The sequence below is a fragment of the Phyllobates terribilis genome, unplaced genomic scaffold (genome assembly GCF_046119375.1).
Source record: "Phyllobates terribilis strain yellow unplaced genomic scaffold, ASM4611937v1 Scaffold_11__3_contigs__length_659146591, whole genome shotgun sequence".
NCBI lineage: Eukaryota > Metazoa > Chordata > Amphibia > Anura > Dendrobatidae > Phyllobates > Phyllobates terribilis.
In genome coordinates this window covers 539,273,728-539,345,397 of record NW_027362771.1, presented here as the reverse complement: position 1 = coordinate 539,345,397, position 71,670 = coordinate 539,273,728, and the positions used below count along the sequence as shown (strand labels likewise).

The 71,670-nt window shown below is 48.9% G+C and overlaps 1 protein-coding gene and 1 long non-coding RNA gene across 4 annotated transcripts; one reads left to right on the top strand and one right to left on the bottom strand.

Moving 5' to 3' along the window:
• Positions 1–12,393: 12,393 nt before the first annotated feature.
• Positions 12,394–61,651, bottom strand: LOC141166806 (cAMP-dependent protein kinase catalytic subunit alpha). Of its 3 annotated transcripts, XM_073653860.1 has the most exons (11): positions 61,450–61,651; positions 53,830–53,937; positions 25,906–25,967; positions 25,085–25,213; positions 20,509–20,607; positions 18,983–19,065; positions 18,763–18,889; positions 18,101–18,196; positions 16,450–16,572; positions 14,935–15,099; positions 12,394–14,696 (listed from the first exon to the last, which is right to left on the bottom strand). In XM_073653860.1, exons 2-11 carry the CDS (start codon positions 53,873–53,875, stop codon positions 14,571–14,573), a joined length of 1,056 nt encoding a protein of 351 aa, XP_073509961.1. In that variant the 5' UTR covers positions 53,876–53,937; positions 61,450–61,651; the 3' UTR covers positions 12,394–14,570. The 3 variants fall into 3 exon arrangements, with proteins under 3 accessions (XP_073509961.1, XP_073509960.1, XP_073509962.1); XM_073653859.1 differs by lacking the exons at positions 53,830–53,937; positions 61,450–61,651 and adding an exon at positions 33,257–33,849; XM_073653861.1 differs by lacking the exons at positions 53,830–53,937; positions 61,450–61,651 and adding an exon at positions 26,053–26,080.
• On the top strand, positions 34,109–47,224 carry LOC141166808 (uncharacterized). Its single transcript, XR_012251351.1, has 3 exons — positions 34,109–35,834; positions 37,688–37,767; positions 46,710–47,224. It is a non-coding gene; the product is annotated as an uncharacterized lncRNA (long non-coding RNA).
• Positions 61,652–71,670: the final 10,019 nt, after the last annotated feature.

The window sequence follows — 71,670 nt, the reverse complement described above, 5'->3', positions numbered from 1 at the left end:
GAGGGGTGCCACACACACACACACCAGGATTGGGGCCGTGAGGGGTGCCACACACACACACACCAGGATTGGGGCCGTGAGGGTGCCACACACACACACACACACACACACACCAGGATTGGGGCCGTGAGGGGTGCCACACACACACACCAGGATTGGGGCCGTGAGGGGTGCCACACACACACACCAGGATTGGGGCCGTGAGGGGTGCCACACACACACACCAGGATTGGGGCCGTGAGGGGTGCCACACACACACCAGGATTGGGGCCGTGAGGGGTGCCACACACACACACACCAGGATTGGGGCCGTGAGGGGTGCCACACACACACACACACACCAGGATTGGGGCCGTGAGGGGTGCCACACACACACACACACCAGGATTGGGGCCGTGAGGGGTGCCACACACACACACACACCAGGATTGGGGCCGTGAGGGGTGCCACACACACACACACCAGGATTGGGGCCGTGAGGGGACACATGCACACACACACACACACACACACACACACACACACACCAGGATTGGGGCCGTGAGGGGTGGCCACACACACACCAGGATTGGGGCCGTGAGGGGTGCCACACACACACACACACACACACACACCAGGATTGGGGCCGTGAGGGGTGCCACACACACACACACCAGGATTGGGGCCGTGAGGGGTGCCACACACACACCAGGATTGGGGCCGTGAGGGGTGCCACACACACACACACACCAGGATTGGGGCCGTGAGGGGTGCCCACACACACACACACACACACCAGGATTGGGGCCGTGAGGGGTGCCCCACACACACACACACACCAGGATTGGGGCCGTGAGGGGTGCCACCACACACACACACACACACACACACAGGATTGGGGCCGTGAGGGGTGCCACACACACACACACCAGGATTGGGGCCGTGAGGGGTGCACACACACACACACCAGGATTGGGGCCGTGAGGGGTGCCACACACACACACCAGGATTGGGGCCGTGAGGGGTGCCACACACACACACACCAGGATTGGGGCCGTGAGGGGTGCCACACACACACACACACACACACACACCAGGATTGGGGCCGTGAGGGGTGCACACACACACACACACCAGGATTGGGGCCGTGAGGGGTGCCACACACACACACACACAGGATTGGGGCCGTGAGGGGTGCCACACACACACACACACACACCAGGATTTGGGCCGTGAGGGGTGCCACACACACACACACACACCAGGATTGGGGCCGTGAGGGGTGCCCCACACACACACACACCAGGATTGGGGCCGTGAGGGGTGCCCCACACACACACACACACCAGGATTGGGGCCGTGAGGGGTGCCACACACACACACACACACACCAGGATTGGGGCAGTGAGGGGTGCCACACACACACACCAGGATTGGGGCCGTGAGGGGTGCCACACACACACACCAGGATTGGGGCCGTGAGGGGTGCCACACACACACACACCCACACACACCAGGATTGGGGCCGTGAGGGGTGCCACACACACACCAGGATTGGGGCCGTGAGGGGTGCCACACACACACACACACACACACACCAGGATTGGGGCCGTGAGGGGTGCCACACACACACACACACCAGGATTGGGGCCGTGAGGGGGTGCCACACACACACACACACACACACACACACACACACACACACACACACCAGGATTGGGGCCGTGAGGGGTGCCACACACACACACACACACACCAGGATTGGGGCCGTGAGGGGTGCCACACACACACACACACACCAGGATTGGGGCCGTGAGGGGTGCCACACACACACACCAGGATTGGGGCCGTGAGGGGTGCCACACACACACACCAGGATTGGGGCCGTGAGGGGTGCCACACACACACACCAGGATTGGGGCCGTGAGGGGTGCCACACACACACACACACACACCAGGATTGGGGCCGTGAGGGGTGCCACACACACACACACACACACCAGGATTGGGGCCGTGAGGGGTGCCACACACACACACACACACACACACACACACACACACACACACACACACACACACACCAGGATTGGGGCCGTGAGGGGTGCCACACACACACACACACACACCAGGATTGGGGCCGTGAGGGGTGCCACACACACACACACCAGGATTGGGGCCGTGAGGGGTGCCACACACACACACACACCAGGATTGGGGCCGTGAGGGGTGCCCCACACACACACCAGGATTGGGGCCGTGAGGGGTGCCACACACACACACACACCAGGATTGGGGCCGTGAGGGGTGCCACACACACACCAGGATTGGGGCCGTGAGGGGTGCCCCACACACACACACACACCAGGATTGGGGCCGTGAGGGGTGCCCCACACACACACACACCAGGATTGGGGCCGTGAGGGGTGCCACACACACACACACACACCAGGATTGGGGCCGTGAGGGGTGCCAACACACACACACACACACACACCAGGATTGGGGCCGTGAGGGGTGCCACACACACACACACACACACACACACACACCAGGATTGGGGCCGTGAGGGGTGCCACACACACACACCAGGATTGGGGCCGTGAGGGGTGCCACACACACACACCAGGATTGGGGCCGTGAGGGGTGCCACACACACACACCAGGATTGGGGCCGTGAGGGGTGCCACACACACACCAAGACTGGGGCCGTGAGGGGTGCCACACACACACACACACCAGGATTGGGGCCGTGCGGGGTGCCCACACACACACACACACCAGGATTGGGGCCGTGAGGGGTGCCCCACACACACACACACACCAGGATTGGGGCCGTGAGGGGTGCCACACACACACACCAGGATTGGGGCCGTGAGGGGTGCCACACACACACACCAGGATTGGGGCCGTGAGGGGTGCCACACACACCACACACACCAGGATTGGGGCCGTGAGGGGTGCCACACACACACACACACACACACCAGGATTGGGGCCGTGAGGGGTGCCACACACACACACACCAGGATTGGGGCCGTGAGGGGTGCCACACACACACACACACACACACACCAGGATTGGGGCCGTGAGGGGTGCCACACACACACACACACACACCAGGATTGGGGCCGTGAGGGGTGCCACACACACACACACACCAGGATTGGGGCCGTGAGGGGTGCCACACACACACACACACACACCAGGATTGGGGCCGTGAGGGGTGCCACACACACACACACACACACCAGGATTGGGGCCGTGAGGGGTGCCCCACACACACACCAGGATTGGGGCCGTGAGGGGTGCCCCACACACAAACACACACACCAGGATTGGGGCCGTGAGGGGTGCCACACACACACACACCAGGATTGGGGCCGTGAGGGGTGCCCCACACACACACACCAGGATTGGGGCCGTGAGGGGTGCCACACACACACACACACACCACACACACACACACACACCAGGATTGGGGCCGTGAGGGGTGCCACACACACACACACACCAGGATTGGGGCCGTGAGGGGTGTCCACACACACACACCAGGATTGGGGCCGTGAGGGGTGCCACACACACACACCAGGATTGGGGCCGTGAGGGGTGCCACACACACACACCAGGATTGGGGCCGTGAGGGGTGCCACACACACACACCAGGATTGGGGCCGTGAGGGGTGCCACACACACACACACACACACCAGGATTGGGGCCGTGAGGGGGGCCACACACACACACACACACACCAGGATTGGGGCCGTGAGGGGTGCCACACACACACACACACACACACACACACCAGGATTGGGGCCGTGAGGGGTGCCACACACACACACACACACACCAGGATTGGGGCCGTGAGGGGTGCCACACACACACACCAGGATTGGGGCCATGAGGGGTGCCACACACACACACACACACACACCAGGATTGGGGCCGTGAGGGGTGCCATACACACACACACACACCAGGATTGGGGCCGTGAGGGGTGCCACACACACACACACCAGGATTGGGGCCGTGAGGGGTGCCCCACACACACACACACACACCAGGATTGGGGCCGTGAGGGGTGCCCCACACACACACACACACACACCAGGATTGGGGCCGTGAGGGGTGCCCCACACACACACACACACACACCAGGATTGGGGCCGTGAGGGGTGCCACACACACACACACACACACACACCAGGATTGGGGCCGTGAGGGGTGCCACACACACACACACCAGGATTGGGGCCGTGAGGGGTGCCACACACACACACACACACACACCAGGATTGGGGCCGTGAGGGGTGCCACACACACACACACACACCAGGATTGGGGCCGTGAGGGGTGCCACACACACACACACACACACACACACACCAGGATTGGGGCCGTGAGGGGTGCCACACACACACACACACACCAGGATTGGGGCCGTGAGGGGTGCCACACACACACACACACCAGGATTGGGGCCGTGAGGGGTGCCACACACACACACACACACACACACACACACACACACACACCAGGATTGGGGCCGTGAGGGGTGCCACACACACACACACCAGGATTGGGGCCGTGAGGGGTGCCACACACACACACACACCAGGATTGGGGCCGTGAGGGGTGCCACACACACACACACACCAGGATTGGGGCCGTGAGGGGTGCCACACACACACACACACACACACACCAGGATTGGGGCCGTGAGGGGTGCCACACACACACACACCCCAGGATTGGGGCCGTGAGGGGTGCCACACACACACACACCAGGATTGGGGCCGTGAGGGGTGCCACACACACACACACCAGGATTGGGGCCGTGAGGGGTGCCACACACACACACACCAGGATTGGGGCCGTGAGGGAGCCACACACACACACACCAGGATTGGGGCCGTGAGGGGTGCCACACACACACACACACACACACCAGGATTGGGGCCGTGAGGGGTGCCACACACACACACACACACACCAGGATTGGGGCCGTGAGGGGTGCCACACACACACACACCAGGATTGGGGCCGTGAGGGGTGCCACACACACACACACACACACCAGGATTGGGGCCGTGAGGGGTGCCACACACACACACACACACACCAGGATTGGGGCCGTGAGGGGTGCCACACACACACACACACACACACCAGGATTGGGGCCGTGAGGGGTGCCACACACACACACACACACCAGGATTGGGGCCGTGAGGGGTGCCACACACACACACACACACACCAGGATTGGGGCCGTGAGGGGTGCCACACACACACACACACACACACACACACACACACACACACACACCAGGATTGGGGCCGTGAGGGGTGCCACACACACACACACAACCAGGATTGGGGCCGTGAGGGGTGCCCCACACACACACACACACACACCAGGATTGGGGCCGTGAGGGGTGCCACACACACACACACACACACCAGGATTGGGGCCGTGAGGGGTGCCCCACACACACACACACACACACACACCAGGATTGGGGCCGTGAGGGGTGCCACACACACACCAGGATTGGGGCCGTGAGGGGTGCCACACACACACACACACCAGGATTGGGGCCGTGAGGGGTGCCACACACACCAGGATTGGGGCCGTGAGGGGTGCCACACACACACACACACCAGGATTGGGGCCGTGAGGGGTGCCACACACACACACACACACACCAGGATTGGGGCCGTGAGGGGTGCCCCACACACACACACACCAGGATTGGGGCCGTGAGGGGTGCCACACACACACACACACCAGGATTGGGGCCGTGAGGGGTGCCACACACACACACACACCAGGATTGGGGCCGTGAGGGGTGCCACACACACACACACACACACACACACACACACACACACACACACACCAGGATTGGGGCCGTGAGGGGTGCCACACACACACACACACACACACACACACACACCAGGATTGGGGCCATGAGGGGTGCCACACACACACACACACACCAGGATTGGGGCCGTGAGGGGTGCCACACACACACACACCAGGATTGGGGCCGTGAGGGGTGCCACACACACACACACACACCAGGATTGGGGCCGTGAGGGGTGCCACACACACACACACACACACACACACACACCAGGATTGGGGCCGTGAGGGGTGCCCCACACACACACACACACCAGGATTGGGGCCGTGAGGGGTGCCCCACACACACACACACCAGGATTGGGGCCGTGAGGGGTGCCACACACACACACACACCAGGATTGGGGCCGTGAGGGGTGCCACACACACACACCAGGATTGGGGCCGTGAGGGGTGCCACACACACACACACCAGGATTGGGGCCGTGAGGGGTGCCACACACACACACACCAGGATTGGGGCCGTGAGGGGTGCCACACACACACACACCAGGATTGGGGCCGTGAGGGGTGCCACACACACACACACCAGGATTGGGGCCGTGAGGGGTGCCACACACACACACACACCAGGATTGGGGCCGTGAGGGGTGCCACACACACACACACACACCAGGATTGGGGCCGTGAGGGGTGCCACACACACACACACACCCACCAGGATTGGGGCCGTGAGGGGTGCCACACACACACACACACCCACCAGGATTGGGGCCGTGAGGGGTGCCACACACACACACACACACCAGGATTGGGGCCGTGAGGGGTGCCACACACACACACACCAGGATTGGGGCCGTGAGGGGTGCCACACACACACACACCAGGATTGGGGCCGTGAGGGGTGCCACACACACACACACCAGGATTGGGGCCGTGAGGGGTGCCACACACACACACACCAGGATTGGGGCCGTGAGGGGTGCCACACACACACACACACACCAGGATTGGGGCCGTGAGGGGTGCCACACACACACACACCAGGATTGGGGCCGTGAGGGGTGCCACACACACACACACCAGGATTGGGGCCGTGAGGGGTGCCACACACACACACACCAGGATTGGGGCCGTGAGGGGTGCCACACACACACACACCAGGATTGGGGCCGTGAGGGGTGCCACACACACACACACACCAGGATTGGGGCCGTGAGGGGTGCCACACACACACACACACACCAGGATTGGGGCCGTGAGGGGTGCCACACACACACACACACCAGGATTGGGGCCGTGAGGGGTGCCACACACACACACACACACACCAGGATTGGGGCCGTGAGGGGTGCCACACACACACACACACACACACACCAGGATTGGGGCCGTGAGGGGTGCCACACACACACACACCAGGATTGGGGCCGTGAGGGGTGCCACACACACACACACCAGGATTGGGGCCGTGAGGGGTGCCACACACACACACACCAGGATTGGGGCCGTGAGGGGTGCCACACACACACACACACCAGGATTGGGGCCGTGAGGGGTGCCACACACACACACACCAGGATTGGGGCCGTGAGGGGTGCCACACACACACACACCAGGATTGGGGCCGTGAGGGGTGCCACACACACACACACCAGGATTGGGGCCGTGAGGGGTGCCACACACACACACACACCAGGATTGGGGCCGTGAGGGGTGCCACACACACACACACACACCAGGATTGGGGCCGTGAGGGGTGCCACACACACACACACACCCACCAGGATTGGGGCCGTGAGGGGTGCCACACACACACACACACACCACCAGGATTGGGGCCGTGAGGGGTGCCACACACACACACACACACCAGGATTGGGGCCGTGAGGGGTGCCACACACACACACACCAGGATTGGGGCCGTGAGGGGTGCCACACACACACACACCAGGATTGGGGCCGTGAGGGGTGCCACACACACACACACCAGGATTGGGGCCGTGAGGGGTGCCACACACACACACACCAGGATTGGGGCCGTGAGGGGTGCCACACACACACACACACACCAGGATTGGGGCCGTGAGGGGTGCCACACACACACACACCAGGATTGGGGCCGTGAGGGGTGCCACACACACACACACCAGGATTGGGGCCGTGAGGGGTGCCACACACACACACACCAGGATTGGGGCCGTGAGGGGTGCCACACACACACACACCAGGATTGGGGCCGTGAGGGGTGCCACACACACACACACACCAGGATTGGGGCCGTGAGGGGTGCCACACACACACACACACACCAGGATTGGGGCCGTGAGGGGTGCCACACACACACACACACCAGGATTGGGGCCGTGAGGGGTGCCACACACACACACACACACACCAGGATTGGGGCCGTGAGGGGTGCCACACACACACACACACACACACACCAGGATTGGGGCCGTGAGGGGTGCCACACACACACACACCAGGATTGGGGCCGTGAGGGGTGCCACACACACACACACCAGGATTGGGGCCGTGAGGGGTGCCACACACACACACACCAGGATTGGGGCCGTGAGGGGTGCCACACACACACACACACCAGGATTGGGGCCGTGAGGGGTGCCACACACACACACACACCAGGATTGGGGCCGTGAGGGGTGCCACACACACACACACACCAGGATTGGGGCCGTGAGGGGTGCCACACACACACACACACCAGGATTGGGGCCGTGAGGGGTGCCACACACACACACACCAGGATTGGGGCCGTGAGGGGTGCCACACACACACACACCAGGATTGGGGCCGTGAGGGGTGCCACACACACACACACCAGGATTGGGGCCGTGAGGGGTGCCACACACACACACACCAGGATTGGGGCCGTGAGGGGTGCCACACACACACACACACACACACACCAGGATTGGGGCCGTGAGGGGTGCCACACACACACACACACCAGGATTGGGGCCGTGAGGGGTGCCACACACACACCAGGATTGGGGCCGTGAGGGGTGCCACACACACACCAGGATTGGGGCCGTGAGGGGTGCCACACACACACCAGGATTGGGGCCGTGAGGGGTGCCACACACACACCAGGATTGGGGCCGTGAGGGGTGCCACACACACACCAGGATTGGGGCCGTGAGGGGTGCCACACACACACCAGGATTGGGGCCGTGAGGGGTGCCACACACACACCAGGATTGGGGCCGTGAGGGGTGCCACACACACACCAGGATTGGGGCCGTGAGGGGTGCCACACACACACCAGGATTGGGGCCGTGAGGGGTGCCACACACACACCAGGATTGGGGCCGTGAGGGGTGCCACACACACACCAGGATTGGGGCCGTGAGGGGTGCCACACACACACCAGGATTGGGGCCGTGAGGGGTGCCACACACACACCAGGATTGGGGCCGTGAGGGGTGCCACACACACACCAGGATTGGGGCCGTGAGGGGTGCCACACACACACCAGGATTGGGGCCGTGAGGGGTGCCACACACACACACACACACCAGGATTGGGGCCGTGAGGGGTGCCACACACACACACACACACCAGGATTGGGGCCGTGAGGGGTGCCACACACACACACACACACACCAGGATTGGGGCCGTGAGGGGTGCCACACACACACACACACACACACACACACACCAGGATTGGGGCCGTGAGGGGTGCCACACACACACCAGGCTTGGGGCCGTGAGGGGTGCCACACACACACCAGGATTGGGGCCGTGAGGGGTGCCACACACACACCAGGATTGGGGCCGTGAGGGGTGCCACACACACACCAGGATTGGGGCCGTGAGGGGTGCCACACACACACACACACACACACCAGGATTGGGGCCGTGAGGGGTGCCACACACACACACACACACACACACACACACACACACACCAGGATTGGGGCCGTGAGGGGTGCCACACACACACACACACACCAGGATTGGGGCCGTGAGGGGTGCCACACACACACACACACACACACACCAGGATTGGGGCCGTGAGGGGTGCCACACACACACCAGGATTGGGGCCGTGAGGGGTGCCACACACACACCAGGATTGGGGCCGTGAGGGGTGCCACACACACACCAGGATTGGGGCCGTGAGGGGTGCCACACACACACCAGGATTGGGGCCGTGAGGGGTGCCACACACACACCAGGATTGGGGCCGTGAGGGGTGCCACACACACACACACACACCAGGATTGGGGCCGTGAGGGGTGCCACACACACACACCAGGATTGGGGCCGTGAGGGGTGCCACACACACACACCAGGATTGGGGCCGTGAGGGGTGCCACACACACACACCAGGATTGGGGCCGTGAGGGGTGCCACACACACACACACCAGGATTGGGGCCGTGAGGGGTGCCACACACACACACACACACCAGGATTGGGGCCGTGAGGGGTGCCACACACACACACACCAGGATTGGGGCCGTGAGGGGTGCCACACACACACACACACACACCAGGATTGGGGCCGTGAGGGGTGCCACACACACACACACACCAGGATTGGGGCCGTGAGGGGTGCCACACACACACACACACCAGGATTGGGGCCGTGAGGGGTGCCACACACACACACCAGGATTGGGGCCGTGAGGGGTGCCACACACACACACACACACACACACCAGGATTGGGGCCGTGAGGGGTGCCACACACACACACACACACACACACACACACACACACACCAGGATTGGGGCCGTGATGGGCGCCACACACACACACACACACACACACCAGGATTGGGGCCGTGAGGGGTGCCACACACACACACACACCAGGATTGGGGCCGTGAGGGGTGCCACACACACACACACACACACCAGGATTGGGGCCGTGAGGGGTGCCACACACACACACCAGGATTGGGGCCGTGAGGGGTGCCACACACACACACACACACCAGGATTGGGGCCGTGAGGGGTGCCACACACACACACCAGGATTGGGGCCGTGAGGGGTGCCACACACACACACCAGGATTGGGGCCGTGAGGGGTGCCACACACACACACCAGGATTGGGGCCGTGAGGGGTGCCACACACACACACCAGGATTGGGGCCGTGAGGGGTGCCACACACACACACCAGGATTGGGGCCGTGAGGGGTGCCACACACACACACCAGGATTGGGGCCGTGAGGGGTGCCACACACACACACCAGGATTGGGGCCGTGAGGGGTGCCACACACACACACCAGGATTGGGGCCGTGAGGGGTGCCACACACACACACCAGGATTGGGGCCGTGAGGGGTGCCACACACACACACCAGGATTGGGGCCGTGAGGGGTGCCACACACACACACCAGGATTGGGGCCGTGAGGGGTGCCACACACACACACCAGGATTGGGGCCGTGAGGGGTGCCACACACACACACCAGGATTGGGGCCGTGAGGGGTGCCACACACACACACCAGGATTGGGGCCGTGAGGGGTGCCACACACACACACCAGGATTGGGGCCGTGAGGGGTGCCACACACACACCAGGATTGGGGCCGTGAGGGGTGCCACACACACACCAGGATTGGGGCCGTGAGGGGTGCCACACACACACCAGGATTGGGGCCGTGAGGGGTGCCACACACACACCAGGATTGGGGCCGTGAGGGGTGCCACACACACACCAGGATTGGGGCCGTGAGGGGTGCCACACACACACCAGGATTGGGGCCGTGAGGGGTGCCACACACACACCAGGATTGGGGCCGTGAGGGGCCATGCTTACCAGGATTCGGATGAGGGGCCATGCTTACCAGGATAGGGATGAGGAGTGCTATGCATATCAGGATAGGATGGTGGGGACAGGAGGGAGCAGCACATACCAGCATGGGACACCATATACCAATAAAAATGCTCGCCACCCGGGCGTAGAACGGGTTCAATAGCTAGTCAAATATAAATGGTTATGCTTGTGCCACAGCATAACACCCTGAGCATATTCACCTTTTCAGTGTTCTCGCAACATTTCCATGCACTTCAACATTTACCTGTATCTGCAGAAACCAGAGCTTTGTTCACGCTGATCTGCCCATTTCATAAAAAGAATGGCAACATTACAGTAGAGTCCGCATATTACATAAGTGTGAATCTATCCCCAAAAGAAAATACCTGCACAATCTACGGTAATGCAACACACTTAAATCAGGTCTCCCCCTTGTGGCCATCTATAAAAAGCAAGGACGCTTTGAAACGTAACTTTACGTTAGCCTGCACCACTGAGAATCTCATAAGTGAAAGCAAAATAACTCCTTTCTTCATTGCACTCACCCCCAGAAAAAATACGTTATGCATTTCTGTACATTTCTTCTAAAATCTTGCCTAAAGCCAACTTTCTATCCCTGGATAAAATACAGAGAAAAAAAAATATCATCAGATAATATAGCATTACATTTATTACAGTACAAACTGCAGGGTAGGAATTATAAACTAAAATAAAAAAAACAAAAAAACAAACAAATGGACATTCATTTTAACACTTTTTTTTTTTAAACAAAACTTTATTGGTAATTTTGTCTCAAATGTTTACAGTATAACACATGTAAGAAGTGAATGTGTGTGTGTATATATATATTTATATATATATAGAATTTAAGTGAAAACGCATTAGAAATTCACAGATCTGCCCCCAAATTATCCCACTTCCCTCACCATCAATGACTGTTCAAAAGCCAAACCCCCATTCATTTGCCATAATGTAACAGGTTGAAAAAGGAGCGGCCTATCATTTAGTTCTCAACTACCTTCATGCTGGATAATAATAATACTAATAATAATAAATATTAAAAAAAAAAGTTGCACCTCCGACCTGTGTGGCAACTAGCAGTATAGCCCCCAGAACCTCAGTCTAGTGGCCATGAAAAAATCCGGAGGTGATTCATGGAACACATCAAGATTTGGCATTTATTAATCTTAACCTTCTCAACCAAGTAGATTTTCAGCGGTAGGGTTTCAAAGTCCAAATCTGCACCCCTTTCCTTTTTAAGCCTATTTAAGGGAGCTGCATAAGACAGGAAAAGATGGCTGCTTTCTTCCTAGAAACCAAGCCACACCTATTCACGGAATAAGCCCAATATTGCAGCACCACTCCTTTCAAGTACCAGACGTTACTCGTGAACCATGGTGTTCCTGGGAGAAAATAGTCCAGTGTTCCAACTTCGTCCAAATACATCCAACATCTATTTCATAGGTGACCACTTCCACGAAGGATCTATTGTCCTGTAATCAACTCTCCAGGCCAAAAGTCCACATTTTCTAGAGCTGTTCCACAGACGAACAAGATATAAAATAAATACATATATTGTAATCTTCTCACTAAAAAAAGGTGACCTACACATGGCAAACATAACTATGTCCACTATATTATGGGTAATATCGAAGACTGTACCACAAGTATGGGATGGGCTAAAAGGACCTTCACAAAGTGTCCACTCAAGACACAGTTCACTTAATTCTTGGCCTAACACTGACAGTAAATTGTAAAATCGGCAATTGGGCGTAGACCTTCTCCACACTTGAAGATGCACTGGTCTTAATGTTATACCAATAATGCACCACAGCCCATGGCCTAGTCAAGTATAACAAAAGCCCATGATGTGAAATTCATCACGTAATAACAATCAAATCTCTCAATGCCTGTGTAAATTGTAAGCAAGTCACCAAGATGGTTGACAACCAGACAGTTCATTCCTACAACAACGCCTTATCACCTAAAGCCCAAGGTCATGGCAGCAGGTTATTCCTGTGTCGTGTAGATTGCTCACTAAACAGATGTCAAAAAGGCTTTATTGAAGACCAAAGCCCCCCAAACCACACTTTAACGACTAACCTCATTATAAAAGAAAAAAAAAAAAACACTTCATAGTCACCAGCGAAGCACATGAGAAGTTCCTCACCTCCACTCCTCCTTCCACACAGATAAAAGTTAGTAGGTAGCCAATAAAGATATGATTGGACCTACTAGTAGAAGGTTATGGCTTCAATGATGGGAGAAGGGGGTTAACCCAGAGGCAAAAAAGTGGGTACGTGGACTAAACAGTGTGATGTGGGGGATGGAGGTGTTTGGATAGGGGTAAAAACTGGCACTTCAGTTTAAAAGTCATTCTAGGACAAGGAAAGCAGGGCAACAGGACAGTGATTGGCAGGGAAGAGAATTCAGATTAAAACAGTTCAATATTTATAAACTATGTAAACTAAATGATTAAAAACCAGTAGCCAAGCTCTTCGGATGAAAATGGTTAAAAAAAAAAAAAATAATAATAATAATAATAACAAACAAAACAAAAAGTAACAGGCCACATCCTGAAGGATATAGGCCCTGCCCCTAAGGTTCTGACTCCACCCTAGAGGAACCAGTCACATTTAAATAACTTTCTTGGCCCCTCTGATCTGTCAAGGAGAGAAGCAGAAGTGTGAGGGAAGTGGGGGATGACAGAGACTGAGGAAAATTCTCCAGGACCAATCGAAACCAGCACCACCAGATCCAGGATAAAATAAGATGGCTGCCAAATCGATTCTGCACCACTAATAAAAGCTAGAGAGGTGGGAAGTGTGAAAGGAAAGGAGAAGTTTGTGTGCCGGTCAGCGGCGTTCTCTCCATCGGTCTCTCTTGATCTCAGGAGGTCTTGGATAATGGTTCCTCCTCTCAATGCGCTCTTCAGAACTCAGAGAATTCTTTGGCGCACTTATCTGTAATGGAGACTCTGATTTCCTCCTCTTCATAATCATCAAAATTACTGGTGTCACCTGGGCCCTTGCACTTGGGTATGAATGGGGCTTCCACCTAAGACACAAATAAAAATTGGACTGGTGAAAAATGAGAAAGGACAAAATGTCTACTACATTCAAAGGATGGCAGAGATTAATGAAAAGGAATATCAGAACCAAGCTTTTAGAAAAAGTTCTTTCCTGGAAATCTTATTCAGTAGAGAAACTCCTCCTGGTGGCTTTCTACCTGCTGCTTCCATGGTGGTCCCCATATTGAAATGCATCAATAAACCAGTCATAGTGAAGGTTAGTACCTTCTTCTGATAGACAGCAATCCAATCTGTGGTGCTGAACCATTTATGACCCTTGATGTCTGTCACTCCATTCTTTAAGTTCCCAAATCTCTTGGTAAGGTCAACCTGCAAGAGGTTTCTGAGAAGATCCTTCAAATCAGAACTGAAGTGTGAAGGGAATCGAACCTGTAAGCATGAGATTGCCAGAAAAAAAAGTTACAATTCTATATCTACAAAAGCCGTAAAATTGGATATTCTAAGCCATTTGATTTCAACTTCTCTTTCAATCTTTTTTTTTTTTACTGTACAGACTATATTATCACACTATGCAATAGTCGATCACATGCAGTACGAACCCTATATGCTAAATCAGAGGACACCAAGAACTTTTTGAAATTAACAAATGAGAACACTTTTTCAAGTGGAAACGTCTCCAAAAATTCATCAAAAATGCAGCATTTCCTAAAAGAATTGTATTGAACAGTTTGTTTTTAAAAGCAGCTTTTACAGCCTTTTCATGAGACAGGTCCTAGTATGGAGATATTCCATCAGGATCCGCTTCAAAAGGCGCATTCTAAGATTTCTTCAGGAAAAAGAAAAAGCAAAAAAAAAAAAAAAATCTCGAGCAGCAAAAGTTGATATTCTCTAAAAAGAAGTAGGTAGAATTTTGCAAATGTTTTTTTGAGGAGGATCTTGGTACAGATCTGCGCTAAAAAAAATCTCCCCAAAAACTTGTGTGAAGCATAAAACCCAGAAGGCCCACATGTGCATCTCAGTTATGGAACAGTAAGACCGCCGTAAAACTCGGACGAGGATCGCAACAAAATGATCGTTGCGATCCTCGTCCGAATTATACGACCATCTGACTACTCCCTTAGTAAGGTTTATGGTTGTAACAAGAGGAACTATTAAACTATATGCACATGGTTTTTTTTTGCAGAAATTTTGGGGTGGAAACTGAGCAAAAACTCAGTTTTTGAGGAGTATCTGGTGTTTTCGCTCCAAACAACTCAAGTCAAAACACAAGTAAAAAGACTCCGTCTGCACATACCCTGACAGCAAAGAGAATCACTGTCATAAGAGTCTCCAGGTCGAGAGTGTGTATTCTGTGTATGAACGAGTTAAGAGAGATGGCTCTTGGCTTAATGATTGTTTGGCTGACAGCTATCTAATGTGTATGGGGGCAGCTCGGTCTCAGGAAATCCCAAAATAATTTAAGGTGCCAAACAGTAAGGCTATGTGAACACAGTTTTCTAATGGAAACCACATCAGGAACTGCTCTCACTTTGAGGAGCGTTCAGAAGATTTTTGGACAGACTTTTGAGTCGACAGTGGGAAAAAGAAAAACTGAATAAATGAACAGCAAAGTGGACACCATCAGCTATCTGCACAACCATGAAAAAGCTTAGAAAGGATGACTTTCAAAAATAAAAAAATTAAAGAAAAAAGAGAAAAAAGGTACAATTGACTCCAGAAAGTCAACCTAATCTAGCAGTACGCCAAAGTCAATGAAATGAGATCAACGTGCACACTCACCTTCCCAGATACGATCTTTTCATAGATCTGAATAGGCTGGTCAGCAAAGAACGGGGGATAGCCGGCAGCCATTTCATAAATCAGGACTCCAAGGGCCCACCAATCCACGGCTTTATTATACCCCTATGAAATATGGAAGAGAAGAATTGTATGTTTTTTTTGCTTATGTGCTCCACAACATAAACAGTAATTGAGCAAATTAGTTGTACCTTGCACTTTTTATTCCTTGGATAGACTAAAGTGGACTGAATCTATAGGGCTATGTTCACATAGAGTTTCAGCCTACAGTCAGTGGTTCTGTTGGGACTTCTGTCTGAAGCCCTGTAAAAGGGTATTTGATGTATGTAATGACGGGGCCATTGACTTTAATAATGCCGAAAGTCACATTGTGCTCTGATGTACACCATTTTAGGCAGTATCAGGCTACTTGAAACAGGCACCAAAACGTGGTAGACTGTGCTTTGGTGCCACTGCCAAAAATTATGTCCGACAAAGCACAAATTGACTTTGTCGGCATCATTACAAATGTATGAATCCTGTTTTTCATATGGAGGCTTTTTTTTTCCCTCAAACTACCGCAGTTGTAGTTTAGAATGACACCATTCACTTGAGCATATAATGTATTAAAATATGGGAAACAAATTCCCGATGGGTGAAAAAAAACAAAGAAAATCCCACCAATACTGCCATTGTTTTTGCTTTTACAGGATTCATTGTGCAGTAAAAATTATGTGGCAACATGATTCTTCAGATCAGTATGCTTATAGATTTACCAAATTTGTAAACTAGTTTGGTTTTTATTTAGTTTGTTGGTATTTTCATTTGGCGAGCTGACATTTATTAGCACCATTTTGGGGTACATAACACATTTTAATTGCATTTTGAAAGCAACAAGCAAAAATAAAAAAACTATCAATTTTGGAGTTTTTTTTTTTATTTTTTTATTATTATATATTTTTCACTATTGGCTAAAGAACTAACAGGCAGGTAGTTGCTACCTACCAGCCTGCTGTGCCCGGCACCGATCTCTACCAGCACAAAGTAGTCACAGACGGCTCCCGTCAGCAATTCTGCGGCTTCCACTGATGTCACGTCCAGAAAGCTGCTCCTTTTCTTCCGCTCTGCTCTGTTGGGCGTGGCTGCTGATATCATATTAGCTGACAGCTGGTTCCCTGCTGCCTAACTGCGGGGAGCTGGCTATTAATCAGAATGATGTCGGCAGTCACGCCCTGTCGACAGAGCAGCCCGGAAGAAGAGCTGCTCTGTTGACATGGAGCAACTGAATAGTCAGCGGTGACCGTTCAGAGTTGGCGCCGGGTTGAACTGGCTACCTTTGTTAGCAACTACCTGCCAGGTTTTTTTTTTTTTTTTGTTTGTTTTTTTTTACTATGGACCTAAAAACGAAGTCCTGGACGGTCTACTTGATAACAATTATACTGCTCAAGTAATCAATTCTATATGTAAAATGGCTAGTGGATATTCATTTAACAGCGCAGCAATGCAGAGTCCAGAGTGATTAGACATTTATCACTTATTCTGTGGACAGAAGATAGAGCTCATTTATGTGCTAACCCCTTTAAGACGAACTACATCTTCAAAAGCACAGACTCCACATGCACATATATTTCCATACAGAAGCTCTGTTGCTCACCTTGCTAAGGATGATTTCAGGGGCCAAGTACTCAGGTGTCCCACACAGAGTCCAAGTTCTTCCCTTTACTCTCTTGGCAAAGCCGAAATCTGTCACCTACGTAAAAAGGTCCGGAAGCAATTGGAACGCAAATTCTTAACTTGTAGTTCCTAACAAAGCCTACAGGTGACACTATGTATCTTACATGCATATGAAGTATATATACGGAAATACAGACAGAAAATAGCTCCGGTATAAAGATAACAAGGCATGATAGGCTATATCAGCTTATATAAAAGAAAGCAATAGAGACTTAAAGGGGTTGTTGGGTCACATGACAGCAAGTATGCATCTTGCATACTTCTGGCCACACTCAGACTAGAAGTGCGCAGCCTCGTTCAATAAAGTGTATTGAGCGAGGCTGTGCACATCTAGCCAGAATGTGGACTGAAGATTACAAGTTGCATACTTGCGGTAACATGACTGCCAGTTATCGCGGTCAACTCCGGAGAATCCTAAAGGCATGCGGTGTGCACACTGATGATTCAGAAGTCTGAATTGACTGCAAACTATTAGCAAAATACCCGACAACCCCTTTAAAACAAATATTTTGACATACCAATATCCTTGAAATCAAGTGATTCCCTTCGTTAAGACGCAAAGCACAGTAAGGAATACAGTACCTGTATATAACCTTGCTGGTCTATAAGCAGATTCTCTGGTTTCAAGTCTCTGTATATAAGATCCAGGGAGTGCAGGTATTCAAAGGTTAATACAATTTGGGACGCGTAAAAGCGGGCGTGAGGTTCACTGCAAGAAAAAAATATAAAAATGGTCAGTTACCACTAAGGAAACAAGATGAGAGAAATACGTGTCCCCCATGCATCAAGCTCCAGACACTACCTGAAGCGTCCGATCCTACGCAGGTGAGAGAACATCTCGCCCCCTGCTACATACTCCATCACCATGTACAGATTAGTGTTGTCCTGAGAAGGAAAGCACAAGAAGTTAAAGATGACAGCAAAATATGACACTCACATAAGATGGGGAGACAGGCGAGGGGAGACAGGCGAGCGGGAAGGCGGCGAGGGGAGACAGGCGAGCGGGAAGGCGGCGAGGGGAGACAGGCGAGCGGGAAGGCGGCGAGGGGAGACAGGCGAGCGGGAAGGCGGCGAGGGGAGACAGGCGAGCGGGAAGGCGGCGAGGGGAGACAGGCGAGCGGGAAGGCGGCAAGGGGAGACAGGCGAGCGGGAAGGCGGCAAGGGGAGACAGGCGAGCGGGAAGGCGGCAAGGGGAGACAGGCGAGCGGGAAGGCGGCAAGGGGAGACAGGCGAGCGGGAAGGCGGCGAGGGGAGACAGGCGAGCGGGAAGGCGGCGAGGGGAGACAGGCGAGCGGGAAGGCGGCGAGGGGAGACAGGCGAGCGGGAAGGCGGCGAGGGGAGACAGGCGAGCGGGAAGGCGGCGAGGGGAGACAGGCGAGCGGGAAGGCGGCGAGGGGAGACAGGCGAGCGGGAAGGCGGCGAGGGGAGACAGGCGAGCGGGAAGGCGGCGAGGGGAGACAGGCGAGCGGGAAGGCGGCGAGGGGAGACAGGCGAGCGGGAAGGCGGCGAGGGGAGACAGGCGAGCGGGAAGGCGGCGAGGGGAGACAGGCGAGCGGGAAGGCGGCGAGGGGAGACAGGCGAGCGGGAAGGCGGCGAGGGGAGACAGGCGAGCGGGAAGGCGGCGAGGGGAGACAGGCGAGCGGGAAGGCGGCGAGGGGAGACAGGCGAGCGGGAAGGCGGCGAGGGGAGACAGGCGAGCGGGAAGGCGGCGAGGGGAGACAGGCGAGCGGGAAGGCGGCGAGGGGAGACAGGCGAGCGGGAAGGCGGCGAGGGGAGACAGGCGAGCGGGAAGGCGGCGAGGGGAGACAGGCGAGCGGGAAGGCGGCGAGGGGAGACAGGCGAGCGGGAAGGCGGCGAGGGGAGACAGGCGAGCGGGAAGGCGGCGAGGGGAGACAGGCGAGCGGGAAGGCGGCGAGGGGAGACAGGCGAGCGGGAAGGCGGCGAGGGGAGACAGGCGAGCGGGAAGGCGGCGAGGGGAGACAGGCGAGCGGGAAGGCGGCGAGGGGAGACAGGCGAGCGGGAAGGCGGCGAGGGGAGACAGGCGAGCGGGAAGGCGGCGAGGGGAGACAGGCGAGCGGGAAGGCGGCGAGGGGAGACAGGCGAGCGGGAAGGCGGCGAGGGGAGACAGGCGAGCGGGAAGGCGGCGAGGGGAGACAGGCGAGCGGGAAGGCGGCGAGGGGAGACAGGCGAGGACAGAGGCCAGGGAAGGGGAGCATGGAGGTAAGAGGAGCAGGGGGAACATTGCAGTAGGGCAGTAGGAAATAGAAAAACACAGAATAAGGTTAAAAAGATGTCCATTTTGCTTACAGAAAAGTAGAAAATAATTACCTTGAATGAATACTCCAGACGCACAAGGAAAGGGAAGTTAACAGCCTGTAGGATGCGCTTCTCATTCAGCGTGTGTTCAATCTGCTTCAACTTCACCACCTGGCATAAAAAAACAGAAGAACATTATCATTCACCATGGGGGGGCCAACACTGCAATAATACCTGGTAATAATGGGGAACCATTGACATACTCAAATGTTCCCGGTAATAGAATATCATATCTAAAGGGAGTAATAAAAATAAAAGATATCACGTACATTGCTCCTGACTGCAGAGAGTGAATACACCCAGAACATCACACATCACCGAGGGGAAGCACTTAGATGTGAACACAGCCTTTTATTGTATTGTTGTCCCCTTTCATGTGTATGGCGCATTCAGAGCCTTTTCTGCTGATTTTTTGCTACAGCTACACTAGATTTACAATGAGGTCAGACAACATTGGTGCCCGTTATGTGATTGATCAGTCACAGCTTAACCCCTTTTCGACATGCACTGTATATATACGGTTATTCAGAAGCTGTGTTCCCGCAAAGTGCCGTATATGTAAGGCGCCGCGATCACTCGGGCTCACAATAGTGAATAGATACCTCAGGGTTTTCATCTGAATCACATCATTCAGAGATTTAGATGGAAACCCCAATATAAGTGCTCAGCGTAGAATGCAGCATAAATGTGATCACAAATGTTATGTAAAATGTTCCCAATAAAAGCTTCAACTCCATTCACAAAAAAAGCAAGTCCCCACTCAGGTCCATCATCTGTTAATGGAAATATAGGAGCTTTCATAATGCTGGTAGCACAAAAGGCTCTGGAAAAACTAAATGGCTACTCGTCCTCCAAAAGAAATCAAATGAATTCTGTGCTCCCAAATACAAATGTCCCCCTCCCTTCCGAGCTCCGCAGTGTGCCTGAACCGCAATTAATGTCCACATGTTTGGCATTCCTGTAGCTATGAGAGCCCGCCTAACTTACAGGTAGGTGCAAGTCTCCAGAAGCAAGTGCTGGGCATAACATACTGGTCACTACAACGTACTGGTCACTACAACAGCATTTTGAAATATTCACTCAGCAACATGCAATGCTGCTCGTTTCTGGAAAACACCCGTGGAGTCAAAATTGTCAGTACATCAGTACAAAATTCACAAAGGGGTATAATTTCCAAAATAGGGTCACTTGAGGGGGATTCTGATTTTCTAGCACATAGTGGCTGTGTGTATGGAGTCCGCAAACTATTCTAGGAAAATCTTCGCTCCAAGAGGCAAAAAGCGCTCCGTCCCTCCCAAGTCTCGCCGTATGGCTAATCAGTACTGCACAGCCACATATGGGGTATTTCTACATTCAGCAGAAATTGTGGGACAAATTTTGGTGCCATTTTTACCCATTTCCCAGTGTGAAAATGTAAAATCTGTGGCTAAAACAAAATTTTGGTGGTAAAAATGGTATAAAATGCTGCGGCACACCTGCTGTGTCAATATGATCCCCTAGATGAATAATTCATTGAGAGGTGTAGTTTGTAAAATGGGGTCACTTATGGGGGATTCGGCTGATCTGGCACCTGGCAGGCTCTACCAATGTGACCTGGCACTCTCAAACCAGTTCAGCAATATCTGAACTGCAATATGGCGCTTCTTCCCTTCTGAGCTTTGCACTATGCCTCAAAAGTAGTTTTCGACCACTTATGGGGTATCCGCGTAACCAGGAGAAATTGTACAACAAATTGCATGGTGCAATTTCTCCTGTTACCCTTATGAAAATGCAAAATATGGGGCTAAAAAAACATTTGTGTAGGAAAAATTAGATTTTTTTTTTCATGGCTCAACATTATAAACTTCTGTGAAGCACTTGGGGGTTAAAGGTGGTCACTACACAGCTCCCTGAGGGGTCTAGTTTCCAAAATGGTGTGACTTGTGGGGGGTTTCCACTGTTTAGGCACATCAGGAGCTCTCCAAACGCAACATGGCGTCCGCTAATTATTCAAGCAAATTTTACATTCAAAAAGTCAAATGGCGCTCCTTCCCTTCCGAACCCTGCAGTGCGCCCAAACAGTGGTTTTCCATTACATATTGGGTATCGTCGTGCTTAGGAGAAATTGCACAACAAATTTTGGGGTTTATTTTCTCCTGCTACCCTTGTGAAAGTAAAATAAAAAATGGGTCTAAAGCAAATTTTTTGTGAAAAAAAAGTCAGTCAAATGTTTATTTTTTCCTTCCACATTCCATTAATTCCTGTGATGCACCTGAAGGGTTAACAAACTTCTAGAATGTGGTGTTGAGCACCTTGAGGGGTGCAGTTTTTAGAATGGTGTCACTTTTGGGTATTTTCTGTCATAAAGACCCCTCAAAGTCACTTCAAATGTGATGTGGTCCCTAAAAAAATGGTTTTGTAAATTTTGTTGTAAAAATGAGAAATCGCTGGTCAACTTTTAACCCTTATAGCTCCCTAATAAAAAAAAATGTTTCCAAAATTGTTCTGATGTAAAGTAGACATGTGGTAAATGTTGTTAACTATTTTGTGTGACATATCTCTCTGAAGTTAAAAAATTGCTAAATTTTCACAATTTTTGCCAAAATTTCCAAATAAACATGCAAGTCATATCGAACACATTTTACCACTATTATGAAGTACAATATGTCACGAAAAAACAATCTCTGAATCAGGGGGATCCGTTGAAGAGTTCCAAAAGTTATTACCTCAAAGTGACACTGGTCAGAATTTAAAAAAAAAAATTGGCTCAGGAAGGTGAAAACAGGCTTCGGGGTGAAAGGTTAAATTATATTTTTCTGCTCTAATGAGGGAATGGGGGGAAAAAAAAAAAAAAAAAAGACGACCTAAAATTCCTGATACGGGGGACTATGCGGGGGCCCACTATCCTGTCTGTGTGCGGGACTACGCGGGGGCCCACTATCCTGTGTGTGGGGGACTATGCGGGGGCCCACTATCCTGTCTGTGTGGGGGTCAGAGTTAGGGCATCACACTGATGGGTCCCTATACTTTGCTGGGGGAGTTCAGTAGTCATCACACCATGCATGTTGAGGGTACTATGGAGGAATTCCCTGCAGGTGTATCATACTGTGTTTGTGGGGAACTTCTGTTGGCATCATACTTTATCATCTGTATTATTTATTAATTCAAGGGTTTTTCATCCTTTGTTATTACATATTTAAATTAAGCCATTGGGCCATATGCTTTTTACTGCTCTTGCGTAACATATTATGTTATTCCAGTATGCCCCATTTGTGATTATGTGCTAATTTTATTCTAAGATCTATTAATTTAAATCGACTTTGTTCAAGGGACAAGCCCTTTAAGTTTGTTTCCGTATGAAAAGTTTCATCATTATATTTGATAAGAAAAAACTTCCTCAATTGTAGACATTGTTTAGTAAATATCAAGGTTGGCGCGCGACTTTGTCCAAGTTTTTCATTTTGGCCCTCTGTGTATTTGAGTTTGACATCCCCGCTATACACTCAAGTATACGGAGTGGGCGACTTCCAAACTAAGCTGCCCGAAGAGCAAACAGGTCACTTCTTTTAACGGTTTAATAGTGTCCGAACCCTGAAGAGATTTTAAAGTGACAAGATGGAACATGTGCACAGCAATGTGCGGAATCCATCTGAAAAAGACATTGTGAGCCTTAACTGATTGAGAATCCCACTTAAAATCTAGCCTTTAGGTGTAGACTGACTCGATCGAGTATAATGTGACTTTAACATCCTAGTTCTTCAAGACACACCTATCCTGAGATGACCATACTCACACCTGGGATCTGGTCTTAAAAGTATCCAGTTAGAAACAAAATTAAGGAGAATGGAAAAAAAAGTATATAGTGACCATGTTCCTTTTAGGGGTCTTGTTCAGGCCACGCACTGATTATATCATTTGCACAAGGAAAGACTAGAAGCAATGGGATGAAACTAAATGGGAGGAGACACAGATTAGATATTAGAAAAAAGTTTTTGACAGTTAGGGTGATTAATGAGTGGAACAGGCTGCCACGAGAGGTGGTGAGTTCTCCTTCAATGGACGTCTTCAAACAGAGGCTGGACAGACATCTGTCTGAGATGATCTAGTGAATCCTGCTTTGAGCAGGGGGTTGGACCAGATGACCGAGGAGGTCCCTTCCAACTCTACCATTCTATGATTCTATATTACAATCTGGTAATTACAATCACCTTATCACAGTGTTTCTCAACTCCAGTCCTCAAGATCCACCAACAGGTCACGTTTCCAGGATTTCCTTAGTATTGCCCAGGTGATAATTACATCACTTGTGCAATGTGAATGGAAATCCTGAAAAAATTATCTGTTGGTGGGTCTTGACGACAGGAGTTGAGAAACACTGCTTTAACAAAAAAGTGGCGCCATCTACAGGGCAATTTTAATCTCGTCATTGTGTGACCAGAATAGACTCCCTGACACCAATGACATCATTATGTAACTTACTGGTTTCATGTTCTTTACATGTGAAGACACTTTGCATATAACCTCCAAGATCTCAGTGTATACTGTGGGAGGATGGGATGCTGCGATGTCCAGTCGGCACAATGCAGGAGTATACAGACACCGTACTAACCTTCTGCTTATCCAAGATCTTCATGGCGTAGTGATGGCCATTCTCCTTATGTCTGACGAGCATCACGCGACCAAAAGAGCCTGTGCCCAGCGTCTTAATGCGCTCAAACTGGTCCAGGTGAGCAGTGTTCTGTGGAGGGGGAGCAGCAGAGGTGAGGAGGCTGCAGGGTGCGGCATCACCAACATCCTCACTGTTCTAGAATAATGTGTGCTAATGGCAACTAAACATACTGGTCATAATCGAAATACATCATTATCAACATTGTACCCAACCACAGCCACCCTCTTACCAACTTAGGAAAAGGGATAGACAACGTTGTGGTGCTGGCATAGTACTAACACTATCACATAACCAGCCCCGTTGTAGGCCAGCAACACTTTACCAACATTGTACCCCGCCCGCTCTACCCCAGCCGCGCTCAACCCGGTCCACTCTACCCCAGCCACGCTGAACCCCGCCCGCTCTACCCCAACCGCACTGCACCCCGCCCACTCTAACCCAGCCGCGCTGCACCCCGACCGCTCTAAGCTAGTCGCGCTGTACCTGGCCCACTCTATGCCATCTATAGTTCTACACAGTACCCTGCCAGTTATACATTATGCACACTGTACCAATTTTTACCATGGTATTCATACCGTCTCTTACCTGTGCTACCATGTTAGCTATGACCTATATTGCCAATGAGAGCAGGTTTTCCAAGTTGATCTAATGTGCCAGCTGCTTCAGATCATACACACTTTACAATACCATTGGTCCCACTGGATCAGCTCCGTACCCTGTACACAGCACCATACCTTACTGCACAGTGCATGCTTCACTACCTGAGCTGGGTTCTCCCATTTCTTCAGGAAGTCTTCTTTCGCTTTGGCCAGGAATTCTTTCACTGTAAATAAATGGGAGAGAGATCAGATGTCTGAGCGCAGTCATACTCTGAGTAACCCGGCACCCACAGGGTTAAAAAATCCTACCTTCCAGACTCATTATTCAGAGATGTTCAGCCCTACAGGTAAGCAGGTCCCGTCATACACCCCGAGCACTACTACTCCCACAGACTCCCGGCTGCACATCCACTTAGTCTAATAACATGGCAGACACATGCGGGACTAGTAGCCTGCGCCCGTCACCGCAGATTCCTGCATTATTCCTCTATGTTTATTCTCAGAGATGCTGGACATAGGGACTTTGGCCTCAGAAAAGAAAAATATCAACCTGTATAACCCCAAGCAGAAGTCCCTAAACTCCCAGGTCGGCAGCTAGGACAGTGGCTCCCTCTGCAGGAGACCGCTTAAATCATCATCCTAGTTCACAAATGGACAACAGATCCTCTTTGTGTTATCGTTAAAGGGCTTTTCTGAAAATAGCAAGTTACTGATCCCTGGGGGTCCGACTGCTGGGACCCCCTGAAAACAGGAATCCTTAATGGAAAAGGCAAAACAAAAAGTTTTCAACATAGTCCAGATTTGAATGGAGCAGAGGTGCGGATGCGCAGACGCCGCTCTGCTCATTGTCTATAGGACTGCTCTCACTACGTTACCCACATTTCACCTTGCCTGGTTTACGTAATCTACAATGTACCCTGCTGGTTATACCTTACCCTACGAGGACCACACTATTCACACCGCACCCCGGCCACTCAGTCACTCGCCCCGCACCCTGGCCGCTCTGTTACTCACACGGCACCCTGGCTGTACCACCATATCACCAATCCTCTTCTCTGCATACACAACTTTAACCCACATTGCTTCAGGATATTCACACCATTTATGTCTGTCTCTCTAGGGTCACCAGATCATTGCACGTGTATCCTGCCAGTGTCACCAAAATACACACACTATTCAACCACTGTACTCAGCTATTTCCAGCAGCCCAATACACAATAAAGCAGCAGTCGAGCATGTGCATCCCTGCTGTGTTCAAAAAGGGCTTCCCAGAGCTTGGTTCCTGGGATACAGACACCACCTATATACAAAGATATCATACGATACACCATTCACAATAGGTGGTGTCACAGCTCACCTGCTTCCTTCCCTGCACAGTGAGTTCTGTACATGCCCACAACACTCCAAAAAAGTGAATGAACATCTCCAGACTAATGCAGTCTATCAGGCTTTTATAGAACATCTCTCTTAATGTGGGTAACAGTAGCTCAGGCAAAATGGCCAAACCTCAAAACCATGGACACAAAAATAGCAAAGAAAAAAAAAAATGGCAGTCAACAAATTAAACAAAGTAACGAGTAAACAAAATCTAAATGATAGACTCCCATTAAAGGGGGTTGCCCTGTAATAGTAAAATATTTTCCTCGATCCTCTAAAGCCCCCGTCTCACATAGCGAGATCGCTAGCGAGATCGCTGCTGTGTCACGGTTTTGGTGACGCAACAGCGACCTCACCAGCGATGTCGCTATGTGTGACACTTTGCAGCGATCAGGCCCCTGCTGTGAGGTCGCTGATCGCTGCAAAGTGTCCTGGACCATTTTTTGGTCGTTGCCCTCCCGCTGGTCAGCACACATCGCTGTGTGTGACCAGCGGGAGCAGCGATCAGGCTTGTAACCATGATAAACATCGGGTTACTAGGGGCACACGCGCACTTAGTAACCCGCTGTTTATCATGGTTATGAGCCTGCTAAAGTGAGCAATAACCTCCCGCTCACCGTAGCAGAGTGGTAACCATGATAAACAACGGGTTACTAGGTGCGAATGTGCCCCTAGTAACCCGATGTTTATCATGGTTACCAGCCTGCTCCTGCTTCAGCAGGCTGGTAACCAGGAGCAGGACATCGTGGAAAGATTCTTTCCACGATGTCGCTGCTCCCCTGATCGTTGGTGAGCCTGCCTGTTTGACAGCTCACCAGCGACCACATAGCGACGCAGCAACGATCCCTGACAGGTCGTATCGTTGTCGGGATCGTTGCAGCGTCGCTAAGTGTGACGGGGCTTTAACTCTTAGAAATGACACCACTTTAGTCTATAAGCGGTGTTGGATAGTGCAACTCTACTCTGTTCAACAGATTTGGAAGGATCTAGATAAGACTGAACAATGGGCAGCGACTATTAGAATGGTATTTAACAGAGAAACCAAAGATTCTACATCTGCAGAAAAAAACGAAAATTACATATACAGAATGGGAGGAATAGAACTAATAAACAGCACGTGTGAAAGACTTGGGTATACTAATAGATCACAGACTGCACATGAGTCAACAGTGTGATGCAGCAGCAAAAAAGGGCAAACATGGTTCTGGGATGTATTAAGAGAAGCATAGTCTAAATCATGTGAAGTAATTATCCCCCTCTATTACTTCTTGGGTCAGACCTCATCTGGAATACTGTGTTCAGTTCTGAACTAATTTTAAAAAAAGATATATAAAAAACTAGACCAAGATCAGAGAACAGCTACCAGGATGGTGAGTGGACCGCAAACTAAGTCCTACGAGGGACGGTTAAAGGTCTGAGAATGTTTAATTTGCAAAAAAAGAAGGCTTAATAGCGGTCTACAAATATCTGAAGGGATGTCACAGTGTAGAGGGATCATCCTTATCTCATTTGCACATGGAAACACCAGAAGCAATGGAATGAAACTGAAAGGGAGAAGATACAGATTAGATATTAGAAAAAACTTTTTGTCAGTGAGGGTGATCAATGAGTGGAACAGGCTGCAACCAGAGGTGGTGAGTTCTCTTTCAATGGAAGTCTTCAAACAGAGGCTGGACAGACATCTGTCTGAGGTGGTTTAGTGAATCCTGCATTGAGCAGGGGGTTGGACATGTTGACCCTGGAGGTCCCTTCCAACTCATTCTATGAATGAGGAAAACTGCAATATCAGACAAAACCCATGGACAAAAGTGGCGCTGCTTTCAATTTTTTTTTTCCAGATAGTAGACAACCCCTTCAATTCAACCTACTGCTGGCCATATATAAAGGGAAGTTCTACACATTGCCTCCATTAGGCATTTTTTGCAGTATATAAGAAGAGACCACTTTCATATGCTGTATGATATCTGGCTCCATCGAATCATTGCTACACCTTGTAAGCTTTAGGGGAATTCGCAGGATGACAATAAAAAGTGACCACGTTATTACCCTACTATATTCACCTAGACAGAAAGCCAAGCGGTGGTTAGACAACCAAATCCAAAAAAATAAGTGAAAGTAGATTCTGCAAAGATGCCTACGGCTAAGGCTAAGGCTTGACAGCTCAGCCATTGTCCGAGACCATTATACCTGGCAGTGGTAAGGAAGTGCTGGAGAAAATGAAGGAAGCTGGAAACAAACGGATTAAACTGAGCTGCCATCGAGGGACGATGAGAAAACAGAAATCCAAAAGTATGCGGCTTATTAGTCAAAGCGTTTTGAAGTTTATAACTTCATCAGGACAAGCAACGGTGAACGACTGTGGTTTGTCCTAATGAAGTTATAAACTTCGAAACGTGTCAACTAATAAACCGCATATTTTTGGATTTCGGTCTTCTCATAGTCCCTCAACAGCAAAGCAGTTTAACCAATTTCTTTCCAGTTTCCTTGATTTCTCCTCGTGTCTGCAGCAGCCCAAGCCTTGTGTCCCACACAACCCAACCAGGTGAGCACGACTGTGCATGTCTATAGTAATTTTTTCCAAGATACTACCCTATTGCACTTTGTTATTTCCAGTTTCTTTACTGGAGAAAATGAAAGCTCAGCACAAAAACCATCAACACGGGGTTGCAAATAACAAATATAGCAAAAAACTCAATGTAACATGACCGCTGGAAGACACAGTGCCATCACTACCGGAATGGCGATGGTCTGGGAGAGGAGTATGTGTTTTTAAATTTCATTGGGGCCAGATTGGAATTTAAAAGGGTTTGTCCGGTCTTCTGGTAAAAGTCTGCAGTCACTAACTGCAGACTTCTGAATCCTTATAGTACGCACACCACAATGTCAGGATTCTCCGGTATTCCCGGTGAATGTGGGCAGTCACATGACCACAAGTATACGATTTGCATACTTCCGGCCACGTTCAGACTAGACTTGCTCGGTCTTGTTCAATATAAATGAATTGAGTGAGGCCGAGCTGATAAAGACAGAATTTTGCCATCAACATTGGAAAATCCTGATAGAGGTCGGCATGTATGCTATAAGGATTAAGTAGTCTGCAGTTGCATAGAGTAGCCGCAGACTTAACAGAAGATCGGATAACCCCTTTAACTGTTGGAAATTTCAGGTTTCAGCAGAATCATCAGCATTCAGACATTGTGGGAGAATAAACAGGTTTAATTGGCACATACAGCAATCATTATGTGCATCATCACAACATGGAGGATTACAGGAAGAGAACACTGACACAAAACTACAAAGGTCATAGAATACAGGCTAGAGAGGAACCACATGCATATAAACAGTTAACACAACGCAAACGATCAGCCGAACCATCTAATCTGTATGACCGGCTTAAGTCAAAAGTGGCCCAAAAAGTAGAAAGAAAAAAAAAAGACCAGCCAGCTTCGTCTACTATTTCTAAAGTGGACGGAGATGGGAGAAGACCTGGCATGAATAAGCCCAATTGTAGCGTAAATTAGGAAGAATTTGACAAACGTTTTCTGGCTCAGGATAGTTGTTAAATGAGCAGGATTCATTACAAGCCTTGCGCCTCTTAATGAATTTGGCGCATCTTTCCCCAGTGCACCCTTCATTAAGACTGGCGTGCAATCAATCAAGGCCATTGAGATACAGCAGGAAGCAAAGTTGTCGAGTTCAAAATTAAAGGAACATCGTCTACACTACTTGGATGTGGCAGAAAGCGGAAGCTCTCACCCTTGCAGTCGCTAGGTTTGTAAGGAGGCAGGTGGTCAAAAACTAAAAACCTCAAGCAACTGCAAGAAACCTGCAGCAAGGTTTGGTGGCAGCAGACACTGAGACTTCACTTTGAACATTAAGGCTTTCAGTGTTTATTTGCACCTTACCCAAAATACCTCTACTGACCCAAAAGGACAACAAAGACAGGTTCAACATGCTCATAGAAAGTTTAGGACTCCTGTTCTGAGGAGCAATGCAACAACACAAACTTTTTTGTTCCTATTGAGAAGTTAGTCTGTAGGAGAAAGAATGAAGCATATCCTGAGAACACCCTGTCCATGATTAAGCATGGATGTGGCCCAATGATGTCTACAGCGAAGCATGGCGGTGGCTCAGTGATGACCTGGGGCTGTTCTGCTTCCTCTTAAAATGGAAGCCTGCAACTTGTGGAGGGCAAGAGGGATTCAATCAAGTCTCAAAGACTCTTCGGAGAAAACATCATGACTTCTGCGAGGAACCTACACATTCGGCATCATTGGACCTTCCAACAGGACAACGTTCCACCAAGTCTTGGTTTCAGAAGAAGCCCTGGAAGATTCTGGAGTGGTCGTTACAGTCATCTCAGTCAATAAAAAAATTTAGATATGAAAACGACAATTATAGCACGCAAACCCACGAATATTAGTGACCTTGCGGCCATTGTCGATGAAGAATGAGCTACGATTCCTTAGGAATGCTACCATAAACCAGTGTCTGGCTATGTAGCGCATTTGAAGCAGGTCATAACAGCAAGAGGGGCTCTACTAAGTACTAAAGACGCTTGTCATGAAGGGGGTGAATAATTCTGAAACTGCAGTAGACATTAAAGGGGTTTTCTCATTTTGTTAATTAGGAAAAATTGTAAAAGTACTTATAGAAACAAGAAACTTTGCAATTTACCTCTTATCTCTTTGTCCTCAAGAATTGAGGGATTTTAAAAGCTATAGTATACTGCTCATGGCCTAGGTAGGGGGCCAAATGTGCAGATTATCAGAGGTGGCTGGTTTCACTTGCACGTGATCAATAGATTTGGCTAGCTTCAGTGTCCCTACTCTTTCTTACTAGCAGAATGAATGGGACGCCCAGTTCAGATGATGGGCGCAACCATGCTGCCAGGCCGAATCTTCAGGAGTGCACTGCCCGTCATCCAGGCTGGGGAACAGTGCGCTCCTGAAGATTCCTGGATAAACCCATTTAAAGTTGAATTTTGTGCTGAATTTGGAGAAACCATATGTTATATTTGTTGCTTTGAACTATTGACATTTTTCTTGTTTGATGGGTTTCTTGCAAACAGCAGAAAGTTGAACAATTTTTCTAATAAACCTGATTGCAATGAAGGGTGAATTATTTTGATTGCCACTGTAAAGCTTCTCTTTTTCAAAAGCATGGCGATTTAACTTTTTATGGTTTACTTACCCCATGCTAGACATGGACCTGGAGGCAAAAAAAAACAAAAAAACAGTTCTCTCTACCTGAAGGCAATAAACTTGCAGAAATCCCTTGCCCAAGGTCCTACAAGGTGACACTGACACTGTGGCCGCCTAACCCCTGCAAGGATACACTCCATGGAGCGTGCTGACATGGGCATACAGCTCTGACAACCCTGGCCCTGTTCATACTGGCAGACTATGGCAGCGCTGAATTACATAACCATTGACCCACCCTTACAGGCTATAGCCGCACCTGGTGGCAGCACAGGCAAACCAGTTAAGGCAGCTGTACCCATCCAGGGTCAGGGCGTGAGGGGTTTTACTAGGCAAGATAAAAGGCACTGACTAGATCCAATGTGCAGCACTCTGTCCTGACTACACAGGGTGACAATGTGACATTGGTCACACACTGATAATAAAAACCCCAGTGGAACAATACAGGAAGCTGCAATGAAAGATTAAGCTACAGAGCATCGCAGAGAAAGCGTGTGACAACAGATTGCAGAGCATTGCACAAGCAGAAAGTTATTTTAACCAAACATTTAAGAGGGCGAGATAACCGCGGCATGCAGAGCATTGCGTACTGTAGCTGCAGGCATGCTAGGACACTACAGGGCGGCTGTGCAAGAAGTAAAGCAGAGCATTGCATGATACAAGCGTACACCAAGCACTCCGCAGACTGTCAGAAGTGATTAAAACAATGTCATACGGCTAACATGGACACAAGCAGAACATTATAACCTTCCAGAAAGAGCATAGCACTCCGAGCAGAGCGTTGCACAATTTCAAACAATTTTATCTCGCAGAACATTGTGCCGTTGCCTCGTGGCATTTATGCAAATAATAACTCCAAAGCCCAAAAAAAAAAAAAAAGTGCACTGCGCAGTCGATCATGGTTCCCTACCCCGCAGAGCATCGCGCACACTCACTCTCCCGATCCCAGCTCAGTACGTTGCTAGGCAGGCAGGGCGGCTGAGGACTGCTGGGGGGCGCAGGTTCCCTCCCCGGAGCTGGACTGCGGGGTCCACGGCTGAAGACCCGTGAAGCAAAGCTCTCCAACTTCTGCAGAGCCGACATCCTGGGACCACAACTCAAGTATGGACTAGTACAGGTGCCCTGACATTCAGGCGAGAGGGAGGAAAGGTAGACTGAGGGAACAGACAGGCTCTGAAGCAAAGTGTTAGTGGTAGAGAAAGGCGACGTGTGAGGAAATAAGGCACTGGAGAAGCATGGCAGACAGTAAGGTGGCTCTATGGTGGGCAGGCATGGTGGAAAGAAGCAAAGCAGACAAAAGGACCAAGCTGAAGAAGACCGCAAGTAACACGGAACATGTGAAGAATTAGGGAGAGGTAGGGAGGAAGGGAGTGCACTTCACTGAAGAAGCTGCAGGGCAAAGAGTGATATAGGAGGAACACACTAAGCATGTGAGACAGGAGGAGGCAAGACAGGACATGGAGAACCAGAGGCACCAATGTTGAGAGAGAGCCACCAGAGTGCCAAGCAAGGAAACAGAGAGTGCTGGCCCTCTTATCAGCCGGCTGCAGGTCTCGCTTGCTGACAGGGGGTGGAGGGGCAGTCTTGATAAAAAACAAAAAGGGGAGGAGAATGGGCAGAGGAGAGCGACCTGGAGCAGAGGAGGAGGGAGAGACAACTTCAAGGAGCAATGTGGTGAATGAACACAGAGCAGGTGAGAGGCCGAGGCCTGGACACAGATGTGGAGGCTGCAGAGGTCAAAGATGAGGGGGCAGGGGGTGGGGGAGAGAAAATGTGAATGCAGGGCAGGGATGGTCTGTAATAAAGTGCACAAGGAGATACAGGCATGAAAGTGAGGTGGACCAGGCGGGGAGCAAGGGGGAGAGGTGGACAGCATGGAATATGAGGGGGTGAGGCAGACCACGTGGAATATGAGAGCATGAGGCACGGCAGGAGGGCTAAAGTTGACCACACAGGTTATGAGGGGGTGAGATGGACCACATGGGGTATGATGGGGTGAGGCAAGGCAGGTGGAGCACGCGGTATATGCGAGTGCGAGGCCAGGCAAGACGGCTGAGGTGAATAATGCGACATGAGGGGGTGAGACGGACCGCACGTTTATGAGATGAGGCAGGGCATGAAGGTTGAGGTGCGCCATGTGGTGCATGAGAGGGTGAAGCAGGGCATGAAGGCTGAGGTGCGCCATGGGTTGCATGAGAGGGTGAAGCAGGGCATTAAGGCTGAGGTGGGCCATGTGGTGCATGAGAGGGTGAAGCAGGGCATGAAGGCTGAGGTGCGCCATGGGTTGCATGAGAGGGTGAAGCAGGGCATGAAGGCTGAGGTGCGCCATGTGGTGCATGAGAGGGTGAAGCAGGGCATGAAGGCTGAGGTGGGCCATGGGTTGCATGAGAGGGTGAAGCAGGGCATGAAGGCTGAGGTGCGCCATGTGGTGCATGAGAGGGTGAAGCAGGGCAAGAAGGCTGAGGTGCGCCATGTGGTGCATGAGAGGGTGAGACAGGGCATTAAGACTGAGGTGCGCCATGTGGTGCATGAGAGGGTGAAGCAGGGCAAGAAGGCTGAGGTGCGCCATGTGGTGCATGAGAGGGTGAAGCAGGGCATTAAAGCTGAGGCGGGCCATGTGTTGCATAAGAGGGTGAAGCAGGGCACGAAGGCTGAGGTGGGCCATCTGGTGCATGAGAGGGTGAAGCAGGGCATTAAGGCTGAGGCGGGCCATGTGTTGCATAAGAGGGTGAAGCAGGGCATGAAGGCTGAGGCGGGCCATGTGTTGCATGAGAGGGTGAAGCAGGGCATCTAGATTGAGGACTGAACCGCATTTGCAGAAAGAGACCTTCCCACGAAATGCTGCATAATATCGAGCAGAAAAAAAAATGAGTGTGATTAACCACAAAATGGCAGTGAAGACCTCAGTTCCTCGCCATAGACAAGTGGGTCTAAAATAACATTGATATGTAGCCAAATCTGTCACATGCACACAGAAAAGGATGGGGCGTCATTAAGTATAGTTGGGTCCAATGGAGCCAGATGTGTGTATATGGGGGGGGGGGGGGGATGTAATAAGAGAAAGACCACCAGCACATGGAGAAAACATGTAGAAGCAAAGTGGAGAAAACTAGATGGTACCATGAATAAAGTAAAGCTTTTGAGAAACTACAACACCCAGCATGCCCTGACAAAATGCTCCTAGCTTTAGAACAGCTGGAGAGTCACAGGTTGGAGATTGCATACAAGGCAAATAAGACAGCCACGGTAATTCAGTGACGGAGGGAGGAATCAGAGAAAGAAAGTGCTCTTGAGAGGAGAATTTGGACTGAACAGGGTCCGCCAGCTGTCTTCCTGCCAGGTGTCTGCTTTCTTATCTCCCTGCACCGCCTGGTACTACACACGTGCATGTGAAGACCTTGAGGTGTCCACATCATACCTTCCAAGGAGGACGGGCATATCGTACTCTACAGTATCTTGGGCGTCAAGATGAAAATCACTTGCGGTGAAGGCTCAGATTCTGCCATACAGAAGGTAAGCGGCAGCTTTGAATTGGGGAAAATTTAATATTTGCCCTTTCAGTTTAGATTATGTGATGGCGACAGGAGAGGGGGCAAATGTTAAGACCCCTCTGACGACCTCGACACAGACTGGTTTTTATACCAAGCCTTAACCCCTTTAAGGAGTCGGAATTTTTTTTTTTTTTTGCGCTTTCGTGTTGCCGATACGGATGTGCTGTCATTTTTCCTTTACTTCTTCCAAGAACTATAAATTTTTTTAAAAATTTTTTGTCGACTTAGCCAGATCTAGACCTATGTTTTCGCAAGAAGAGTTGTATTTTTCAATGAAACCATTTAATTTACCATATAACGTACAAGAAAGTGGGACGGAATAGTGAAACATAATGCAATACCACCATAGTTTCTAAGGTTTTGTTTTTTTATGCATTACATGGTATAAATTACCAGGTAACATTTTATATGTGTATATATAAATGTATTTTTTTTTTTTTTTTTAATAAAAATACAAATTCTTTTCCCTATACCCAGAACTTTTATTTTTCCATCAGTGGAGCGGTGCTAGGACTTGATTGCATGCAGCGCTGACTGCCCCCATCCCACCCCTCCAAATACCGTTTAGGGAAACCTACATATACATCATTTTGATTTAAATGTTATTTTTCTTTGGGAGACATGAGGCAACCAAAAAACATATGGGCTAATTACCTTTATATTTCAATAGCTTCGACTTTTACGGATGCAGCGATACCAGGTAAGTCTACTATGTATACACCCTGTGCCGAAATGCTGCGTGTGGAGGGGGATAAAAGCCACGTTCCGGCCACGGCCATTAACCTTTCAGATGCCATTATCAATCTCGGCTGGCGGCATTTAAAAGGAGGTTACAGCTGGTAGGTGTGGTGGCTCTGGCTCCCGTAGGCCACGTGCGACAATAGTCTGACGCCTATGGGTTACTTTGGCAGTCAGGGGCCTACTAAAAAAATAAACCCTTGCCAATATCTTGGTACTCCCTTTGAAGTTCTCATATAAGCCGAGCTTCAACGTAAACCGTGATCTACATTATATTCTGCAATAATATTTTATTGCAGTGTAAAACTATACGTAATTGGACCTGTAGGTTCAAGTCAGTCAAGGAAAAAAATAAAGTATTTTTTACAGTCCTTTTTACAGTGTGTTTGTGTGTGTGTATATTATACAATATTGAAAAAATATATAAGATCACAGATTTGGCACTGCCGCGTCTAGAAAAGTCAGATTTATCAAAATCTAAGACTATTTAACCTGATTTTTTTTTCTGGTTACGGTGTTTTAACAATCATAATTCCAGTTTTATCAGTTACGTCACCTCCCTAAAAAAATAAAAATACAATAAAAAGCACTCAAGTGTGGCATTAATGAAAACGTCACCTCGCCATGCACAGAAACAAGCCCTCACACCGCTCCATTGATGGAAAAGTAAAAAATGCCATGGGCATTTTTTTCAATCACAAAAAAATATATATACATAAATGTATAATATATATTTATTTAACATGTCAGTGTCAATAATTGACAGAGGCATCTAAATGATTAAACAGCAGCGGTCAGAAGTAGCTCCAGTCGCTGCTGTTACAGGCAGATGTCGGATGAACAACTGGCATCTGCCACGTGTGGAGCGTGCTCAGCCCCTGAGCCTGCTGCGTACACATGGACCCTGGAGTGGAAGTAGAATTGTGTCTATATGCACCAAGAGGTTTTTAATGTACAATTACTAGGTTATGAAACCTAAGCCTTTGTCTTTCCAAACCCCAGGAGTGATCTTATTACAATGTACAAGTATAAGAGGGGATGGTACATATATCTGTCTAATGATCTTGTTACACTTAGGCCTGCAACGATGACAAGGGGATATACTCAATGTCCAGAGGGAAGAAGGCTCAATCATCACAGAAGCCAATTCTTTTTTGGTAAGAGCAGCGAGACTATAGATTCTTTACGGTAAGAGCAGCGAGACTATAGATTCTTTACGGTAAGAGCAGCGAGACTATAGATTCTTTACGGTAAGAGCAGCGAGACTATAGATTCTTTACGGTAAGAGCAGCGAGACTATAGATTCTTTACGGTAAGAGCAGCGAGACTATAGATTCTTTACGGTAAGAGCAGCGAGACTATAGATTCTTTACGGTAAGAGCAGCGAGACTATAGATTCTTTACGGTAAGAGCAGCGAGACTATAGATTCTTTACGGTAAGAGCAGCGAGACTATAGATTCTTTACGGTAAGAGCAGCGAGACTATAGATTCTTTACGGTAAGAGCAGCGAGACTATAGATTCTTTACGGTAAGAGCAGCGAGACTATAGATTCTTTACGGTAAGAGCAGCGAGACTATAGATTCTTTACGGTAAGAGCAGCGAGACTATAGATTCTTTACGGTAAGAGCAGCGAGACTATAGATTCTTTACGGTAAGAGCAGCGAGACTATAGATTCTTTACGGTAAGAGCAGCGAGACTATAGATTCTTTACGGTAAGAGCAGCGAGACTATAGATTCTTTACGGTAAGAGCAGCGAGACTATAGATTCTTTACGGTAAGAGCAGCGAGACTATAGATTCTTTACGGTAAGAGCAGCGAGACTATAGATTCTTTACGGTAAGAGCAGCGAGACTATAGATTCTTTACGGTAAGAGCAGCGAGACTATAGATTCTTTACGGTAAGAGCAGCGAGACTATAGATTCTTTACGGTAAGAGCAGCGAGACTATAGATTCTTTACGGTAAGAGCAGCGAGACTATAGATTCTTTACGGTAAGAGCAGCGAGACTATAGATTCTTTACGGTAAGAGCAGCGAGACTATAGATTCTTTACGGTAAGAGCAGCGAGACTATAGATTCTTTACGGTAAGAGCAGCGAGACTATAGATTCTTTACGGTAAGAGCAGCGAGACTATAGATTCTTTACGGTAAGAGCAGCGAGACTATAGATTCTTTACGGTAAGAGCAGCGAGACTATAGATTCTTTACGGTAAGAGCAGCGAGACTATAGATTCTTTACGGTAAGAGCAGCGAGACTATAGATTCTTTACGGTAAGAGCAGCGAGACTATAGATTCTTTACGGTAAGAGCAGCGAGACTATAGATTCTTTACGGTAAGAGCAGCGAGACTATAGATTCTTTACGGTAAGAGCAGCGAGACTATAGATTCTTTACGGTAAGAGCAGCGAGACTATAGATTCTTTACGGTAAGAGCAGCGAGACTATAGATTCTTTACGGTAAGAGCAGCGAGACTATAGATTCTTTACGGTAAGAGCAGCGAGACTATAGATTCTTTACGGTAAGAGCAGCGAGACTATAGATTCTTTACGGTAAGAGCAGCGAGACTATAGATTCTTTACGGTAAGAGCAGCGAGACTATAGATTCTTTACGGTAAGAGCAGCGAGACTATAGATTCTTTACGGTAAGAGCAGCGAGACTATAGATTCTTTACGGTAAGAGCAGCGAGACTATAGATTCTTTACGGTAAGAGCAGCGAGACTATAGATTCTTTACGGTAAGAGCAGCGAGACTATAGATTCTTTACGGTAAGAGCAGCGAGACTATAGATTCTTTACTGTAAGAGCAGCGAGACTATAGATTCTTTACTGTAAGAGCAGCGAGACTATAGATTCTTTACTGTAAGAGCAGCGAGACTATAGATTCTTTACTGTAAGAGCAGCGAGACTATAGATTCTTTACTGTAAGAGCAGCGAGACTATAGATTCTTTACTGTAAGAGCAGCGAGACTATAGATTCTTTACGGTAAGAGCAGCGAGACTATAGATTCTTTACGGTAAGAGCAGCGAGACTATAGATTCTTTACGGTAAGAGCAGCGAGACTATAGATTCTTTACGGTAAGAGCAGCGAGACTATAGATTCTTTACTGTAAGAGCAGCGAGACTATAGATTCTTTACTGTAAGAGCAGCGAGACTATAGATTCTTTACTGTAAGAGCAGCGAGACTATAGATTCTTTACTGTAAGAGCAGCGAGACTATAGATTCTTTACTGTAAGAGCAGCGAGACTATAGATTCTTTACTGTAAGAGCAGCGAGACTATAGATTCTTTACTGTAAGAGCAGCGAGACTATAGATTCTTTACTGTAAGAGCAGCGAGACTATAGATTCTTTACTGTAAGAGCAGCGAGACTATAGATTCTTTACGGTAAGAGCAGCGAGACTATAGATTCTTTACGGTAAGAGCAGCGAGACTATAGATTCTTTACTGTAAGAGCAGCGAGACTATAGATTCTTTACTGTAAGAGCAGCGAGACTATAGATTCTTTACTGTAAGAGCAGCGAGACTATAGATTCTTTACTGTAAGAGCAGCGAGACTATAGATTCTTTACTGTAAGAGCAGCGAGACTATAGATTCTTTACGGTAAGAGCAGCGAGACTATAGATTCTTTACGGTAAGAGCAGCGAGACTATAGATTCTTTACGGTAAGAGCAGCGAGACTATAGATTCTTTACTGTAAGAGCAGCGAGACTATAGATTCTTTACTGTAAGAGCAGCGAGACTATAGATTCTTTACTGTAAGAGCAGCGAGACTATAGATTCTTTACTGTAAGAGCAGCGAGACTATAGATTCTTTACTGTAAGAGCAGCGAGACTATAGATTCTTTACTGTAAGAGCAGCGAGACTATGGAACTCTCTGCCACGAGGTTGTAATGGTTAATTCAGTACAAAAAGTACAAGAAAGGATGGGTGCCTTTCTTTATAAATCTAATATTACAGGTTATGGGCGCTAGAATCTATTATGGGGTGTTGATCCAGGGAACTAGTCCGATTGCCGTATGTGGAGTCGGAAAAGATTTTTTTCCCCTAATATGGGGCAATTAGCATCTGCTTCATGGAGTTATTGACTTCCTTTGTATCAACAGGTTAGGTTGTAGATTGAGCTCAATAGATTTCGGTCTTCTTCCAGTCTTAAAACTATGACTAAATACTGATACTGACTAAATACTGATAGTGGGGCCGTGGCCTTAGTCTTATCAGCACCCAGAACCCCATCGCTGCAATGCCTCCGTGCACTATTAAGCTTCGGATAACCAGAGAAAGTTAAAGGGGCTGTCCACTATTCGGACAACTTGGCATCTTTAATTGGTTCCTTGGCCTGTTGATTTGTCTGACTTCCATGGGCCAAGTAGTCAATGAACCTTGAAATTAGCTTCTTTGCTTAAAGGAGTTGTTCACTACTCAGACAACCTCTTCTCAATAAAATGCTGGCGCTGTTCCAGTGATGTCACAATGTCATGCGATCCCCGGGAGAGCCAGTGTCAACACTTTTTTACTCCCCTCTGGTGCTATCACTTAACAAGGGAGAAACAAGAGAAGGTATTGTCCAAGCAGCGGACAACCCCTTTAAGCAAAGAAGTCAATTTCAAGATTCATTGGCTACCTAGCCCATGGAAGTGGTTACCGGGTCCCCTGGAAGTCAGGCAACTGGGCAGGCCAAGGAACCAATAGAGGATGCCAATTTAAGCAGATAGCATACTTTGACAGTCCGGCCATACGTAAATTCTGTAGGTACACATTCCTTGTATCACTTATTACACCCTCCCAACCCAGGGAGCCAGAAGTCACGCATAAGGCATTATTAACCATCCATATGTCCAGAAGTTCCAGTCCAACCGCAGGTTTTAGGACCCAAACAAACATTATCATAAGGACTGATGATGGGTTTCACTACTCAGAGTCACAATCAGGACTTGTAGCCATAAAACAGATGATAAATTGTGACCGCACTGCGGCCATTGAAATGGGGTCTAAAGTAAATGTTCCCTTAAATACTACAGTATAAGACAGATCAGAGGCTCATATCCTGAGCGACAAGGTGGTGGAAAGTAGCAGCTGACCAACGCCATTGTGAGACCATTTTGGTAGCAGAAAATGGTCAGATGTTACAGCCACCCACAACCATGTCTACCTGCTGGTCCACTGATCGCGGTGAGGGCACATACATACGCGTGGGGTTGTACCGTCATCAGTAAAGGCAGGAATTTTACATATCTCATCCTCATTTTGTGGAATTTTTCCCCACGTGGAAATTGACCTGCTGACTGTCACATTGGCTTTCAACATAGAAAAATGAAATCCACTGCGAAGTCGCTCTATGTGAGAGATCCATTTTGGTCAATGTGTCCGTTTTTACAGTCTAGGTCTCATCCATATTTTCTGTATGAAAAAAAATGGAAATAAAGCGTCCAGGTCGGTGATACCTGGCAGTTGGAGGGGGGTGGGAGTCCTGTGAATCTCTAACCTTACAGCGTCCCCAGTGTGGCAATTCAATTGTCAGGGATGGCACGACGACATCTTTGTTATATGGCACAAAAAGTTAGAGATCTGCGGCCTCCAGTCTAGATGCCAGGTCAGGCAATCCCCACTTGTTTTGTGGCTGTCTAACAGCCATAAAACATGCGGCCGCGGGACCTCGAACATGACACTTGAGCGCCCGCCCGAGCACCCTCTGCAATCTCTGGTAACCAGCACTTGCGCTCATCACTAATCCATGTTATTGTTATTTTCAAGGACCATTCATTCATTTAGGCAATATAGATCAATATAGGATACCGCCAATTTTTTTTGTGGACTACATGTCCACTGAAAAAAAATAAAGATAAAAAAAATGGATGGGAGAACATACGAACTATAATTTAAGTGTTGTTCCATTACTTTTATACTGATGACCAATCCTCAGGGGCAGATGTCCAGATCTGCAAATGCCAACATCCGGCTACTGGTAATAGCTGATCAGTGGGGTGCTGGGTGTCGCCCCCTCGCAGATCTGATATCGATGTCCTGTTCTAATGAGAGCTCATCCGTATAAAAGTAGTGGAACAAGCTTGTGTGTCTGGTTTCTGTCCATAAAAAATAAATAAATAATAATAATTAATAGATCACTCTAAAAAGTGCTAGACGATGACAGAGTTATAGGCACTGGGGCCAGAAACTTTGCCTCTATTCCTACTTTGACTGTCAAATTGCATACAGGCATAATAAACAAGCCTCTTTCAGTTCAGGGCAAGCAAACTATAAAAAAAAAATGGCAGGAGTAATGCATGCTAGGAAATGAGTGAAATGAATTTCTAGCACCTATGGTGCTGGCAGAATGCTGATCAAAAGGAAATGCCCACTCAAACGAACTGTGGATGTCAAATTATAGGAGCATGATTAGTGGGACAGATCCTAGACATATTAGACAGGTATGTGCACCAAAAGCAGGTTTAACTCCTTGTGGGGGATGAGAACAAAGGAGACTATTCTTTTCTACATAAAAGTACAGGCACTCTCTAAAGTCTCTAGTAAAATACTGAAGAGACGGAATACGTATGGCTTTCTACTGCCACCTACATGAGGGAGAAACCTTTGGTTTCGGCCCCATCTCACACTCCCAGGAAGCGGAGATATAAAGATACTTTTGATCCTGTAGCGAGAATACCGTGGGAAACTACAGTACAGTAATTCAGGGAAATAAATAAATCACACCTGTAAGCGTGACATGGGGAAGTTGGAGATAAAGTGCCCTATTCGTATAGGAGGGTCTAATGGGCCTTTCACCCAAAATAATAGCTGTAACTAATTACCAGTGGGCACATTCTGTAAAGCTTTTACTTTTCTAGACTGAGTAATAATAGACTTGTCCAGCAGCGCCACCTAGTGAAACTACCACCGGTGGAAATTTCCAACCAATCCAGTTAGCAGCAGACTGTCAGAAGGGATGGGTGATTTATGGTCAGCGTTAACTGTAATCACCCCGCCCAGGAGCGGCGAGGTCAGGCGCTGTGTACACACAAACAGCCCGGTGCCTTCCTCTATTACACGGCTTTATATCACTCCTAGTCTCATCCAGCGCACACCCTGCAGATTACAACATCCCCGCTCTGCCACCCTCACCAGGGATCACCACAGTGCGTGCCCTCTTCACCCGTCACTTCATGGACAAATAGGGTTAAATGCAGTCATTTAAGCTTAAAGGGGGTTCTCCACTACTGAATCTTAGGCTGGGGCTACACCTGTCGCGTGGCCAAAGCTTGCTAGGTGTCACTGCTGCATCGCAACACAATGCAAGTTTATGGGGTCACATTGTCAGCCTGAGGATACTGGGACAAGCAAGTCACAAAAAGTCCTTCCGTGTCCGGTTTGCTTGCAGCTTGTTTGTTGCAGTCGCAGTACTTTATTCCAACCACATTTACTTGTACTGCGCTGCAACGTAGCAGCGACACCTAGCAAACGTTGCTTATAGCCAAAGTTGCCATGCAGCCACAGAAACACGTGAAACAAACTAGAGTGTATGTTAGATCACTAGTGTTTTTTTTTTATTTTATTTCACCCCTGTAGTGGTATTACTAATGTCTGTTCACTGTCCCTAGTAATATACTTATCGACTGCATTCTTCTTCAGTTCTTGGTACCGATGTGGTCCTGTTCTGCAAGTTGTGTCCTGCCGAATGGCTCCAGTGTTTGCTGGGCGAACCAGGGGTCACTTCTCAATATAAGTCTACGAAATCCAGAAAGAGGCCATGACGAGGCCCTCATAGACTCACACTGAGAGCTTGTGACCATTCCTCTGACTTCTGGTCAGTCAGGACACAAGATGGCAGCGCAAGACCAAAGCGGCACTGGGAAGAACAGAAGACTGTGGCTGCTAAGTATATTACAAGGATCAGATAACTTACATTAGCAATCTCTATCCGGTGCTGAAATAAAAAATGAAACACTAGAGTGGTGCTTAAAACCTTAGATTCCTCAAAGTATCCCCCCTTTTACTCTGATGACAGATTTACACCCAGTTGTCATTCTCTTAAGCAGCTTCATTAGGTAGACACCTGGAAAGGCTTCAAAAAGTCTTGAAGGAGATGTGCTGAGCACTTGTTGGCTAGTTTGCCTTTACTCTCTGGTCCAGCTTAACCAAATCATCTCAACTGGGTTGAGGTCAGTGATTTTGGAGTCCATGCCATCTGACACAGTCTCCATCCCTCTCCTTCTTGGTCACATAGTCCTTACAAAGCTTGGGAGGTGTTTTGGGCCATTGTCTTGCTGCAACACAAACACACCTTTTCGGCTTCTCATAAAAGACATGGCAGTTGGTACCAAAAATCTCAAATGCTGACTCAGTTTTCCACTGATCCAATGTCCAGTCTGTGTGTTTGGCCCAAACAAGTCTCTTATTTACAGTCATCAAAAGTGGCTTCTTCGCAGCAGTTCGACCATAAAGGATTGCTTTAGGTGTTTGTGCCTCATTTGTGAGGGTTGTTATTTGAGGTAGTCAAATTTGTGGTTTCTGAGGCTGGTAACCCTGACGAACTTATCCTCTGCAGTAGAGGTGATTAATTATTGTACTTCTTTTCCTAAGGAAGTCCTCATTGAGAGCCAATTTCAACATATGGATTGATGATTTTCATGACTGCACTTGAGGAAACTTTCAAAGTTCTAGCAATTGCCTGGATCGACTAACCTGCATGTCTTAAATTAATGACAGACTGACGATTCTCTTTACTTAGTTGGGTGGCTCTTGACATTTTCTGGCTTATAAACAATTGTGAATTGGAGCTCAGCACTGTATGGAGCTGTGTATCAACACTGCCTCTGCAAAATACACCTGATAGTCGGAGAGTCCTCCAATTACTGTTCACTATACCTGATGAAGCTGCTTGACAGAATGCAAAGGGAGTGTAAGGCTATGTTGACACTAGGCGTTTTTTCAGCGTTTTTTTTTTTTTCTGCAGCAAAACCTGATCTCTTGGCAGGAAAGAAACTGCGTCAAAAAAGCAGGTTTTGGTGCGTTTTTCAGGATCCCAAAGTTCAGCTTTGCTTCCACCACAGAAGCATGAACACAGGTCACCAATGCAAGACATGTGAAACCATATTACCCAGAATTACAAATGTAACAGTGGGGGGAGGTGAATTGTTCGGGAATAGTTTTTCTAAGATATTGGCAGAATATTGGGCTTGTAGGACAGTTTATTTACACACTATGGTCTGCCATTCAGTTGTTTAGAGATTGTTCAATTTCAAACCTCCGTGGGCCACAGGTATTGTTCAATCTCACACCTAGTTCAGCCAGTGTTTACATTTTACACATCACTAATTTAATTAAACTGTTCTAATCCAAGCTGCCATCTCAGGTGACAAAGACAAGATGGTAAAAAATCACAAAAATAAATGAGTTTCACATACTCCAGTACTTTTTTTTTCCCTTCACTAAAAGCGCAGCAAAACCTGATCACCATGTTCACACTAGGCATTTTTTTACCACCCGTTACTTTGAGTGGGTGAAAAACGCTGAAGAAAATGCAAAACGCACGCTGAAAGTAGTGACACGCTCTATTGTGCAAAAAACATGCAAAGCACAAAATAATGATGACAAAAAACAATATGTGTGTGCATAAGATTTCTGAAATCTGAGGCTTTGCGGGTACTGTAAAACGCAGCTGAAAATTTGCATATAAAAAAAAACACCTAGTGAACAGCCTAAAGCTGTCAGAGTAAAAGGAGCGTTGTACACATTCTGGTTTTCTTTATGCTTTGTTTCCATGTGTATTCCTTTGTGGTTTTGCTGCCTTTAGTCTGAATCTACAAGGTGCTCGTTCCAATAAGAACCAGGAAAATCATTGCATAGACAGGTGTGTCCAAACTTTTGACTTGTACTGTAGAATATATCTTCGAGATTAAAAGGTAACCTTGGACATGGATACATAATTTTTACATAGTAAAATTGCACTAACTTAGGGCTCTTTCACACGTCCGTGTGTACGGTACATGTGGTGACAGTTTACACACGTACCGGAGACACTGACACATGTAGACCCATTCAAACCTATGGGACAGGCGAGTATATGAATATTTTTTTATTTTATTCTTATTTTTACAGGTGGAGACACGGGGAGCAGACAAACTCATCATCATCCCCTGCTGGTGCTGATCACAGCGCCGGCAGGGGACTATGAGGAGGGCAACGTTCAGCACCCGGCGCTTGGGAACAGCGCTAACTGTACACCGATTCCCAAGTGCTGGAACGTGTGATCCTGATGCGGCACACGTGTGCCACACGGACATCTCCGGTACTGGAAATATCCGGAAGTGTGAAACCGGCCTAAAAGGTAACCGTTTCAGGAAGCAACATTCCTTACTTCATTTTCAGACTCCCTGATGAGCAGTTTTCAGCCCGATTCAAGGTTCAGATTTTTCTTTGTGGGAATGTCTCTTTGTGCAATAAAGGCTAAATTTGAGATCGGTTTGTAATCAGGTAGCTGCAGTCTTCATTAGCACAGATTCTATCCTGCAGTTATTTTAATGCCATGTGGGCTCCTCTGCCCTCCCTGAGACTGTAGATACTTTTCCCCTTCTCCAAACTGTACAGGTCTATGCATAACCACTCAAACTTCTGCCTGCTTTCTAGAACACAGAGACGTGATAGGGAGAGCCAGAAGAGCAGAGAGCAGTGATTATCCACCTTGCAGGGTAGTCAGCTACATGAAAATACTTACTGACACTCTAGAGCAGTGTCAGTAAGTACAGTAAAAAAAAAAAAAAAAAAGTGTGACTTTGCTTTATCTGTAAGTACAATGTGTGGTGCAACTGCTTTTCCCTATATTCCTGAGATTACTGGGAAGTTTACATTACAGGGAAAATCCTTGACATTCCGCAGAACTTCCAGCGAATCGCTGCCGAGCTCCCAGAACCCATCAACGTGGCGATCTTAACCACTTCACAACCAGGGTGTCACATGACCAGGACAAGCTTCATCTTTTATTAGATTTTCATTACTTCAGGCTTCCATGTCCAGTTTCAAGTAATTAGACAGGATATTATAGCTTTGATTCATCAAAGCGATTACACCAGAATTCTATCATAAAAAGATTTGAAAAATTGCAACATTTTTGCAGAATCCGGAGTTACTTCAAAATGTTTTGGGGTTTTTTTTTTTTGTTTGTTTTTTTTACACTTTCACGTGAGATCTGGCCGGCGTCAACAAAGCAGGCAGAGGTGGCTGCGACGGCGACACCTGCTCCTCAAATTCATGACGAGCCTTATTACGCCACAAATCGTACTCCAGTCTCATAGTGAGGTGCACGAAAACGCAAGACACTTGTCAGACCTGCCGGAGTCTGGATTAATGAATCAGGAGCCTCTTACTCAAGTTCTCTAAATTACAGGTGAACTTCAAGAGAGAAAAAAAAAAAAAAAGAGTGCACCTGTCGCCTCAGATAACTTTTTAGAACAATGTTACTTGTGTACATGAGAAATAATACTAATTCTACCCACTATATGGCTTGCTTCCTACATTCCTCCCCCCTCTGCCAGTTTCCCCCCAAGTTCAGCTCAAGAGTGTACAGAGACTAACTTCTATGATGTCTCAAATGCACTGTACATAGACAGAGCGTGGTAGGATCTCCTCTTCTCTATAGCACCAATTCAGAAGAAGCAGCGGAAGGAAGGTCATTAAGAGCATTGTAGCTGTGAATCCATCACTGATGTGAGAAACAAAACCGCAGCAGCACTGTCTGCGAGTCTGGTGCAGTCTTACCCCAGCCCCTTGCCATAGGCTTCTATGGGGTATATATAACCTCACCGCTCGATGAGCTGAAAATCGATTAGCAGTAAACAGAATGAAGGATTAGTATAGTTGGTTGAGGAGAAGGCATCTAATCAAAGGGAAACGACGCATTTCTTCTTATAACAAATCAGTATCTTATCTTCGTTTATGTTATATATGGATTTATTAAAAAAATAAAGAAGAAAAAAAAGAAATCTGTACATCTTAGGTCTCATCTGCACAAACTAAGACTGCAATGCACGGATGGCCGCAGCTCTCCTGACCGGGCCACGACAGCTTTCTGTATTTCTAGGACGTTGTCACGCTCAGGAGACCCGCGGTCAGTCTGTGCACTAATGGTCCGTGCTCAGACCAATTGCCGCGGACGTCTCAATGACCTTTAGAGTATGTGCATGTCTTCGGTACTTGCAGCAGAAGTTGCAGTGTGTGAGCAAGCCCTTAAAGTCTAAACCGAAAGTTACATTTACAACCTTAAAAAAAAAAAAAAAAAAAAAAAAAAGGTTTACAATGCTAGAACACTAGAAAAAGTAATGGCGACTAGTGAGGAGCGGAAGTGCTCGTTACTCCAGTTTGCTCGGGTATGCACAGAGTATCGCGGGTGCTCGTCAGAGTGCCCACGGCCGAATATTTTACGGCTGTTAGACAGCTACAAAACATGCAAGGATTGCCTGACAAACACGGGTAATTCCCGCATGTTTTGTGGTTGTCTTAAGGCCGCAAAACATGCGGCCGTGGGGACTCGAACAGGTCACTCAAGCACCCGCGATACTCATTGTATACTTGAGTAAAGACTACTTGAGCTCATCACTAATGGCGACGTTACCAATCCCCTGCTGTTACTTCCTTGGTCAACGACTCTATATATCAACCTACTCAGCCCCCCTGCACTATAACATTGGGCCTGCAGATTGGATGGCATTTTAAATGGTGACAGGAATACCCCTTTAAAGGGAACCTATCTCTAAGATCCTATCCCAGTATGTAGTAGGTGTAATATTAGCAAATGACGTATAGTTCTTCTGATTCGCTATGTCGCTTACCCCATTGCAGTAGCTTACATATCCATGGATATGACCACTAACAACTAACTGTCAACATATGAGTGGTCGCAACCATGGATTACTACCTGCAATACCTTGCACATGGGGTAAGTGACATTGCTTATCAGAAGAACTATACTACATTTCTAACTGGAGGTATTTGCAAATATTATTACACCTACTACATATTGGGATAGGATCTTGGAGTTGGGAATACACCGTTAAGGGTGAGGATGACTAGTACATAATTAGGATAATTTGGATAAACAGGGGTACTATTTCATGCATTTTCTAATTAATGGACCACTGTACAAGAATTACCTTTACCCTAATGTAAGATCACAGAAGGGTTTGAGTTGACGCGGCACGTATGCCACCATCATCCGAGCACACAGACCAATCATCCTCCCAACCATGAGATAGAAGAGAAGGGCCGAAAAGCAAACATCCCATACATCCCTTTAATAATGTACGACAACCCAGATGTTCTGGGAGACCAAAATGGTGTCAGAAGGAACGTGGGCATAGATGTAGACCACCCTAAGGAGGACCTGAAACTTGTAGATATCAGATATTTTTCCTAAAAAGCAGGGCTGTGGAGTTGGAGTCCATTTTGGTGGAGTCGGAATAAAATGGACCGACTCCAACTCCTAAAATATATAATAAATTGGGTACAGTAGTTCAATGCAGTTTGTGGAGAATATATTTTCATAAGAATTTGGGAAAGTTATGAAATGTCCTATAAATGTCTGTCCTATTCCTGATCTAAGGGTCTAGACTTTTAGCTGAGATGAATCTGTGCTACAGTAAATTTATCACTTAAAGATGAGCCGTGTATGAGGGAGTTGGAGTCATGGAAATTGAGGAGACGGAGTTGGGAGTCGGAGGTTCGGCTTACTGACTCCACAGCCCTGCTAAAAACAGCTTGTATTTGCTGGCTGTATGCGTGATCTTTCTCCCAGCATGCCGGCACCGGTCACAGAGCTCAGACCTCTACACAAAACATTGCGCAGCTGCAATCAATCCAGTACCGTAACGGTCAAACCCCTCTCGGTCCAGAGCAGGGGTCGGGGAGCCGAGTTGTGATGTAGCCAGTTTCCAGCGCCGAAAGATGCCCGTGGTGGAGGAGAGCATCGGCTACGGAGAAGGAGCATCCACTGTCAGTGGGTGCAACGCTCTGCAGAGTCCTGGACAGGAGGTGGGCTGAAGAAGAGGGGCAGGAAGAGACGCAACAGCCCACGTCTGAACTTGTTATAAGGGGACGGGCCAGCTATTTATATCTGCTAAAGGGGATTAACCCGAGATAAAAGCTCATTACAAGTGACCTGCAGCGTGGCGCCATTAACCCATTATTTACACAGGACCTGGCGGTTTTGTCCTGTTGTCCGAAACCTCCATCAGAGCTGTTGCCTTTTTAACCAATGACATGTAGACCCAGTCTGCCATTCTCACAAGGTTTTAATTAATTACTCTTCTGACGTGACAACACCATGGACTCTATTGAATCCCCTCATTAATTCTCACGCTAATAACCTGCGTCGTCCCCAAACCTCATAAAGGGACCGGGACTGCAGGCAATGAGTGCCCAAGGGCTGCCACCTAAACTGTACTCGAGTCTCAGCTACAAGGTGCCTGGACCCAGAAGATGCCATCCTCCCTATTATTTGGCTTGTCCAATACAGCAGGGAGGTAACAGTAGAGGTGCAATGGTCTGCAGAACGGAAACGTCCGACATGGCCTGAACAGGAAGAAAAATGGTCTGATTGCAAATAGCAACCAGAGAGACACTATTTCTTAAAGAGTAACCCAAGTTTTAATTTAAACCTGCTCCTTTTTCCTTCTGGACTGATCTCTGTAGTCAGTGGTAACATCTGTATTCAGTGAAGACAGATGTCCCCATTACTTAGACAGGTGATGACAGTTGGTGCTCATAAGGTTCTATGGAGAAGAAAGGGGAGGAGCTAGAGACAAAAATTCTACTATAACCTTCCCTGCAGTGATCGCTACAGTTGGTGCTCATAAGTCTCAATGGAAAAACAGTGGGAGGAGCTACAGAAACCTTATATTGTAACCTCCCCTGCAGTGATTGTTACAGTTGGTGCTCATAAGGTTCTATGTAGAAGAAAGGGGAGGAGCTAGAGACAAAAATTCTACTGTAACCTCCCCTGAAGTGATCGTTACAGTGTAAGTTGCCCTGGAAATATGTAATCTACTCTCCGATTGGTTTATGTAGACCATAAAGCCGTATCACATGTCAGGCAGTTTTGATAAATGAGGCCTACGGCGCAGCACTGCAAGAGTCGGGAATTGAAACCAAATAGTGGGGAATGTCCGCTTAATAATCATGTCAAAACTAAAAAGGTAAAAAAATAAAGAAAAAAATCCAATGATATGGAAATCCAGTAATCCAGCGTCTGCCAATCGCAAGCACGCCAGATTAGAGTTTTAATGTATGAGATTCAAGGATGAAGAATGGGCACATAGATACATGTAGGCATAAAGAAAAACTCTGAATATCCAGCAGAATCATTTCGTTCATACCCAAGTCTTGAATTGCACCAATTAAAGGAGCCCATCCCGGCTAAGTGACTTGCCGAAAAAAAATTCTATACCCCCATACACAGTGAGCACCTTGTCTTCTACACTGAGGTCATAAGACTGCGAGATCTAATGACTCAAGATCCGTATGTGCTGATTGGTTAGTAGGGTCACATGACTGACAACTCTACCAGTTATAGCTTCTCCTATATTTATATAGTGTGGCCAAAAAAAAAGGGATATACACTATATGGACCGGAGTATTGGGACACACGCACTATAAGCATAGGTTACAGGACGAGACGAGCTCGGTTATCCCAAAGGTGTTGGATGGGATTGAGGTCCAGTCATGTTCTTCCACACCAAATTCCCCCAACCATGTCTTTTTTGGACCTTGTGCACAGTCATGCTGTACTTCAAAGGGTCTCCCTCAAACTGTTACCACAAAGCTGGAAACTATAATGATGTTGTGCTGCAGAATTAATTCCCTTCACTGGGACTAAGAACCAAGGCCGACCCATGAAAATAACCCCATGGCATATCCGTCCTCCAAACTGTACAGTTGGCACAATACAGTCAGACGGGTAACGTTCTCCTGGCAGTCACCAAAACCAGAGTCGTCCATCAGATGTCAGAGAGAGAGAAGTGTGATCTGTCACAGCACAGAACACGTCTCCTCCAGAGTCCAGTGGTGGCGGCTTTACACCACTCCATCCAACGCTCGGCATTGTGCTTGGTGATGTAAGGCTGCAAGCAGCTGCTCGGCCATAAAGCTCCTAGAGGGGGCGCAGTGTTTGTGCTGATGTTAATACCAGAGGAGGTCTGGACTCTGCAGTTATGGAGTCAGCAGAGCGGTGGTGACTTTTCTGCCCTCGGCTCCTCAGCACTCGGTGACTCCGCTCGGTAAAGTTAAGGAGTCTTCACTTCGTGGCTGAGGTGCTGCGGTTCCTTCACCTCTCAATAATATCACTCACAGATGACAGGGGAGGATTCAGGAGGAAAGAAATTTAATTATCTGACTTGTTACCCCGATGGCCCCTATTACAGGACTGCACTGGTATGGTATAAGGGAACTCTTTGCCACCAGCCGTTCTTTCACATTAGTAAAGGCAGATAGCTGGCAAGGGGGAGGGGTAGAATGATAAACCTGAATTTAATGATTAAGGCGTGTGTCCCAATATTTGGTCCATACAGTCTACTATTTTGTGTTATAACATAACCTTATGATCTTGGAGGATCTGACCTCTGAGACCTTCACCGATCCTAAGAGTAAAGGGGAAGACCAAGCTAGTTTAGAGCTGTGTCTTGTTTTAATTCTTCCCTGCAAAGCGAGGCTTCTGCCCATCATATGTGCAGAGAGCTGCAGCCAGTATACTCTTAGGATCGATGGGGGTCCCAGAAGTCAGACTCCTACCAGTCAGAAATAGATAGTATCTGTCAGTGCTATGCCTCGAAAGATGGGAATACCCATTTTGATGTGTAGGTCTATATAAATGAGAAGCTGAAGTCCAACCTAATTTTTCTCCTCAGCTAGTTGTGTACCAGGAGTGTTCCCAAGAAAGGATTCCTCCGAGATGTCATCCAAACCCAAATATGCTCTTCAGAAATAAAGCCTATAGAAAGAACCCGTCCTAGATGCTGGACAATATTAATAAATGCTCACATTAATGGACGGCTCGGGTCTACTGCTGCATACTAAACAGAGAGTTCAATCTTTGGTTTCACCTAAAATATCTTTACCAACACAACCCCCTGTCAGCACAGTCCAAACACCTACTGACCCATCTACACAAACTGCAGTAGACAGTTCTGAAAATAATGGATGACCTGTCTTAAAAGACTTCGAATATACTCACCACTTTCAATCTCGCCACCTTTCTTGGCCGTTGCGGCGTTGCCCATGGTGGGGGGCGGGCAGGACCTCTAGGATCAGGACAGGCGCCCCCCACCTATATTTATAGGACCTAGAAGGACAAAGCACAAGGTTCTTCAATCGCATCACAAACATTTACCAAGGCCATCCCAATTACAACATCTGATGGCCCAAATCATACCAATAAAGGGTTAGTCCCAACATTAAAAGTTATCACAAACTAAGATGAGCAAAATGATTTGAAGGTCCCTTGTCCAGCGGCCTCCTACCTGCCAATATCCATGGTACCTCTTCTGACCGGTGCGACATGGTGCGTGTGTCACACTTCAACGATGAGGTTGTACCTGGCCTAATAATCAGAAGAGGCAGCAGGGGAGAAGGAGGGTAAGGGATTCACAGGTCTCCGGCCCGTGGCCCACGGACTGCTGACGTTAAACCAAGGATTTGTGATTCTTTTTGCTTACGGATTTGGTGGGGGTCCTACTGCGGGCTCCATTCATTCACTTCAGAGCCCCAGCTAGGGATCTATTCTCAGTACTTTGAAGTCACAAGGTACACACTGCGTTATCACCGCAGCATATACCTCCTGATGGGATTTGGCTACTGCAGGGTAGGTGGTTGAAGGCATAGATTCTACATCTGGTGGTCTTTCCTTCCCCACTGACCCTGCGCTACACAACACCGAGGCTCACTTCTGCCTGCAGTGTCCCTTTCACTAAATTGACAGAAAAGTGAGATCTGAATTACAATAAACTCAATATGTGATCTAAGGGGCCATGGTGGACAGAGAGCCGCTGGCCAGTCCATAGCCCAGTGTACCTGCCCGCCTATTCTAAGTCCAAGTCCGTGTAACTATCGCCAGGCAATCCACAGCCTGGTGTGAACGCTGGCACTCCGCTCATGCCTCACAACGAAGAGCGCTACCATATTCATTTTAGACTAACAATGAATTTCAAAACTTCTAATAAACTTCTCATGAGATGATGATTTCATCAGGAGTAATTAATCCACGCTGCCTTCTGTTACCAGTAAGAACTTTCATAGCCCTGATGTCACTACGCAAAGCGATCACCAATAACCCTACTATTGACCACTAACAAGAGCATACAAGAATATCGGTCACATCAAAGCAAATATATATTCATCAGACCACGCAATCCCTGGAGGCTTGTTTTTCTTTTTTAATGGTTAAGTAAAAATAATTTAAAAAGTTGGGACCATCAGATTAATGTCCTGTCCGGCACCGTGACTCATGTCAATAGTATAGTCCTGCCTCAGACTCCAGCCTGGCTCACACCATACAAATGTCCCTGAGAAAGACCTCCATGCAGGTCGAAACGTCAGATGATATCTGTTAGCATGCCAGATCTCAAAGTAAAGCACTTGTGCAATATCGAAAATTTCTGTGCTGAGGTTTCCAGGTTTGATACAATTTGACTACAGTCCCTTCCTCAAGCACGCTGCCGGCTTCATCTCTGGCTTAGGCCTCGGACAGTCGGCTGTGGGGAGTTTATGCAAAAAAACAAAGAAATTCACCCCACCCAATACCCATCTGTGTGCTGGATCATATTTGTCTGTTTTTGGTCTGTGTGTCCCCCAGAGTTGTATCCATTTCTGTCATATTAAATAAAAATTATATTATATAATATATATATTTATTACACACACACACACACAGGACTGTGCAAAAATTTTAGGCAGGAGTGGAAAAATGCTTTCAAAGATAGAAGTGTTAATAGTTTATCAATTAATAAAATGTAAAGAAAATTAACAAAGATGAAAGAAATCAGAATTAGATGCGACATCCCTTTGCTTTCAAAACAGCATCATCCAAACATTTTGGAGAACTAACCACAGATCTTCTGTGGATGTCGCTCATGCAGAGCCTTCCGTCTCTTGAAGTAATCCCAGACAGACTGGATGATGTTGAGATCAGGACTCTGTGATGCAATATAAATCACTCCCAGGACTCCTAGCTGTTCTGTAGGCCATAAAAATACAGAAGTAGTAACGCGTTTCTATTATACTTTTCCTCTGATTGTTCCACTCCTGGTTTTAGCTTACAAATAAATACGGAGATAAAAAACTGACCAAACACTCAACGTGTGAATGTGGCCTAACACTTAAGATAGTTAATGGCACTGGCTGAATATTTGGGGTCGCCGTCAAGCTGCAGAATAACTTTGGAGCCAGACGCTTCCTTGATGGTATTACATGATGGATAAATATATGCCGGTATTTCTCAGCATTGCAAACAAAGAAATGGGCAACATTGAGGACCATAGACTCAGTGGTCGACCAAGGAAACTCAGTGCAGCAGATAAAAGACATATCATGCTTACTTCTCTTCTAAATTGGAAGATGTCCAGCAGTGCCATCAGCTCAGAACCGGTGGCAACCAGTGGGACCCAGCTATACCTATCTACTGTTTTGGAGACATTTGGCCAGAATTGGTCTTCATGCAAGAATCGCAGCCAAAAGTCATGCTTTTGACGTGGAAACAAGTTCAAGTGACTCTACTATCTCCGAAAATATGGGAACTGGGGTACAGAAAAATGGCAGCAGGTGCTCTGGACTGATGAGTCAAAATGTGAAATATTTGGCTGTAAATGAAGGCAGGTTGTTCCCTGTAGGGCTGGAGAGCGGTACAATAATGAGTGTCTGCAGGAACAGTGAAGCATGGTGGAGGGTCCTCAATGCTGAGAAATACAGGCAGATGCTCATCTATCATGCAATGTTATTGAGAACAAAGTCCTGAAGGTGATGATATCGCCCCACAGAGCCCTGATCTCAACATCAAGTCTGTCTGGATTACATGAAGAGACAGATGGATTTACACAAGGAACATCAACAAAAGATCTGTGGTTAGTTCTCCAAGATGTTTGGGACAACCTTCCTGCGGAGTTCCTTCAAAAACTGTGTGCAAGTACATAGAAGAACTGATGCCATTTTGAAGCCAGAGAGCGGTCACACCAAATACTGAATTGATTTTGAATTCTCTTCTATTCATTCACTTTGCATTTTGTTTATTTTGATATCTTGGATGGCAAAAAAAAAATACAGACATGTGAACCACAACCTAAAGACTATAATGGGTACATGTTCTATCTGTGAAAGGCAAATGTCTGAATGAGGCCTGAGACATTAAATTTTAAAATAGATTTTATAGTCTAAGCCAAATTGCGGCCAAAGGCATCGACTGAAGAGTGGTATGGAGAAGCCAGTAGCCTTTAGAAGAGGATAAAGAAAACAAAACAAAGTGGGCTCTTATTGCCTCAATGACCCCTGAAGACGACAGTACTTTGACCATCTTTTGCTGTATGGATCACACGGTCCATAGTCCCATCTATCAGTCTCAGGTATGTATCGGGAACAGCCACATTCTGAATCAAGGTCGGTCCGCTAATGAGATGATTGCAGTGAAACTTGTTTCAAAATCTCCCCCAATCATTAGCAGCTATCACAAGAGGCCACGATCACATAGGTCAGGTATCTCCACATCTGAAGCCAACTCTGGTTATGGTTCCTATAGTGGCAGGGCAATATCCTAAAAGAAGTGATGCAATGTATTAAGCAGAGTTCAGAACCTAAGGGGGTGGAGAATGACACAGATATCGTGTCATGCTCCATCCCTTTAGGCCATATAGTAGCAATCTGCTTTATGTCAGTGGCTTAAAAGTCTCCCCAGGTCATTATAAATAAAGTTACTGCTGGCAGATGAGCAGCAGTACAGGCCCAGGTTAGAGCGGAGCTCAGCTGCAGGTTTGCTTTTATGTGCACCCCCTGCTCCGGTCCATGCTGGATGTAATCAGGGGCTTCCCCTGTATATGGCACCCCAAGATCTGAGCTATTCTCCACTAGTACAAGTGTGAGCAGATACAAGATAGGATTTCAAGTAACTTTATTTATAGCATAAATGTGAGCATTAACACTGGGATGAAGGTGTGCTGTGATGCGGCTGCTCAGAAGCTTGGGAACATTCTGTGAATTGGACTCCAGGATTATCGGTGTTTGCAAAACAGTAAAATAACAAACAATCCGAACACTCATCTTCTACACAGCGTTTCTTCAGGAGCCATCATTGGGCACCACACCCGCCTTTCCTTCTTTTTAACCTTGGCGACATGCCGTCGTGTTGTCCATAGGGATGAGACATCATAAAAACAGTGACTGGGCCACAAATGGCAAGTGACAGCGATGGCTCATCCCTGACCACCGGGTTCTTGTGATGTACCAGGTCTATGGATGACACATTATTAAAACGTAGACTTAAAGGGGTAGTGCTAAATTTTGAGATCAATAACCTGTTCTTGTGTTAGGACATGAACATCAGATTGGTGGGGGTCCTATATTTGGTAGGAGTGCGAAGGGAGTGCTGGAGGTGCACATGGCGAGAGCAGGACGGGCAAGTGCTGAAGGGGCGAGCACAGGACAAGCAGTGGAGGGGTGCAGAGTGAGCGCTGGAGGGGCAAAAGCTGGAGGGGTGCAGGACAAGCAGCGGACGGGTGCGGGGCGAGTGCTGGAGGATTGTGGGAAAAGAGCTGTAGGAGCACAAGACTAGCACGGGGCGAGCATTGGAGAGGCGCAGGACGAGGACAGGGCGAGGGTAGGACGGGAAAAAGCTGTAGGGGCGTGGGGTAAGGGCATAAAGAGCAAATGCTGGAGGGGCTTAGGACAGGCACAGGGCAAAGGCAGGATGGGCAGAGAACAAGAAAAAGAGTAGAGAACGGGTACAGGCTGTAGGGGGGCGCTCAGCAGTCCCTGGGGGGCACGGCCGGCCGCAGGGGGCGCTCGGCAGTCACTGGGGGGGGGGCACTGGCCGGCCGCAGGGGGCGCTCGGCAGTCACTGGGGGGGGGCACTGGCCGGCCGCAGGGGGCGCTCGGCAGTCACTGGGGGGGGAGTCACTGGCCGGCCGCAGGGGGCGCTCGGCAGTCACTGGCCGGCCGCAGGGGGCGCTCGGCAGTCACTGGCCGGCCGCAGGGGGCGCTCGGCAGTCACTGGCCGGCCGCAGGGGGCGCTCGGCAGTCACTGGCCGGCCGCAGGGGGCGCTCGGCAGTCACTGGCCGGCCGCAGGGGGCGCTCGGCAGTCACTGGCCGGCCGCAGGGGGCGCTCGGCAGTCACTGGCCGGCCGCAGGGGGCGCTCGGCAGTCACTGGCCGGCCGCAGGGGGCGCTCGGCAGTCACTGGCCGGCCGCAGGGGGCGCTCGGCAGTCACTGGGGGGCACTGGCCGGCCGCAGGGGGCGCTCGGCAGTCACTGGGGGGGCACTGGCCGGCCGCAGGGGGCGCTCGGCAGTCACTGGGGGGGCACTGGCCGGCCGCAGGGGGCGCTCGGCAGTCACGGGGGGGCACTGGCCGGCCGCAGGGGGCGCTCGGCAGTCAATGGGGGGGCACTGGCCGGCCGCAGGGGGCGCTCGGCAGTCACTGGCCGGCCGCAGGGGGCGCTCGGCAGTCACTGGGGGGGCACTGGCCGGCCGCAGGGGGCGCTCGGCAGTCACTGGGGGGGCACTGGCCGGCCGCAGGGGGCGCTCGGCAGTCCTTGGGGGGGCACTGGCCGGCCGCAGGGGGCGCTCGGCAGTCACTGGCCGGCCGCAGGGGGCACTCGGCAGTCACGGGGGGGCACTGGCCGGCCGCAGGGGGCGCTCGGCAGTCAATGGGGGGGGCACTGGCCGGCCGCAGGGGGCGCTCGGCAGTCACTGGCCGGCCGCAGGGGGGCACTGGCCGGCCGCAGGGGGCGCTCGGCAGTCACTGGGGGGGCACTGGCCGGCCGCAGGGGGCGCTCGGCAGTCACTGGGGGGGCACTGGCCGGCCGCAGGGGGCGCTCGGCAGTCACTGGGGGGGCACTGGCCGGCCGCAGGGGGCGCTCGGCAGTCACTGGGGGGGGCACTGGCCGGCCGCAGGGGGGCGCTCGGCAGTCACTGGGGGGGCACTGGCCGGCCGCAGGGGGCGCTCGGCAGTCACTGGGGGGGCACTGGCCGGCCGCAGGGGGCGCTCGGCAGTCACTGGGGGGGCACTGGCCGGCCGCAGGGGGCGCTCGGCAGTCACTGGGGGGGCACTGGCCGGCCGCAGGGGGCGCTCGGCAGTCACTGGGGGGGCACTGGCCGGCCGCAGGGGGCGCTCGGCAGTCACTGGGGGGCACTGGCCGGCCGCAGGGGGCGCTCGGCAGTCACTGGGGGGCACTGGCCGGCCGCAGGGGGCGCTCGGCAGTCACTGGGGGGCACTGGCCGGCCGCAGGGGGCGCTCGGCAGTCACTGGGGGGCACTGGCCGGCCGCAGGGGGCGCTCGGCAGTCACTGGGGGGCACTGGCCGGCCGCAGGGGGCGCTCGGCAGTCACTGGGGGGCACTGGCCGGCCGCAGGGGGCGCTCGGCAGTCACTGGGGGGCACTGGCCGGCCGCAGGGGGCGCTCGGCAGTCACTGGGGGGCACTGGCCGGCCGCAGGGGGCGCTCGGCAGTCACTGGGGGGCACTGGCCGGCCGCAGGGGGCGCTCGGCAGTCACTGGGGGGCACTGGCCGGCCGCAGGGGGCGCTCGGCAGTCACTGGGGGGCACTGGCCGGCCGCAGGGGGCGCTCGGCAGTCACTGGGGGGCACTGGCCGGCCGCAGGGGGCGCTCGGCAGTCACTGGGGGGCACTGGCCGGCCGCAGGGGGCGCTCGGCAGTCACTGGGGGGCACTGGCCGGCCGCAGGGGGCGCTCGGCAGTCACTGGGGGGGCACTGGCCGGCCGCAGGGGGCGCTCGGCAGTCACTGGGGGGGCACTGGCCGGCCGCAGGGGGCGCTCGGCAGTCACTGGGGGGGCACTGGCCGGCCGCAGGGGGCGCTCGGCAGTCACTGGGGGGGCACTGGCCGGCCGCAGGGGGTGCTCGGCAGTCACTGGGGGGGCACTGGCCGGCCGCAGGGGGCGCTCGGCAGTCACTGGGGGGGCACTGGCCGGCCGCAGGGGGCGCTCGGCAGTCACTGGGGGGGCACTGGCCGGCCGCAGGGGGCGCTCGGCAGTCACTGGGGGGCACTGGCCGGCCGCAGGGGGCGCTCGGCAGTCACTGGGGGGCACTGGCCGGCCGCAGGGGGCGCTCGGCAGTCACTGGGGGGCACTGGCCGGCCGCAGGGGGCGCTCGGCAGTCACTGGGGGGCACTGGCCGGCTGCAGGGGGCGCTCGGCAGTCACTGGGGGGCACTGGCCGGCTGCAGGGGGCGCTCGACAGTCACTGGGGGGCACTGGCCGGCTGCAGGGGGCGCTCGGCAGTCACTGGGGGGCTGCGGCCGATGCTGCACCCTTACACCCCATCTCCTGAGCTGGGAATCCTCGGTAATCCTCGGGCACGGCCATCACACGGACACTGCACCGTCAGGGCGGAGCGGCCTCCGGCAGCCCCATCGTGTGATCTCCTGCGGGCTGCACAGGCCGGATGATCCCGCGATCCCCTCCCGCCCGGAGCTTAGGCCTCTGCCGTGTCCGCAGTCTCCAGGCCTCGCTGCCTCCCCTCCCCAGTGACAGGCGGCCCGGAGCTCGCAGCACATCGCCCTCAGGCCCCGTTAGCAGCCGCCTCCCCCTCCCGCCTGTATCCCCGCTAGGACGCAGCACCCAGGCCCTTCCTCTCCCATCTTTACCGTGTATAACCGTCCGCACTTCGGGGTCTCCTCCTCGGGTGCTGGCACGTCCGGAGCCCGCACACAGACTCCCCGTCACCTCTAGGACCCGCAGGCCGCGGAGCCTCTTTCCTCCTCCTATGCGATACCTCTAGGACCCCGCTCACCTGCTGGCCACGCCTACAATTGGCGTCATTCAACATACGTCAGCCAATAGTCTCCGGAGTCCCGCCTAGGTGTCGGAGGCCGCAGCCAATCCGCGAAGACTTCTTTCCCTTCACTGTTGACACCTCTTTCCGGCCGACTGTCCCGCCTCCTCCTCCTTTGTCACCCAGGAGACGGTGAACCTGACGTCACGCCGCGTAGAAACCAATGAGAGGGCGTGGGAATCAGAAGGCTCGGCCTCCGGCAAAACGTCATTGGCTGCTCCCGAGACTGAGTGACAGCGCGGGGGGCGGGGCCTGGGGAAGTGTCATTGGTCGGGCTCAGCTCTGCGGTTGGACGTCACCGCTCTATTTATAGCCGCCTTCACTCCCCGCCTTTTAAAGGCGTCGTTCTGTTTAACCCTGTCACTGCCGTAATGGCAATGAGAAGTGCTGCGGCTTAGCAGTGCGACCTGGAATGGCAGGAGTTAAAAGAACGTTCTACTGAAGATTCCAACAGGAATACTCTAACGGTTTAACCCTTGTGCTTCCATAGTGGTTGTGCAGTAGCTGCGGTATCCTTTGCCTGCATTTTAGGCCAAGGCTCTATAGGTTACGGGAATGCATGATGTCACCTATGTACGTGTGATGTCATACCTCCACGATCACTAACATCACGTGTGACCTCATACTCGCGGATTACGGCTCCGTTTTATTTATTTTTATAAGAAACCGCTGAATCAGTTACGGTTCTGTTCACACGTAGCGTTTTTGATGCATTTTTTTATTGCATGATCACTAATCCAAAATTCTTTTTTTTTTCGTTTTTTGTGCTCTGAGCCATTTTAATCACAACGTGGCTAAACTGCTGTAAAAATGCCCCACGGGCTCCCCCAAAAAACTGCAACATGTGAATGATATTTTAGAAATCTTCTTTTTTGCTGTTACTGTAAAACGCTACTTTTGTTCCAGCACGAAAAAAAAAAAACACGCTAGGTATGAACAAGCCCTTCACTGCTTATTTTTTTTTATTCATGGACCTTTTTGTTTTTTTCCAATCCGCATTTACACCGTTTTTAGCCCATAGAAGTCAATGGGTCGATTTTTAAAAAGGGGGTAGTCCAGTACTGGATCACACCTTATTAATGGCCACAGAGAGGTGACAGCAATAATAAAAAATAATAATCCATACATCCAGGTTTGGTGCCACTCCTCCGTACTCAGTGCTGCACTGCCTGCCAGGATGCTAGACGACCAGGTGATGGGGGCAGCAGTGAGCACTGCAGCCTATCATGTGACGCCCCCATTGAATGTTAATTCTAGTAGAGTAGTGGGGGATGTAGCACTGAGTATGGAGGAACAGCATCGAGACTGGGGGTGAGCACACAAATTGGTGCAAATTGTAATTGAATTGCTCTGTCATTTTGCTACATAACAAAAAATGGCAAAAGTGCTCACCAATCCTTTAATAAAAAATTTTGGAAGAAAAAAGAACACAATATAGAGCAAAAACCAAAACAATGTGACATAAAAAATATCCATATTTTATATGTTTATGCATAAGGCTGTGTGCCCACGATGCGTTTTTTAAGCGTTTCCGCAGCGGCAAAAATGCTGCAGAAATGCTTAAAAAACGCATGGTAGAAGGCCTGCCATGTCCCCCAATGATAATCCGCATGTGCTGTGCACATGCTGCGGAAATTTCCGCTGCGGTTTATCATTGCGGAAAAAAAAGCAGCACTACCAATTATTTTGCGGAAGTGCTGCGTTTTCGCCGCCATTGACTTGCATTAGAACGCATGCATTCCGCTTCACTAGATAAGGACTTGCGGAATGCACGCGTTCCAATGTGCGGATGGTACCCGGGTGTGGAGGACTGGAGACTCTCCTCCGGACCTGGGTGCCATAGAAACTGTGAAAAAAAGAATAAAATTAAAAATAAATATATACTTACCTTCTGGCGGCCCCCGCTGCACTCGTCCTTTCATGCCGGCAGCTAGCGATGGACTGAAGGACCTGCGGTGACGTCATAGTCATGTGACGGGTCACGCGACGCTGACGTCGGCAGGTCCTTCAGTGCAGTGTACCGCGATGTGCCAGCAGCCAGGACGGAGCGCGAAGCAAGACTCCGGGGGCCATCGGAAGGTAAGTATTTTTTTATTTTTTACCATTCTTTCGGTCACAGTATATAAATCCATGCCGTTTGCATGGATTTATATAGTGTAACCAAGTTGACAAGCACTTTCCAAGTGATGCTGAAATCGCTTGGAAAGAGCTTGTCAACCCGCATGCAGAAATGCATGTGAAGAACACTTCACTTCCGCATGTCCTTGGCAGGAAAAACGCATGTACAATCCGCATGCGTTTTTTTTCTGCCAGGGAGATGCAGAAACGCTCAGGAAAAAATCCTGAGCATTTCTGCATCGTGGGCACATAGCCTAAGTGTGAATGAGCCCTTAGGAATAATACACTGCTCAAAAAAATAAAGGGAACACTGTTATGGAGACCCTCTTTGTTTTAAGGAGAACTTTGGAATAGACAGCAAAGGGTCTTCACATTGCCAGTGAGATTCAAATTAAGATACTTCATTGATGAAGGAAGAGAGACAGAATACATGTGACATGCATTGTTAGCAGGTAGAGTCTTCCTCGTGTGGCAGCAAAGACTCACCATATTTATTAGCTAGACAGAACAGAATTTCATTGTTAGAGAAAACCGAAATAGACTTATTAGTAACAAATTTCCCTTGGCCCAGCGTAAACCTTCTTGTCAAGGACTTTACAGGAAACAAGTATCTTAGTCAGACATTCCACAATGTAAAATTAGAAAACACTCAAGCAGACTTCAGACATAGCAAAAATATAAATTGTTTTTATCTAAATTAATAATGATATCTAGATATTAAAAAATTAACCACAACAACTCCTCCCTTTTTATTATTTTACAAAAACAATTTATTCATCAGCTACTTCCCCATGCTATAAAAGCCTGGAGGGGACGAATCCCGTTCACCGACAAATATCTTGCTTGTAAATCTCATCATATATGTTTATAGAAGAAGTGGCATTATATTTTGCAGGCCTGTGATGCTTTATCAGCTTGTTATTCCAGTTTTCTTTAAGTACTTCATGGAGAGTTAGGGCAAAAGGTACGGTTGCTATCACCATAGTCCAAACAAACAGGGTCATCATCTTTGCTGCTGCTCAAAATCTTTTTACAATGGCTGGCGTGGATCCAAGTGTCCTTGCCTTGAAGCTTGACCGAAGTGACAGTGGTTTAACAGCACTTGGAATGGTTCACTGTATCTTGGCTCCAGTGGTCTCCTTATATGTCTCTTTACCACGACCCAGTCTCCTGGTACCAAAGTGTGAGTGCCGCTGAGGCAATTGGGGTCTGGGATAGAGGAAAGAACACGATTATGAGTAACAGTCAAATGTTTATGCAACTCCAGAACATATTCAGTGAGTGAACCATAGGAGGCCTGCAGCTGCTGTGGGAGATACAACCCTGTCTTAGGGACACTACCAAACAGTATTTCATATGGGGACAGCTTCTCCCTCCCCCTTGGGGCGGTCCTCACTGAATACAATGCTATGGACAAACAATCTACCCAGGACAAGTGCGTTTCTCCATGCACTTTTGAATTTTTAGTTTCAAGGTACCATTGAGACGTTCCACCTTCCCACTACTTTGTGGATGATAGGGAACATGGAAAGCCTGTTCTATTGCAAGAGTGACCATGATTTGTTTCATTAGTTCCCCAATAAAGTGGGTTCCTCTGTCACTTTCTATAGTTTCGGGCACCCCATATCTACAAACCACTTCACTGATCAATTTTTTAGCAGTAGTTTTTTGTGTTTGCTTTAGTCACCGCCCAAGCTTCTGGCCACCCAGAGAAAAGGTCAATGCATTCCAGGGCGTATTCATAATTACCCACCTTAGGTAGCTGTATGTAGTCCACCTGCAGTCTCTGAAATGGGTAATCTGGTTTTGGTGTACATTTTCGTGGGACTCGAATAGGCCTACCAGGGTTATGTTTTGCACAAACTAGACATTCTTGAACATACTTTGCAGCCGTATTCGGGAACCTTGGGGCACACCAGTTTTGTAGCACCACTGCACACATAACACCCTTTGAGTTATGCACTGGAGAATGTGCAAGGGCAGCCATCATGGGGAACAGGCAGCGTGGAAGGCAAATACCTTTGTTTACCTGCCATACCCCTGACACTGACTGTACGGCGCCCGCTTTGACCCATGCATTCTGCTCGTGGGGGGGGAGCCTGGGTCTGGAAGACCTGCAGTAGTTCGAGGTCCACGGCCACTGGGACCGGTGCAGGGGTTGTCTCCTTATTTGAAAGGGGGCCTCCTGCACTCCCTGACTCTGAGTCTCCTGGGGTTCCCACACTTGCGATAGCCAGTATCTCTGTCAGAGGTAATCGTGCTGCTTCCTTAGCTGCCTGGTCGGCCAAAGCATTCCCTACTGCAAGGGGAGTTTGTTCCCTAGTGTGTGCTGACACTTTGACTATGGCTGCCCTTTTGGGGAAGCATGAGTGCTGTGAGTAGCTGCTCTACTGCTTGTGCATTCCTTATAGGTTTGTCAGCAGAGGTCAAGAAATTACGGCTTTGCCAAATGGCGCCAAAGTCATGTGCAACACCATAAGCATATTGCGAGTCAGAAAATACATTAATTTCTTCACCTTTTCCCAGATTACACGCTGCAGCGAGTGCTTTAAGCTCTGCCTCTTGCGCAGAGCAGCTGGAGGGGAGTGGTTCTTGTATCACTGCCTTACCATTGTGGACTACTGCATACCCGGTGATGAACCGACCTTGTTCACTGTCCCAAGCTCTGGAACCATCTACAAAATACTCAGCAGAGGGGTTAGTGAGTGGTACATCAGTAATATTTGCCAAGCCCTTTATTTCAGCTTCCATCAATGCCTGATAATCATGTTCATGTGCCATATCAAACTGAGCTTCCTCATCTGCTAATTTGAAAAACAGGGGCAAATCTTGGCTTATGGTCTCTCCCTCTTCCTCATCCTGATACTTTCCTCCCTTTTCTAAATCCACTGGTAGTAGTGTAGCTGGATTTAGAACATTACAGCGTTTGATAGTTATATGGGGAGGTGTAAGGAGTGAGACTTCATATTTTGTCAACCTTGATGCTGAGAGGTGACGGGTCTGAGCCTGTTGAAGTATTTCAGATACAGCATAAGGAACTTGAAGTGTGAGGGGGCTTCCTAACACTATGTCCTCTGTCTTTTTAACAAGTTCTGAAGCAGCTGCCACAGCTCTAACACAAGTAGGAGAACCCATAATGACTGGATCAAGGGTTACAGAGTAATACCCTAGAGGGCGCTGCCTACCACAATGTTTTTGGGTAAGGACACCAGACGCATGTCCAGCCTGTTCGTGGCAGTACAAAGTAAAAAACTTGTCATAATTCGGTATACCTAGAGCTGGCGAGGTAGAAACAGTGAGCTTGAGGGTGTGAAATGCATCAATAGCCTCAGAATTAATGGTGAAAGGCTCAGTTTTGAGGCATTGAAACAATGGGGCCATAATACTAGAGGCATTTCGTATCCAGAGACGGCAGTACTGGACTAGGCCCAAGAATGCCCGAAGGGACTTGGTAGATCTTGGAAGGGGTATTTTTAGTATAGCCTCAATCCTCCCTGGGCTGAGATGCTTAATGCCTGGAGACAGGCAATGCCCAAGGAAAGTGACTGTGGACTTGCACAATTGGAGTTTATCTTTTGAAGCTTTGCATCCATTTTCTGCTAAGAATATCAGCAGAGATTGAGATTCATTGTGGCATATCTGGTCAGTGGTGCAGCAAAGGAGAAGGTCATCCACATATTTTAAGAGTATGGTGGATGAATCAAAGGGGCACCAGTTATCGAGTACAGTCTTCAGGGATGTGGAAAATAAGGAAGGGGAGTTAGCAGCTCCCTGAGGAAGGACTGCCCATGCATACTGGGCACCTCTGTGGGTGAAGGCAAAATAAGAGGTACACTCCATGGATAAGAAGACAGAGAAAAAAGCATTGGCCAGATCAATCACTGTGAAACAGGTGGCTGTGGAGGGGACCTGATTCAGGAGAGTATGTGGTTTTAACTAGCTCTACCAGCCCATACATTGTAGGTTAAAAGCCCAAGCAGAGACATATTGTCCATACAGGCTTACAGCCCAAGAGTGGCATATCCAGTGGTAGTGTAGCGTAGTTTCCCATCATACGAAGATGACCTTGTCGTGGTTGATGGGCACACATAAATTGGCCAAATTATGCGCAAAAAACCTTCATTTTTCAAAGTGACATTAGTCTAGATACAATATTTCTTATATTTTCATGTATGGAGTGCCGAAGTTCTTTTTGCTATTGAGATTACTCTTTTCTTCAGAGCACCCGAATAGACCAGTGAGCGACCCCTCTCTTTTTTCTATTAATCATTTTTGGGATCCCGCTCCTGGAGCATTGCAGCAGGTACGTGTTCACACTATTAGAAGTTTGACAGCCTTTTTTCTGACCATGTGTCCCTCCCATTCAGTCACAGGTGGTTTTAACTAGCTCTACCAGCCCATACATTGTAGGTTAAAAGCCCAAGCAGAGACATATTGTCCATACAGGCTTACAGCCCAAGAGTGGCATATCCAGTGGTAGCATAGCGTAGTTTCCCATCATACGAAGGTGACCTTGTCGTGGTTGATGGGCACACATAAATTGGCCAAATTATGCGCAAAAAACCTTCATTTTTCAAAGTGACATTAGTCTAGATACAATATTTCTTATATTTTCATGTATGGAGTGCCGAAGTTCTTTTTGCTATTGAGATTACTCTTTTCTTCAGAGCACCCGAATAGACCAGTGAGCGACCCCTCTCTTTTTTCTATTAATCATTTTTGGGATCCCGCTCCTGGAGCATTGCAGCAGGTACGTGTTCACACTATTAGAAGTTTGACAGCCTTTCTTCTGACCATGTGTCCCTCCCATTCAGTCACAGGTGGTTTTAACTAGCTCTACCAGCCCATACATTGTAGGTTAAAAGCCCAAGCAGAGACATATTGTCCATACAGGCTTACAGCCCAAGAGTGGCATATCCAGTGGTAGCATAGCGTAGTTTCCCATCATACGAAGGTGACCTTGTCGTGGTTGATGGGCACACATAAACTGGCCAAATTATGCGCAAAAAACCTTCATTTTTCAAAGTGACATTAGTCTAGATACAATATTTCTTATATTTTCATGTATGAAGTGCCGAAGTTCTTTTTGCTATAAAGTAATAAACTTGTCATAATTCGGTATACCTAGAGCTGGCGAGGTAGAAACAGTGAGCTTGAGGGTGTGAAATGCATCAATAGCCTCAGAATTAATGGTGAAAGGCTCAGTTTTGAGGCATTGAAACAATGGGGCCATAATACTAGAGGCATTTCGTATCCAGAGACGGCAGTACTGGACTAGGCCCAAGAATGCCCGAAGGGACTTGGTAGATCTTGGAAGGGGTATTTTTAGTATAGCCTCAATCCTCCCTGGGCTGAGATGCTTAATGCCTGGAGACAGGCAATGCCCAAGGAAAGTGACTGTGGACTTACACAATTGGAGTTTATCTTTTGAAGCTTTGCATCCATTTTCTGCTAAGAATATCAGCAGAGATTGAGATTCATTGTGGCATATCTGGTCAGTGGTGCAGCAAAGGAGAAGGTCATCCACATATTTTAAGAGTATGGTGGATGAATCAAAGGGGCACCAGTTATCGAGTACAGTCTTCAGGGATGTGGAAAATAAGGAAGGGGAGTTAGCAGCTCCCTGAGGAAGGACTGCCCATGCATACTGGGCACCTCTGTGGGTGAAGGCAAAATAAGAGGTACACTCCATGGATAAGAAGACAGAGAAAAAAGCATTGGCCAGATCAATCACTGTGAAACAGGTGGCTGTGGAGGGGACCTGATTCAGGAGAGTATGGGGGTTGGGTACAAGTGGAGTATCCACTATAGTTACTGCATTAACTGCCCTAAGATCATGTACCAAACGATAGGCTACTGGCTGTCTAGGTGGGGTTTTCTTTTTGCTATCCTTATCATCATTATGCTCATATCCAAAATCCAACCATGTTTGTTTTAATACAGAGGCATATTCTGAGTCTGACTGAGCCTTATCCTGTACTACAGTTTGTAACAGGTCTTGTTTTTTATCCTGCTCTGCCCGTGCCCAGTTTTGCATCCTTTGTATAAACACCCGACCCGACTCTGATGTATTTTTAATGGCTGGTTCCTGGCCTGGCAGCATCTGAGTAATTTCCATAAGTAAGGGGTCACTGCCTTTCTGCAGAATGACAGAAACTAGATCATCCCATGTGGCCCAATATGCCTCCTGAACACCCTGGAGGCGCATTCTAAATGTTAAGGGTTTTTTTCAGGGATCTGGGAGCTGTGTAGCGAGGGCAATAAGTTCACTGGGGGACCAAGGCCGATATGTTTCTATTGGCCATACTTGGGGGGATCGTGTATCTGAACATTATCAACCATCCTAGGAGGTTGAAACTGTACATGACTAGTGGTCCTCATAGGGAACAGAGGCACCCGGTGTGTTGTCCCTGGGTGTGAAGACCCACAGGACCTGCAACAATTAACCCCAGGGGGATTCTGATGACCACAATGTCTGCAAGTCCATGCCATTGACCCAGCATAAGGCGGGGGTGCTGAAGGGGGTGCAGAATTTACATCAGGTACAGAGACTACAGGGTTTTGAGAGTTTTTCAAACTATCATAGATTACATAGACAGTTCCATGCCTGGTTTCTTCTGATTTATGTTCACTCACTGAGAGACGTTTTGCTACTTCTAACCACATCCTAGCCTGCTCTAGTTTGTTTTTATCTTTCAACCATCCTTCCCAATTGCAGATATATTTCTCCCATTCCTTCTCCTCCAAATTTCCCCACTTTCCCATCCTAAATGTCCTCAATATTATTTCACATCCCTCTACTGCTTCTTTCCCTTTCAGTCTCTCCACTATCTCACTTACTGGAACTGGGGCCACGCCCTTTAGGTTAGTCAATTTCTTACTGTTGCCAGTCCGCATGACTGCAACCACTGTGCCAGAGTTACCGCAGAACTCTCTTCAGCACACCTAGAGCCTCTCAGACTCTAAATTTGATCCCGTCCCAGTCTCCTCTGATCCTCGAAAGACGGATCTGATCCTGTCCCAGTCTCCTCTGAGCCTCGGAAGACAGATCTTTAAGGAAGTACTAACACAGATTTTCCAGCCCTGTGAGCTAGGGAGATTCTTACACACAACCAAACAAATAACAATACCAAGCCTACTGCTCCACTTACTATTCCAATTATTTCTACATGATCATATAACATTTCCCAGTTCAGAGGTTTTCCTTCTACATCTTGTAAAGGCACTGCGTGACCGTGACAATTATATCTGCAATAAGTGTTACTTTTTATACTATATGTTTCCCAGTCTAGGTATACAGGCTAAGCAAGAACTTCAGCTACTATGATTTTCCCTCTCTTGAGCTTACACAAAACAGAACACAGACACTGAGGACAACGATTCTGATTAATCAAAAACGACTTAACAATACGTCAATCATTCAATGCACACTGCACAATCGCTGATATTAATCCCCCTGCTGTATTCGGGCTAAAAACTGCATTCAGTTACCCCTTTCTTGAGGGTGCCCTTATCAATTTACAGGGGAATTCAATACCCTCAGAGTACTACCTTACCGTGAAGGATTCCTCTGTTATAGGCAATCACACTTCCCTGTTCCTCTTACGGACCGATTTTCCTCTCCACCACATGTGAAGGAACACACCAAACGGGATCCCTTATCAAGCAGAGACCGTAGTCCCTTATTGGTCAATCAAAAATCATTTAGTCCCATATTCAAGGATCCTCATAGTTTACAATATCATACCAGATATTTATGACGTAGACAAACAACATAAAACAATCCTCCAACTCCTGAAATATACAGAAGAACTGCGGAGGTGCCTAATCCCGACACGTTAGGCAAGGTTGATTACTCGTCACTTCATTCAATTATCATTCAACCGTCATTCAATCATCAATCATATATCTAAAA

What these genes read in the sequence shown, in the direction of transcription:
- LOC141166806 (XM_073653859.1), bottom strand. Translation starts at nt 33,404, where the DNA reads ATGTCGGCTCTGCAGAAGTTGGAGAGCTTTGCTTCACGGGTCTTCAGC. An exon ending in ACTGAGCTGGGATCGGGAGA is followed by an intron (nt 25,968 to 33,256) that starts GTGAGTGTGCGC and finishes ATTTATTTACAG; the next exon opens with TGAAAGAATTCCTGGCCAAA. An exon ending in CGTAGGATCGGACGCTTCAG is followed by an intron (nt 18,890 to 18,982) that starts GTAGTGTCTGGA and finishes TTTTTCTTGCAG; the next exon opens with TGAACCTCACGCCCGCTTTT.